At 40.8% G+C, this 72089-nt stretch overlaps 1 protein-coding gene across 4 annotated transcripts; it reads right to left on the bottom strand.

The window, feature by feature from the left end:
- Positions 1–14942: 14942 nt before the first annotated feature.
- On the bottom strand, positions 14943–57058 carry LOC113107897 (FYVE, RhoGEF and PH domain-containing protein 3-like). 4 transcript variants are annotated; one of them, XM_026270721.1, is made up of 19 exons: positions 56886–57058; positions 42305–42439; positions 41659–41758; positions 40230–40743; positions 29368–29448; positions 27241–27377; positions 26930–27086; positions 26690–26828; positions 23570–23628; positions 23200–23346; positions 22200–22292; positions 22033–22112; positions 21814–21844; positions 20929–21030; positions 20622–20675; positions 20321–20422; positions 20097–20225; positions 16607–16727; positions 14943–16332 (listed from the first exon to the last, which is right to left on the bottom strand). In XM_026270721.1, exons 1-18 carry the CDS (start codon positions 56905–56907, stop codon positions 16647–16649), a joined length of 2163 nt encoding a protein of 720 aa, XP_026126506.1. In that variant the 5' UTR covers positions 56908–57058; the 3' UTR covers positions 14943–16332; positions 16607–16646. The 4 variants fall into 4 exon arrangements, with proteins under 4 accessions (XP_026126506.1, XP_026126507.1, XP_026126508.1 ...); XM_026270722.1 differs by having other exon boundaries at positions 42305–42436; XM_026270723.1 differs by lacking the exon at positions 56886–57058 and adding an exon at positions 47881–48063 and having other exon boundaries at positions 41659–41926.
- Positions 57059–72089: the final 15031 nt, after the last annotated feature.

Raw genomic sequence — 72089 nt, 5'->3', positions numbered from 1 at the left:
ATGTCGACTTTGCATTCCATTAATTTTTCAAATTGGTATGTTTCTACTACAAAGAAATCTGAGAGCTGAGTATCATCAGCATAACAGTGAAAGCTAGCACCGTGTTTCCTAATGATCACCCCGAGGGATAACATGTAAAGTCTGAGAAGTAACGGCCCTAGTACTGAGCCTTGAGGTACTCCATACTGCCCTTGTGATCGATATGATACCTCTTTATTTACTGCCACGAATTCATGATTTGAACCATGTTAATGCACTTCCATTAATGCCAGCAAAGTTTTCTAGTGTATTCAAGAGAATGTTGTGGTCAATAGCCCCAATGCAGCACTAAGATGCAATAAAACTAATAGAGAGATACACCCACAATCAGATGATAAGAGCAGGTCATTTGTAACTCTAAGGAGAGCAGTCTCAGTATTATTATACGGTCTAAATCCTGACTGGAAATCCTCACATATACCATTTTTCTATAAGAAGGAATATTATTCTTAGGATACTGCCTTTTCTATTATATTGGACAGAAAAGGAAGATTTGAGATCGGAGTGTAATTAACTAGTTCTTTGGGGTCTAGTTGTGCTTTTTTGATGAGAGTCTTAATAACAACCAGTTTTAACGTTTTTGGGGACATATCCTAATGACAATGAGGAATTTATAATAGTCAGAAGAGGATCTATGACTTCTGGAAGCACCTCTTTTAAGAGCTTAGATGGTATAGGGTCTAACATACATGTTGCTGGTTTAGATGATTTAACAAGTTTATACAATTCTTCCTCTCCTATAGTAGAGAATGAGTGGAACTGTTCCTCAGGGGGTCTATAGTGCACTGTCTGATGCGAAACTGTAGCTGACGGCTGAATGGTTGCAATTTTATCTCTAATAGTATCAGTCTTGGAAGTAAAGTAGCTCATAAAGTCATTACTGTTGTGGTGTTGGGAAATATCAACACTTGTTGATGCTTTATTTTTCATTAATTCAGTCACTGTATTAAATAAACCCAGGTTATGTTTGTTTTCTTCTAAAAGAGAAAAAAAAAATCTGATCAAGCAGTTTTTAATTATTTTCTGTAAGATAGGTTACTTTCCCGCCAAGCAATACGAAACACCTCTTGTTTTGATTTCCTCCAGCTGCGCTCTATTTTTCGGGCTGCTCTCTTTAGGGTGCGAGTATGCTCATTATACCACAGTGTCAGACTGTTTTCCTTAACCTTCCTTAAGTGTAAAGGAGCAACCATATCTAAAATGCTAGAAAAGAGACAGTCCATAGTAACTGTTACATCATCGAGTTGTTCTGAGTTTTTTAATGTGCAAAGGAATTGAGATAAATCAGGAAGATAACTTAAAAAGTCTTTTGTGGTAGAAGAGAAGGTTCTTCCATACTTGTAACAAGGAGTAGAATTTACAGTTTTAGCTATATGAAGTTTATACAAGACTAGATAATGATTTGAGATATCATTGCTTGGCTTCATAAATTCAGGTTATGTTCAGTAATCTTATTATTTACAAAAAGTGATTTTATAGAAAGGGACCTGATATTCAATAAGCCAAGCTTTATCATTTGTTTATCCATAATACATGTTTTTTAGTTTTTTTTTTTTTTGTTGAATATTAATAAAAATTTTTACTCTTGAATTGGTTTGGACGTTTTTTTTTTTTGTTCGGGGAACAGACAGTCAGTTTAGCCATTCTGTCTGTTTCCTGACCTGGGCCCCAGTTAGTCAAGTATAATCTCTAAGACTATGTGACATATTTCTAGAGAGAACAGTGGCACCACCCCAGGAAGGATGAAGACCAGCTCAGGTCTGCCCCAAAAACACGTCCAATTGTCTATGAAACCTATGTTATTCTACAAGCACCGCTTAGACATCCAGCCATTGAGTGATGACAATCTGCTATGCATCTCGTCACCAGAGTAAGCAGGGAGAGGACCAGAGCATATTACAGTGTCTGACATCATGCTTGCAAGTTCTCACAACTCTTTAAAGTTATTTTTAGTGATCTCCGACTGTTGAAGTCAAACATCATTAGCGTCGGCATGAAATCTTTTACATTTAGTATTATCCAGCACTTTTAAGTTAGACAAGATGTCAGGCGCTCTGGCTTCCAGTAAACATTTGACTATGGTGGCTGGTGTCTCTATATTCACGTTCTGTACTATAGAATCACCAATAACTAGACCACTTTCATCAGGTTTCTCAGTGGGCACTGAGTGGGGAGAACCCGTAATAGAAGAGCGGTGTTTTGACCCACAGTATGTTGCCTCAATGTCACCCAGTTGCCCTGCTGCAGAGGCACTTTAGCCGGGACCGAACAATGTACAGGAATCCCTGAGCTAGTCGCATCGAAAAACTTATCTACGGCCCTCATGTTCTTACTGTCCTCATTTAAAATTTGGATGCGTGTCTCTAATTCTGAAACCTTCTCTGTCAGCCTTACTATTTCCCTGCATTCATCACATGTGAATCCCTCGTTGTCGACAGAGAGAGCTAAACTGTACATGTGGCAAGTGGTGCAAACAACAATAACAGGAGAAGCCATTACTCACCATGACTGAAGAATGATTCTGACTGAATGATTCTGACTTAATGATTCTGACTTACCACTGTTGTTTGATGAACTTGTGAAAAATGGTGGTAGAAAGAAGCGTATGGACAGAGTGTTTACGCTAATGTTGGCATTATTATTTTATTAAATTTCTGCTGCTAGTGGCGAAGCAAATCCGGTGGAGCCTTTATATTAATTTTGTTATTGCCAAACACCCATCTTAATTTAACTTAATTTAATTTCTTAAGAAAGACTAATTTTTATTGTTGCATTTATATTTATAGGCTACATGAGCCTATGCCTATCACAAACTACTCTGCAACACGCAGACAGGAACCGGAAGTGATAGCCAGTTTGGGCGTCTGCAAGGCAGTTGACATCCTGGAGGTGTTTGGGGTCGTTATCATGTTGGAAAACTGTCATTCTGCCAAGTTTCTGAAGGGAAGGCATCTTGTTCTGCTTCAGAATGTCACAGTACAAGTTGGAATCTGTACCTTATACCTGGATGGGAGACCTCCAGGGAAAACTAGGTTGCTGCTGGAAGAAGTGTTAGTGAGGCCAGCAGGGGGCGCTCACCCTGTGGTCTGTGTGGGTCCTAGCGCCCCAGTGTAGTGATGGGGACACTATACTGTCAACAGAGGTGGAAAGTAACGAATTACATTTACTCGCGTTACTGTAATTGAGTAGCTTTTTTGTGTACTAATACTTTTTAAAGTAATTTTTTAATCTGTAATTTTACTTTTACTTAAGTATATTTTGTTTGAAGTATTGTACTTAGCTACATTTTAAAACACATTAATTACTGAGTAAAAAAAAAAAAAAAATCTCTCCCTGGAAACTCCGCAGTAAATAATGGGCAGGAGGTCAAACTGGCGCTAAAATCACAAGAAAGATGCAGACGGACAAAACAGGCGTTATAGACGGCTGCATATATGAAAATAAAACACCTAACCCTAAAAAAATTCTAACAAAAGGTTTCTCAGCTGTTTTTTGTAGTATTAGGTGTCCTTAATAACATACTAAAAGTTTACCAAAGTTTGATCACTAGAAAGGTGTAATTTTCAAGATGGCGTCCAAGATGGGCAGGGAGCCCTTAAAATATCCTAACTCCTTCATTATTTGACTTAGTCAAGTAATCTTGGTGTCTAACCCCATGTTTTATGGGTCTGTGAATCCATTGGTCTTGTCTAAATTGCACTGACATGATTACATACTTATGGAATACATGATTTTGTGAGAATACTGTAAGGTTTTATCATTGTTTGGGGTGAACCAGAGATGTAAACAATTTAGCCTATGTCATGTAACTTGTTTTGCTAAATCACAGACTTTACATTCTATGTAGAAGTTATTGCACCCAAAAGTAACTTAAATTGGAGTTGTATAACTTTGATCATAACTTTGATCATAAACAACCCTGTATTAGCCCGAACAGAGGCCTGTGTGTGAAACCTCTAAAATGGACACTCTTTTCAATTTTAATAAGGTAATTAATATGAAATGCATCCTTTATAGATGTTTTAGAGTATAAAGGTGGCATTATACTAAACCCAACAAACCTAAATTCACCATTTTCAGCAATTCAGAAGATGGTAGAATAGAATATTGACATTCGATATTGCGTGACTCATTGTAATTGCAGCACTGTGCATACCATTTTGCTCAAACAAAATACTTCTTTACTACTTAAAAGAAAAGTTCTTCATTTTTTGTAATTTATTTTAAAAAAGTAAACTTTTTTTTTTATTATTCTGTTTGTTACGACTTACAGCTTAGGAAAATAAAAAATTCATTATCTCAAAAAAATTTGAATATTCCATTTTGAGGTTGATTAGTTTTATTAATTATGAGTATAAATACTGGGTACCTCCTGGGCTAGTTCAGAACATGCAACCACAATTATGGGAAAGACTACTGACTTGACTGTTAAGCCACAGAAGGTCATTGCTGAAAGGGCTGGCTGTTCACAGAGTGCTGTATCAAAATATATTTATAGAAAGTTGACTGAAGGAAAAAGTGTGGTAGGAAAAGGTGCATAAGCAACAGGGATGACTTCAGCCTTGGGAAGATTGTCAGGAAAAGCAGATTCAAGAACTTGGGAGAGCTTCACAAGGAGTGGGCTGAAGCTGGAGTCAGTGCATCAAGGTTCACCACACTCAGACATCTTAAAGAAAAGGGCTACAGCTGTCACATTCCTAAAACTAAGCCACTCCTGAACCAAAAAAACAAAACAAACAAACATCAGAAGCATTTCACCTGGGATAAGAAGAAAAAGAACTGGACTGTTGCTCAGTGGTTCACAGTCCTCTTTTCAGATGAAAGTTAATTTTGCATTTCATTTGGAATTCAAGGTCTGGAGGAAGACTGGAGAGGCACAGAATCCAAAGTCCAGTGTGAAGTTTCTGAAGTCAGTGATGATTTGAGTGCCGTCATGTCTGCTGGTGTTGGTTCATTATGTTTGATCAAGTCCAAAGTCAATGCAGCCATCTACCAGGAAATTTTGTAGCACTTTATGCTTCCATCTGCTGACAAGCTTTATGGAGATGCTGATTTCATTTTGCAGCAGGACTTTAGCACCTATGTCAGGGATCTAGGAGGGAGGACCCAATTTCATTGGGAGGTAATAAGGTTTTATTGACAAAACAGACTGATACAAGAGGGTAGTGAAGTGAACAATAGATAACACAACAGGATAACAGTTAACAGGAACAGCTAGGGGAGGCCACTGGGAAAGCTTCAGGAAACAGCTGGCAGAATACTTGGCAACAGAGGGGGCAGCAAAACCAGGCTGATGGAGAAGACCACGCAAGGCACCGTAGAGCAGATCTCAGACACTTGTTTAAACACTGACTCTGAAACAGACCAAGTGCCAGGTAGGTAAAACCAGGGCAGGACACACGGGGACAGGTCAGGAACTCGAACAGAAAACTAGACAGGACAAAGCCCCACAAAAACACAAATTAAACTCAAGACAAGGAAAGATATAAGCCAATGAACTAATAAAAGGTTAAGTAACAAGATAAGAAATTACCAGTTTAACCAACAAGAATCAAGACTAGAAAAGCCAAATAAATATTACAAATAAAAGCCAAAAGCAAGAACAAACAAATTACTAAAATAAGGAGCAAGACAAAAACATAGAACTACAAGGACTAGACAAGGGCACAAGACCAACCAGACAAGGAGACACGGGCGCGTGTTCAGCCACATACAGAGACAGAGAGGGTGTGAATAACCATGAACCAGCAAACAAAAATGGGTAAGGGGCACTATAAATAAGGAGGATAATACATGAGGGACAGTTGAGCACAATTAGACTGACCAGGCTGACGAGGGGGGTGTGGTAAACAGGAAAGGCTAAAGGAGGGGAGGGGCTAAAGGAGCACATGGCCGAGAAAACAATTAACAAAGCCATGTGCTGATACTAGACACAAGAAACAAAACATAAAACAGAGTGCAAAACCCTCACAACCTACCCACAATGCCAAAACCACTTCCAAGTGATTTGCTGACCATGGTATTATTGCGCTTGATTGGCCAGCCAACTCACCTGACCTGAACCTCACAGAGAATCTATGGGGTATTGTGAAGAGGAAGATAAGTAACATCTGAAAAACAACACAGAGGAGCTGAAGGCCCCATCAAAGCAACCTGCAGTACCACAGACAGTAATTGCAAGAGGAGCCCTAACCATGTATCGATAGCATAATTAAACCTACTTTGGAGATCTTGAACATTTCTGTTTTGTAAATCTTTTTTTGATTGATCTTTGAGAAAATATTCTAATTTTTTGAGATACTGAAGCTGTAAGTCGTAACCATCAGAACTCAAACAAAAGCTCTTTACATATTTCAGTTTGTGCATGTGCAATAAATGTAGAATATAAAAGGTTTGATTTTTTAAATTAAATTACAAAAAATAAATAACTTTTACATGATATTCTATTTTTTTTTTTACATGCGTGTACTTAAGGGAAATTGTACATATTTTCCCCATAAATAAGGTTTTAACCTATTACTTTAATATATAATTGGACTTGTAATCACTTATCTATCATGCAAATATGCTAGCTATAATATTACATGGCAAAAACATGTATCAGGCACCAATATTTCTGGTCTAGGAGGAAAACCAAGGAGTAATGGTCATTTTAAGGACCTGGCGGCAGCCATTTTGAAAAACAAGGCCTTTCTTGGAGTCAAACTTTGGTAAACTTTTAGTATGTTTTTAAGTACATTTGATACTACTGTAAACCACTGAGAAACCTTTTGTTAGAATTGTTTTGGGGTCAAGACATATTTGCAGCTGACTATTAGTGGTGCAGACACCGCTGAAAACGAAACCCCGTCATATTCTGAAGTTGAACTCGAAGGAAATAAAGTGAACCCCTGGCCATATGCAGTGCTATTGTGCATATGCTATTATGCAGTGTAAGCTGTACTTGCCTAGGAAGACCAAACTAGCAGCTTATAAAATCTCGACAAGACATCAACCCTTCGCAAGAATGTAGAGGTAAGCTAAATAATTGCATTGCTGCATTGGTGGTTAAAATGAAGCTTTGACATTTTAGCAAGAGGTTTTGCACAAATTGACCAAAAAGACAGTGGTGAGGAGTGTGCTATATATATTATATCGTCTGCGATAATATCATAATTTTAGTTTTAATGATGTGCGCGCGCATTTATAGTGCGTTCTTTCACTGTGTGATTCAGTCTCCTAAAATGCATTTAGAATGATCACAAAATTGAAGATATAGGGGCAGAAAATTCACATATTTATATAATTTCATATATTAAATCAATATCACACAAAGAATGCCGTCTTTTCCTCCAAAAACCATCATGAATATATACATACATATATATAACAGTTCAGTAAACAAGTTAATTAAGAGACTTGCGTTTTAGATACCATATTGCCTTTTTTAGCTCTATTTTTACAACAGAAAATAATTCCCAACACAGCCACCAAAGCACAGTTTTGCATCTCCGAGCAATGTGACAGTGTTTCGTTCCTGAATGAATCAACCATTTAAATGATTCGGTTCAATCGCAATGACTCACTTATTAACAGTGACTTGCTGACACATACTGGCCATTTTAATTTCACATTTAAAGTATCTTTTGATTTTTTTAAATAATTAATTTCTTATCATTTCAAATGAGTATTCAACATTTTATGTCTTGTATATCAAAACATTATTCATGCATTTGTTCTTGTCCTGCACTAAACAGTGTAATACATCTAAATGCCACTTCCAATGAATCTTCTGCATTTCCTCTGCATTAAAAGATGAGTTTGTTGATACTGATTTGCCTGGTAACACCCAAAATATCTTCTTATTCTAAATAACTGATTCCTTTAATTAAAAACAACTATTTTGAGATTAAAAGGCCTATCCCAGGGGTGTCAAACTCAGTTACTGGAGGGCCGTAGCCCTGCAGAGTTTAGTTCTAACCCTGCTCCAGGACACATATCATGTAGTTTTCAAATAAACCTAAATGATTAGATTAGCTGGATCAGGTTTGTTTAATTAGGGTTATATCTAAACTGTGCAGGACTGTGGCTCTCCAGGAACTGAGTCTGACACCCTTGGTCCCATTTCTGACTCCCTCCCGCTGTTAAAATGTAACTAAGTAATTTTTACTCTGAGTAAATTTTAAATGAGCTACTTTTACTTGAGTAGATTTTTAGACTGGTACTTTTACTTGTACTTAAGTAAAATTTCATTAATGTAATGGTACTTTTACTTGAGTAGAATATTTTTGTACTCTTTCCACCTCTGACTGTCAACAAGCACCGTCCATAGGATGAGACGTTAAACCGAGGTCCTGACTCTCTGTGGTCATTAAAAATCCCAGGATGTCTTTGAAAAGAGTAGAGGTGACCTCGGCATCCTGACTAAATATTATCAGACCACAGAACATGATTCCAGTCATTCTTGCTCTTGGACAGATTTTCATCAACAAACTGTTTGTGGGTTTTCTTGTGAACCAGCTTAAGAAGAGGCTTCCTTCTGGAATGACGGCCATGCAAACTGACTTGTTGCAGTGTGTGGCCTATGGTCAGACCTTCCACTTCTTCAACCTCTATAGCTATCCTGGGAGCACTCGTGTGTCTTTTTTTAGAAGCCAGCTTCAGCACCTGATGCACAGCACGAGGACCCGACTTCTTTGATCAACCCTTGCGAGGCCTGTTCCAAGTGGAACCTGTCTTGTAAAACCTCTGTATGACCCTGGCCACTATACTGTAACCCAGTTTCAGGGTGTTACCGATCTTCCTATAGCCTAGGCCATCTTTGTGGAGAGCAACAATTCTAATTCTCAAATCCTCAGAGAGTTTTTTGCTATAAGGTGCCATGTTGAGCATCCAGTGGTCCGCATGAGATAATTGTAGTCAAAGCACCAAATCTTAACTGTTCTAATACAAGATACACAAATTTGTGTAGTCCTAGCAAGCAGTCAAAAACATGAACATGATGAACAGGACATGTGGCTTTGTTGTCACTTAGGGTGTACTTTTGTTGCCAGCCATATTGACAATAATGGCTGTATGTTAAGTTATTTTCAGAGCAGCACATTGACTACTCTAAAATATATCAAAGTTTTATTTCTATAGTATTGTCCCTTGAGAAGATATAATAAAATGGTTACTGAAATGTGAGGGGTGTAATCATTTTTGTGAGATACTGTATGTAGTGAACTACATACTAGTTTTCTAATCATTTTGGCCAACGCAAGGAAGTGTTGTCTCATAAAAGACAGAAAATCCCATTAATGAAAATGAAAATTTGATGTTTATCTGCTTACCCCCAGGGCATCCAAGAAGTTTGTTTCTTCACTAGAACACAACCAAGATTTTTAGCTCAAACCATTGCAGTCTGTCAGTCTTATAATGGAAGTGGTTGGGAACCACGGCTTAAACATAAAATAAAAAATAAAACGTGGCTTGTGACGATCCATTGATGTGTAAAGACACAAAACAATAGGTCTGTGCAAGAAACTGAACCATATTTATATTGTTTTACCTCTGATTAACACAATGTCCGAACTGTTAGAAATCTCCTAAGTGTGTCCTGTTGTGCACATTCTCAGCAGCAGGCGCGTGAGGCATCTTCTTCTTCTTCTTGCATTACAGCAGATCGCAGGCTTATAAGTGCATTACTGCCACCTATCTCTCAAATAGACCATTGATACTCCTAACTGAGATTGTAGATAGAGTGTCATTGGTCCACTTGAGAGATAGGTGGCGGTAATGCACTTATAAGTCTGCAATCTGCCATACAGCAAAAAGAAGAAGAAGAGGCCTGTTTGAGAACGTGCTCAGGACTTGCTTTAGGCCCCAGTATACTTCATACGAAGTTCGTTCTCGTTCTTCGTTTGGGGGCTAAAAAAAGAAGTTTGAAAAGGTTGAGCAATGGTATACTGTTTTGCTGCTGGAGGCGGAGTGTAGATTAATGTAAATGATCCGTAGCCCTGTTCTTGCCTTGTGTCTATGTCTGTTTTCGTGTTGGATTTATTCTCTGGTTTTGACCCCTGCCTGGACTGTTTACCCTTTTGATTACCCCTAATAAACGACATACCTGCACGTGGATCTCTCTGTGTATTCCTGCATCCCGGTCGTGACAGGTGTAACATTTATTTGAAACATGTATTTGGTACTTGCTAACTTAAATCTTTACTCTTTCCTTTCATGGCTTTGGAAAACTTGTCTTGGCTGTTTCTCTGCTTGGCTTTTTGCTTAACTCCTGGTCGTCGAAACCAATCTTCGTTGCTATTTCTTTCTAGGAATGAAATGCTTTCTCTGAATCTTTAAAGTATCTCTGTGAGCAATCGTACAGGTGTACGATCATGTTGCTAGCCACGGACCAATAGAAACTCAAAGGTGTTTAGGAGCCAAACAAACTCCCCCAAAAGTTGAGACTTAGGTCTCTGCAGAGCAAAAGTGGGCATTTATCACCATGTGGGTGTTTCTGAATCATGCAATCTAAATGATCGCCCTTACCCAACCCAACCCCTAAACCCAACGTCACTATTACATCAACCAATCAGGTATCATGGTGTAAAAACACCTTGATCTAGTAACTCTCATTGCTTTCCTGCAGAGACCTATACTTGGCAAAAGTTTGCTTTGGTGAGCTGTCTCGAACTTCCAAAACGAACTCAAAACAAACTTTGTTTCGGCCTGATTTTGTTCGCAATTACATCATATCAGTTTGTTGTTCAATTTCATTTGAAGTATATTGGGGCCTTTAGGAGAGTACTAACAGTGAATTTAGAGGTAAAAAACGATATAAATAATGTTCAGTTTCTTGCACAGACCAATCGTTTTTTGTCTTTACACATCAATGGCTTTACACAACCAGTTTACACTGGCTCTTAACTATCCTTGCTGAAAAGAGCTGAATGGAGCCACCTTGACACACTGATCCCCAAAGAGGAATTCCCTCATCATCGCTGGGATTGGTCAGCTGACAGGCCAGGTGTTATTGGTGCTTCCAGGATTGGTCACACCTGAGGTCATTCCCATTTTAAGATACTAAATTAATGCCAGGAAAAGTGCCATTTTTATTGATAGAGCTAATAGGCAAATTAGCAGTATTGTGTCTCTAAATGTTAGTAAATCAATATTAAGTTCTTGTTAGCAATATCATTTTTATTTTTATTTGGCAGAAGCCACAGGTATTCACTGAATAAATCAGTGATGCTAAAATTGAGAACAGGGGCCTGTTCTTCGTACTGTACGTCGCTAACTCAGTTAGCTGGATTTGATTGTTGACGATTTGGCGTGATCTTGGATCGTTTGGTTCTCCGAAGCTCATCCCGGAGCTGCTGTCATAGCAACAGGTCCGTTAGCTTAAACCATAGACAGTAAAAGAAATGGACACAGCGACCCCATTGGAACTCAATTGAGACAAATGAAGCCCAGTTTTAGCTATCTTTAGCACTTCCGTTTCTGACGCGCAGACTCAAACGAAGCTTGACGACGTCAGCAACCTGTCTGACAGATGTAAATCTTCTAGTAGCTGTGTGTGCAAACTGCCATCGTTAATCTTGCAGAGACGGCGAGCTTGAGCGGGGAGTTCTTTGTCGTGAGTGAGCAGGAGTAAGTATTCTGATTAATTATTTTGTATAGTATTTTAAAATGTAACGCCAGTACGCCATATTAAGTTAATTGCCTGCGAGATTCTCCACCTGTCTGTACGGTAATGCGACAGAGAGACGAGTGGTTATGACGCAATCGTTAGCCTATTTTTTACAAAAACTATTTATACGGGGCCATAATGTAACATAGAAGGTAATGGAGCCCTTTATACATTGTCGTGTATCTTTAGAAATAAATAATGGACAAACAGAGTCTTTAAACGCCTCAGATGTAAAGTTATTCACTGTCAAAGTGACGCCAAAATGAATGGGAGTCAATGGGAATGCTAACGCAAGTGAAGTTCTGCTACAAGATGGCAGCCCCCACCCGACTTCAACTTCCGGTCGAGTTCCTTGCCCCTTGGCTTAAACCTGCTCGGGAGCAGCTTATTTCATGTAAACAGGATTAGATCGCTTCTTTTCAACAAGAACTGATACTCAAAATATGCCTGCTACCACCGCTACTTTATTACAAGAGTATCGTACTGATCCAGGGACAATAATTTAAAATAATAATTTAAAAGATTATTTTATTAAATTATATTAAAAATTATTTAAAAATGATATTACAAATGCTACTATAGACACAGCCAGTTTTACTCACTAAAATATTTATTTGTCATAAAATTATTACTTCATAATTGTATTAGAGTCTTACACACATGCTATAGAGGTCGGGATCGTTGCGTCACGTCGCAATGCATTGTGGGAATCGCGGTACAGAAGTAGATGTACTGTATAGTAGGCATTAGGTAACGTTGGTCATTTGGTCATTAATTTTGATTATTTTTTGGAAAATGGTTCAGTATTGCTGTATTGTGAACTGCTGTAATCGGTTTCATGATCGACAGGGCAAACGCCTCGTGAATCATATTAGTTTTCAACAATTTCCTACTTGGAAAAAAAACACAAGGTGTCTGAAATCACCAAGAGGCGTCAGATGGCTTGGGTCGCCACTGTACGGAGGGAAACCATCACCTTCGATAATATTATAATACATAGTTATGGTGAGACATGTTGTGTATGGTCTCTCTCTCTCTCACACATACACACACACAAACTCAGACACAAACACATTACGTTTTCTCTAGTTTTTGGCCAGTAAGGGAGTCAGTTTAGTGTCTGTATTTTTTGTTTAAACATTTTCTTTTGACCCAATCCTGAACTTAATTTGCTTTTTGATATTTTTGTGCTGACTGTATTTAACAAATTTGAACAACTTGTTTAAAAAAAAAAAAAACTGGTACGAACTTCAAAATAGGAAGTTAAGCGTCTTGTTTTGGTGAATGGTGGGTTGTGTCTGAGGTGAATGTTCGTCAATATTATACCGGATTACAGAACTACCGGAGGAAAACAGTGGATTTTTGCAAGTATGATAGGTGAGTAATTACTCCTGAAGTGTAACAAACCCGCATAGACAAGCTTCATAGCTCGCAGAATCTGATAAGTGTGTGTGTGTGTCACCACTGATGCTTGGTTAATGTTAACATTTCCTTAGTGAAAAAGATTGTTTTCTCCACGTTTAATTTGCAGATCCATTTATGATCTGCAGGTGAGCCTCCAGTGACTTTTTAAAAAGTGAAAGTGACATTTTTAAATTGATCGGAGGTGTAAGCGCTCACTCCACAGACCCGGTAGGAGAAATTATCAGGGAAACTGAGGCTTGGTAAACTTTCATGTGTTCATAGGGATCGATTCCGCCTACAACCTCTTTTTTTTAAGTAGCGTTGTTTGGCTTCATTATTAAGTTTGTCCGTATAGGTATAGGCAACTTTTTTTGTCACGTTCTATAACTTTTTCTGGAGACTGGCTATTATCTTATTACAAACCTGCTTTGCGATGCCTCTAAAATGGCCGCCGTTACCCACAATGCACCATTCCATGACGTCTACGCCCGAGCTCTATACAGATAATAGAGTCCTGCATTATTTTGAGTGATGACTGCTATTATAAGAGTGGCTTGATGGAGCGCAGGAGATGCAGATAACATGATATTGACCCTTAAGAAACTTTCATTAATGCTGTCACGTAACAAATCTGTCCAAATATAAAACGAAATGAATAGATAATTTCTACATTGAAATAAAAATGTAAAGACTGCACAACTATTATAAATTGCGAATCTAAATAATTGGGAATCATGAAAAAAAATTATAATAAAATAAAAACATGTATCTATTATCTGTTTCATGTATCTAATATAACATTTATGTAGCTTTGTTTGCTTGGCTGTTTCCTTATAAAAGTCCAGAAATTTGTCAAGTTTTTCGTCAGGTGTCGTTTTAAACTATATGACGTCATTACATTGCCGTCTTGCCACCAGCCAATAGCTGCACTGCTGATCATGGTCTCGAGTATCGATGCATATCATCCCCTTTTAAGACAACACATGAACGCGCAATTATCTCAGATAACTCAATCCAGCGATACTAATCATACACAACAGGTGTGTTCGAAGAACATAGGGTTGTGGTAGGTGTAGACGTTAATAAACCATAACTTTACAGTAGAATTTTCGTTGTGGAATTGTACTACCCACTGTTTTGGTGGGAGGTAGGAAAATCTGACAGCGTAGGACAAATCGACAGAACACCTGTCCAGGATTAGCACGATGATATCATCCTGGATGTGTCACTTGATCTCGGATGTAATAAGCGACGTACGAAGAACTGGCCCCAGTGCTCTTCTAACATGTCAATGTGGGCAGGACACTGAAACATTTAAATAAACCTCAGCTTATTTACTTAGCTTGAACTTCACGTTATGTTGCATTTTTTCCCCCAGAGCAGTTCCAGTTTGCTCAGTTATCGGTACACCGTTTACACACACACACACACACATACTAATTATTTCATTACTATTTATTTCAATACTAATTACTAATTATTTAATGTGGAAGCTTTCAGTCTGTTTGTGAGCATGCTTGTGTCATAATCAGCATCTAAAGCTCCATTAGTAAATTATTTTGTCATAAAAGTGATGGAAACTTTCATCTATGTCTGAGTAAGATTCAGGAAGCTCACAGGAAGTCAGTACCACCCTTTTACAAGAAACCACTAAAATCATCACATATTCAGATTAGCAAGAATATTTTGTGTCTAAAGAAAAAAAATACTGTATGTCCATTTCTGTGGTGAAGCATGGACAGTGAGAACGTGTGCTGCTTCTCAACAGTCACTGCAAAGAGAAATGTGTCTAGTGCTGGAACACATCTGTTTTTAACAAGCTGAACGAATAAATGAAGCCTCATAAACATCAGTCACCAGATACTCTTTTATTCATTGATATGCTAGAAGACAACTTTTGTACACATAAAATGCTTTTAATAATACTGGTTCTGTTTCAAGGGTTCAAACTATATAAAAAAGGGAAGCAAATGCAAGGGTCACATCATTCAATACATCTTCTGTTGCAATCACAAAACTGGTGCATTCCAAAGAGAAGTGTGCCTTTGTTGAGACAGGAAAGAAACATTCTTAAACTTAGTCCTCTGATCCAAACCTTTATCTTAAGATTCACACAACAGCGAACAGTTTCCCCTCAAGCACTGAAATGGCAGATGTTCTACAGAAGGGTGTAATATTGAGTGGCCTGCCTCAGCAATCTGCCCTTAAACAGTGAAGCTGGGGATCCTCATGAAGACGGAGAAAACAGCACAGTTTGAGGAAGCAACACACCATGAATGTTCGAGCTTACCAAAGGCTTCAGAGGACTTTATCAACACACTTGTCTTGTGAAATTATGGGTGAATATTTCACTCTAAAAACCAGAGAAAAAATTTGCATTGTGTAAAATAAAGCCGTTTTAGGACCATTTAGATAATTTTAAATTGCGACATTATTCATATATCGAAAAAGGAGATTGAAAAATGTCAGTAATGTGTGCATTAGGTTTTTCTCATTCATTCTCAGTGGGGATTCTCATTACTATAAATATTGTAATAATGTCCTTTAAAGAAATTGTTTACATATGACTAATTATATATGAAATTAAAGTATGACCAAAATGTATGAACCCTACACATTTAAATAGATCAACTTTTCTTGTGTATAATACAAATTTGAATTTGGGGTGAAATGTGCTTAATTATCATGAAAATAATAGAGGAATGCAAAAAAGGCCCTAAAACAGGCTTCTTTATTTAATGCAAAATATTATTTCTTCCTGTTGTTTTGAGTGAAATGCTTCAGTTCAGTGTGTCTCATCGGTTTACTATTATTTCTAGGACTTCATCTTTTGCAATCAGAAAGAATGAACAAAGGGGTGCGTGACAGTGACTTGAACTAACAGTGAATCACAAGAACAGTGGCTTAATGCTTGAACTAATTACACATCTGAAAGGCGACCAATGAAAAACCACATTGATCGTAACATTCTCTACATCCTCATCCAGAACAACAGTGCATTGACAAACTGAGCTGCAGCCGAAAGAGCAATGAAGGAGGGTAAAACGAACTCCAAAAGAAAGAATGAAAAAGTGCTGAGGATATAGTGATTTCAAGTAACAGGAGTAGAGACCAGAGGCGAGGGGAAGCATCTTATTGGCTCGTGCTCCTCTTTTACAGCATGTGACAGGAGCTCCATTCAGCCCTCAATCAATCTGAACACGTCTGACTCCTTCTTCTTCTCATGTCACAGCCAGAGAGACCTGAGAGAGACAAGAATGACAGCACTCAACCTCTGCAATCACATCTCATCGTGATATTATAAAAATATTCTTATTCTGATTATGCTATTACTATGTGACCTAAAGACAGTGTTTATGAGATTTAGCCAGAAAACACAGACAGAAGAGCACAGCAAAGGATGTTCAGACAGACAGACGCACATTATCCGTGTGTCACCGGCCGCAGACAGGGGCTCTGAGGTCAGGACAGGGAGACGGGTGACTCACACACACACACACACACACACACTCTGACCTGTGTGCTGGTTTGCTGGTAAAGCAGCAGAGGTTGTGCTTCAGTGATGGCCGCCCAGCTCCTGGTCCAGCTCCTCAACTTTTCCTGTTCGTTGAGAAGACTGAGCAACTGATAGCTGCTTCTGAAACACACACACACACACACACACACACACAGCTGAAGATATGCTGACTAAACTAGCATGGTTGTACATTTGCAGTATAGCGAACACTACCCTGAGCTCTAGAGGAAGCATGTTAAACTCAAGATACTGTGGCCTGAAAACACAGAACAGTCAGTCCATCACAGGAATACGATCTAAAACAAAGTTAAACTGGAATTATCGCTATACTTACAGTCAGGTCCATATATATTTTGAAAAAGGTAAATTTTTTATTATATTAGCTGGTGACCAAAACATATTTAAGTTACAATTATATATCACATTTACATGTATGCATTTAGCAGACGCTTTTATCCAAAGCAACTTATTCAAGCTTTCTTTTTTTGTGTTCCCTGGGAAGCGAACCCACAACCTTGCGCTGCTAACGCAATGCTCCACCACTTGAGCCACAGATCAAACAGCCACAATGTTTGTTCATTCAGGAACAGTCCTGGCTGGTTAAGATGGACTATCAGTTTGTTTACACTTTGCTCTGTCCTTCTCCTCCTTTCTGAAGTGTGTTTGACACTGACAGACATTCTGTTGCTCATTCATTTCGACTGCATTAAAGAATATACTCAGCAGAATGTGACAGTATCAGCATCCTCACTGCTGGAAAGCTGGGACTGAAATCAAAGTGTTTCCGTGGAGGATCATGCTGTGAGCGCCCTCTTCAGGAAGAACTGTGTGTGATTCACACTCATCTGATCAGATACTGACGCACAAGTGTGAACATGACAATGGGAAAGGAAATGCATTCCACATGTCTGATAAACTTCAAGATATTTTAAAAACTTTATTTTGCCCAAAATTCTATTTACCCCAAATCCTGTTGTCCGGTTTATTTATTTATTTATTTTTTTACCCATAAAACTTTAATATAATTAACTCAAGCTTCTAAAAATTTAATTAAATCACATTCTATTTTCCCAAATCCTGTTTTCTGTTTTCTACTCATAAAATTTCAATAATTAACTCAAGCAGTCTCAAGATGTAACTCAAGATATCAAATAAAACTTTGACTTGACTTCTAAAATGCAATTTAATTAAAATATAAAAATGTAAATTGTACAAGCACTGCATTTCTATATAGTTTCTACCATTTCTCCTGCAGTTGTACCTGCACTCACTCACATCATCAACACTTCCCTCCACACTGGTGTTTTTCCCTCATCATTTAGACAGGCACGTATAACTCCACTACTTAAGAAACCCAACCTCAACCCATCTCTTTTAGAGAACTACAGACCAGTTTCCCTTCTTCCTTTCATTGCAAAAACACTTGAACGAGCTGTGTTCAACCAAGTCTCTGCCTTTCTCACACACAACAACCTCCTTGACAGCAACCAATCAATTCAGAGGTGGACATTCAACTGAAACGGTCTTGCATTCTCAGTTGTTGAAGCTCTAAGACTGGCAAGAGCAGAATCAAAATCTTCAGTACTTATCCTGCTTGATCTGTCTGCTGCTTTTGACACGGTTAACCACCAGATCCTCCTATCAACGCTACTGGCAAATGACATCTCAGCAACAACACTTCAATGGTTTGAGTCTTACCTATCAGATAGGTCCTTCAAAGTATCTTGGAGAGGGGAGGTGTCCAAGTCTCAACATCTAAGTACTGGGGTGCCTCAGGGCTCAGTTCTAGGACCACTTCTCTTCTCTGTCTACATGGCATCATTAGGTTCTGTCATTCAGAAACATGGCTTTTCATACCACTGCTATGCTGATGACACTCAACTCTACCTCTCATTCCATCCTGATGATCCGACGGTAGCTATTCGCATCTCAGCTTGTCTAACAGACATTTCTTCCTGGATGATGGACCATCACCTTCAACTCAACCTTGCCAAGACAGAACTGCTTGTGATTCCAGCAAACCCATCGTTCCATCACAATTTCACCATCCAGTTTATTTCACATCAACCATAACTCCTTCAAAAACAGCTAGAAGTCTTGGAGTTATGATTGATGATCAGCTGACTTTCTCAGACCACATTGATAAAACTGTCCGATCCTGCAGATTTGCTTTATTCAACATCAAGAAGACCAAGCCCTTTCTTTGGGAACATGCTGCACAACTCCTTGTTCAAGCTCTTGTTCTGTGGCTGGACTATTGCAATGCTCTCTTGGCAGGTCTTCCAGACAATTCTATCAAACCTTTACAATTAATCCAGAACGCGGCAGCAAGATTAATTTTTAATGAGCCAAAAAGAATACACATCACACCTGTGTTTATCAATTTGCACTGGCTTCCAATAGCTGTTCGCATAAAATTCAAGGCATTGATGTTTGCCTACAAAACTACCACTGGCTCTGCACACATTTACCTACATTCATTACTTCAGACTTATGTGCCTCTAGAAGCTTGCGTTCTGCAAGTGAACGTCGCTTGATTGTTCATCCCAAAGAAGCACAAAGTCACTTTTACGGACTTTTAAATTAAATGTTCCTCCTGGTGGAATGACCTCCCCAACTCAGCTGAGTCCTTAGCCATCTTCAAGAATCAGCATAAAACACATCTCTACCATCTAACATTTACATTTATTCATTTAGCTGACACTTTTATCCAAAGTGACTTACAATTGCTATATATGTCAGAGGTCTCACGCCTCTGGAGCAACTAGGGGTTTAGTGTCTTGCTCAGGGACACATTGGTGTCTCACAGTGGATTCGAACCCGGGTCTCTCACACCAAAGGCATGTGTCTTACCCACTGAGCCAACCCACTCCACTTTTCTTTTGATTTATTATACAATTAACAAAAATTAAAAAAGGCCTCTAACAATGGCTTGATCTATTCTTTTTCTATTCTCTTTTCTTTGTTTTTATTTATTATATTATTTAAAATTCCATGCTACGTGTACTGTGTAAAGCTAACTGAGACTTGTTATAGCACTTATATATCATTAATCTTTTGTTGTTTTTGTTTGCTTCCATTGTCCTCATTTGTAAGTCACTTTGGATAAAAGCGTTTGCAAAGTAACTAAATGTAAATGTAAATATATATATATATAGGTGTACTGTACATATACTGTATATATTATTTTGATGATGTTTTGTGGAGAAGATCTTTGAGTTTCAGTGTGTATGTGTAGCAGATAAAACTGAGCAGATCATTTTCATAGTGACATGTAGAGCCGCATGTATTAAAAATGATTTTAAATGTTATTAAGGATATTATGGAATTTCTCTATAAATACTGGTAATAATAATTAATAATTATTATTATTATGAACAAAAAATTATTTATCACACAGCCCTACAAGTCGTTCTTAAATGCTGGTAAACCGGTAGGACAAAAAAATAAAATAAAATAAATAATAATAAAAGAGTGTCAGGCTGTTACCTCGAGTTTTCTCTTGGGCTCAGTGCTGCCCCCTGCTGTCCCTTCAGCTCCCTGCAGGACTTCAAAACACAGCTTACACACACGGATGTTCTTGCTCTCCGACACCTTCGAACACTTCCCACAGACGGCCTGCAGACGCACAGCAGCAGCGTCAGGACACACAGCATCTCATACTAAACCTGTGTGTGTGTGTGTGTGTGTGTGTGTGTGTGCCACTCACATACCGCGCTGCAGCTCTTGCAGTGGTGTTTGCGTTTGGTGAAGTGGAAGGCCTCACTGCAGCCTTTGCATGTTTCTCTCTCCTTCTCTCGCTTCTTTGAGCTCTTCTGCAGATCAAACACACACACACACACACACACAGGTTAACATGGTGATGTCTACCCCATATACAGACCCACTGTGTGCAGAGGTGGACAAAGTACACCGCTCCATTACTTGAGTCAAAATACAGATACTCAAAAAGTAAAAGTAAATGTTACTGTGCACCTCTGGTTGTGTGTGTGTGTGTGTGTGTGTGTGTCTCACCCTCTCAGACTGAGCTCCGTCTGTCTCACATGTGTTCACGCTGCTCAACGGGCCCTGCCATTAAAGCACAAAATCAAATACACAGCAAAGCCTCCTGACTTGAGATGTGTGTGTGTGTGTGTGTGTGTGTGTGTGTTTGTGTGTTTGTGTGTGATGATCAAATCAAAACAGATCCTGTTCACTAGATCACTCAGTGAACATGCCCATGTCATATCTCACTCTAAAACCAAACACAATTGCCATAAACTCATAAGGACTGGTGTAGTTAGGAGCGGATGCAGTGTTGAGCGTGTGAAGGATGAGTTACCGGCGTGTCAGGCGTCTGCTCCTCATCACGGCTGCAGGACACATTGAAAGCTTTGAACGTCTCGCTGTTCTGCTTGTGCTTCTCAATGGTGGCCAGGATCACCTGCAAACAGAGTTCAACCATGAACTACTCCATGATAATATATGCAATTAGATTACATTTCTCTTTCTGTATTCCGCAGAGCAAAGGGGAAAATGATGAGGGTGAGCAAATGATGACAGAACTTTCATTTTGTGTCTGAAGCTGAAACATCTCCATGAATCACAATATGAATACGAACATAAGTCAAGAAACTATTTTTTTTTTAATGTCATTAGATGCAGTCAATTATATTTTCATGTTGACTTGAAATAGAATTGCATAAAAATAACAATTGAAACAGTTGCAGTTGTGCTAAAATGACACCAGAAGCCCTTTCAGAAAAGTGTTTCACTGTACTGAATGTGCGCTTGTAGTGTCCCTAAACTTAACTTACATCATTTTTTTGTTAATAATTATATACATATATATATACACGCTTGCAGATAATATCAAATTAAGAAAATAATTGGTAATTTAAGTGACAAAGCCACTTAAATACATTTTTAAAAAGCGCACCTCCTGATGATGTCAATTAGGTTTTTCTTTAAAGCACATTTAAAATCATTATGGCGTGATAATTCTTTTGTTGTGTTTTAATGAAGTGCACTTCATCTGATGTGCTGACTAACGTACTAAAGCACATGCAAAGTACTTAGTATTATAAGTAATTATCATTTTAACTAGTGTGCTATTTGATCTTAAGTTGCAACTTCATCATATCACATGACATTAGAGTATATTTCACTTGAACTTAAAAGCTAGTCAGTACATTCAGCAGCACTTTTTTCAAAGACAACGACTCACTTTTATCCAGTCGTCCTTCTCCTCAGCCGTCCTGTAAACCACAGACATGAACACAGGCCGATGGTAAGAGCTCACACATCAGGATTTTACATCTAACACTGCATACTTCTCAATGTTAGGTGTGCTAAAGATCTTCACAAGGCTGGCTCTGAATGCAGCTTCAGCAGCGGAGACCGAGTGAATGTTGTGATCTGTGTTGGACATGATGAGAAACATCACCTGGCCTGCAGCTCGAGCGAGCGCTGTTTGCCGCTGATGGTGAAGGTGTGAGGGACGTTCTGCTTGGTGTTTTCCTGAACCTTCAACCAATGAGAGGACATGCACACGATGAGACAGATGAAGACACAAGTGTGAAGATGCAGCTGAACGTACGGCTGAGGTCATACCTCCATGCCTGCGATGTCGATTCGCTCTCGGACGCTAAACTTCTGTCCCATCAGCCTCAGCTTGGGCACACAATACAGCACGATGTTATTGAACTGGAGAAACACACACACACACACGTCATCAGCACCTGTGTACTCGTCTGTGTGCTCATCTGCTCTCAAGCTCTAATAACAGGAGCTTTAAGATTGCATTTCTTCCAGTAAAAAGTTTAGCAGAAGGTTGCAGCTGCTCTTTTCCGTACAGTGATCAGCATTAATGTGTCATAACTAAATGAGTCGAGATCTATATTCAAGTCCTCTCGAGTCATGTGATTGACTTTAACTGCACAGACCCTGGAGCACAAAACCAGTCGTGAGGGTCAGTTTTCTTCTCAGGGTGCAGAAAAAATATTGATGACTGCTTAAAGTACCCCTAAGATTTAAAATAAATATTTTAATAATGCAGCGTCACATTTACATGTTCACGGTTATCTGACGTTGGTTATGGTCACATGACATGCAGGTAAACACAGAAAATATGTAATTTTTTCAGTAAGTTTTTTTATTATGATTTGTTATTTTAATATTATTTAAATTATTTGCTTTCCATCAGTTCCCTTATGAACTCCAGTTTGGGAAACTTTGACGTTGTGTAATGTTTAATGCCTATAAATGTTAAATAAGCTAAAATGTGTAAAGTACTGGATTCTGTTACTAACTACAAAGTCTGTCATGTAATCTGAAATCAGTAAGGTGTTGACCGCTGCGCTCGCATCTTTTGCAGCATCTCGTGCTAAAAAATGTGGAGCTCTATTAAAGGAAGTTTAGCTAGAACTTTCTTTTTTCATTCTAGAGCCCATTTGCTTGCAAAACAGATTATGCCCTCAGGAGCCTTTTCGTTGTTGTTGAGGAAAAGAGCAGCATGAACATTCTGCTCAACATCTCCTTCTGTGTTTGAAACAACAGTAAATGAGTAAATGATGAGCCTCGCTGCACTTTAGAAAACAGATAAACTGTTAACCAGATAGAGATATCGGTCCTGTGCGCTGCCGTTCTTAGCCGACATCTTCTTGAAGTGGCCTTCTTTAATGAACTCATTAGCTGGATTAACGATGTCCTCCTCTCCACCCAACTTCTCATACACCTCCAACAGCTTGTGCATCTTCTCCTGCACACACACACACACACACACACACACACAGGTTCGATGAAGAGAAACAACTGTGAGCGGCCGCATGGCAGCATTATAAAGAGGCAGATGGAGAAGTGAGAGTGATAAAGAAGCGCTTTCACCCAGGACAGCCTTTCACTCGCACACACAGGAAATGGAAACAGCACATCCTGTCTGAGACAGGCGGAAGAGCTGAGGAACAGATGAATACGGCTCTAACCATTTTCCTGATGGCAGCGTTGGAGTGGTTTGCTGCGGTGGAGATCAGCTCCAGAGCATCTGACAGACACACACACACATAATAAACACACCATCATTAAACAACACACACTTCTGCTGCACGACAACACACACAAATACTGGAGATACACTGGCAATAACAGGCTAAATATATAAAGTCATTATTACTTTTCATAGGATGTTGCAATCAATAGGTTTATTTAAGCACATACAGTATGTGACTCTGGAGCACAAAAGCAGTCTTGAGACTCTGGGTATATTTGGAGCAATATCCAAAAATACATTGTATGGGTCAAAATTATAGATTGTTCTTTTATGCCAAAAATCATTAGGATATTAAGTAAAGATCATGTTCATGAAGATATTTTGTAAATTTCCTAACGTAAATAAATTAACACTTACTTTTTGATTAGTAATATGCATTGCTAAGAATTAATTTGAACAACTTTAAAGATGATTTTCTCAATATTTAGATTTCTCTCTCCTAACCAACCAGACATCAATGGAGAGATGATTTATTCAGCTTTCAGATGATGCATAAATCTCAATTTCAAACAAATGGACCCTTATGACTGGACTTGTGCTCCAGGGTCACATATAAGTCATTTGACAGTGGAACATATAAATTTTTTATTAACTAAAAAACAATGTGAAATGTCACTCCTTTAAAGAACAGCACACGTGTCCAGACTCAGCCAGCAGCCTCAGTAGGATTATAATGAGCTTAGTAATGGTTATAATGATTATAATGAGCTCGAGTGTGTCAGTATGACATCTGATAAAGATGAGACGCAGGGAGCCCATCATTACTGCTCCTTCACTTCAGATAATGAGCCATCGAGAACATCACTTCTGCTACACTACCACCCTGAAGTTTGGGCTCAGTGACACTTTCATTCATCAATGATACATTAACTTGATCAAAAGTGACATTGAAGTCATTTATAATGTTACAAAACAGTTCTATTTCAATTGAATGCTGCTTTTTGGAACTTTCTATTCATCTGTGAATCCTGAAAAATAAAATGTGTCACAGTTTCCTCAAAAATATTGAGCAGCACAACTGTGTTCAACACTGATAATAATCAGGAATGTTTCTTGAGCAGTAAATCATCATATTATTCTGATTTCTGAAGATCATGTGACACTGAAGACTGGAGGAATGATGCTGAAAATACAGCGGAGCATCACAGAAATAAATGTTCATTATGTTTGGAACATTTCATTATATACTGATTTTGTCACAAAAGTTTTTAATTTTAAGGCACCAGACGGTGTATCTAAAATCTTACATGGCATTTCATCTTCCTTTTCATTTCACTTTAATAACTTACCACATCGCAGTCCTAGTTATATTTACAATTTTATCGTCCTATGTATTAATTGCAACATTCTATTATGTTTTTAAATCATATTTCAATTATGTGTTCATTTATTTAAGTCCCCTGATAAATCAATAATAGAATTACACTGCTTTGCTCTCCAGAAGAAATCTAATTTATGATATTATATAATAATACATCTAAATAAATTAAACAAACAGCTCAATAAAAATGTGCCTGCATTTCTATGATTAGTTTTAGCTCTTAATAATATCATCAGGATTTTAGACTCCACTGTGTTGAGCCAAAGTGAATCGGTGTATCAGACAGCATGGAGTGGAGTCTGTCAGTGTGTAAGAGTGTGAAGAGTGTGAGCTCACTCTGTGCTTGTAAGTGTGTGAAGAGTGTGAGCTCACTCTGTGCTTGTAAGAGTGTGAAGAGTGTGAGCTCACTCTGTGCTTGTAAGAGTGTGAAGAGTGTGAGCTCACTCTGTGCTTGTAAGTGTGTGAAGAGTGTGAGCTCACTCTGTGCTTGTAAGTGTGTGAAGAGTGTGAGCTCACTCTGTGCGTGTGTAAGTGTGTGTAGAGTGTGATCTCACTCTGTGCATTTAAGAGTGTGAAGAGTGTGAGCTCACTGTGCGTGTGTAAGAGTGTGAAGAGTGTGATGTGAGCTCACTCTGTGAGTGTAAGAGTGTGAAGAGTGTGAGCTCACTGTGTGTGTAAGAGTGTGAAGAGTGTAATCTCACTCTGTGCGTGTAAGAGTGTGAAGAGTGTGAGCTCACTCTGTGTGTGTAAGAGTGTGAAGAGTGTAATCTCACTCTGTGCGTGTAAGAGTGTGAAGAGTGTGAGCTCACTCTGTGTGTGTAAGAGTGTGAGCTCACTCTGTGCATTTAAGAGTGTGAAGAGTGTGAGCTCACTCTGTGCGTGTAAGTGTGTGAAGAGTGTAATCTCACTCTTCGTGTAAGAGTGTGAAGAGTGTGAGCTCACTCTGTGCTTGTAAGAATGTGAGCTCACTGTGTGTGTAAGAGTGTGAAGAGTGTGAGCTCACTCTGTGTGTGTAAGAGTGTGAAGAGTGTGAGCTCATTCTGTGCTTGTAAGAATGTGAGCTCACTCTGTGTGTGTAAGAGTGTGAAGAGTGTGAGCTCACTCTGTGCATTTAAGAGTGTGAAGAGTGTGAGCTCACTCTGTGCGTGTGTAAGAGTGTGAAGAGTGTGAGCTCACTCTGTGCGTGTAAGCGTGTGAAGAGTGAGAGCTCACTCTGTGCGTGTAAGTGTGTGAAGAGTGTAATCTCACTCTGTGTGTGTGTAAGAGTGTGAAGAGTGAGAGCTCACTATGTGCATTTAAGAGTGTGAAGAGTGTGAGCTCACTCTGTGCATGTGTAAGAGTGTGAAGAGTGTGAGCTCACTCTGTGCATGTGTAAGAGTGTGAAGAGTGTGAGCTCACTCTGTGCGTGTGTAAGAGTGTGAAGAGTGTGAGCTCACTCTGTGCATGTGTAAGAGTGTGAAGAGTGTGAGCTCACTCTGTGTGTGTGTGTAAGAGTGTGAAGAGTGTGAGCTCACTCTGTGCATTTAAGAGTGTGAAGAGTGTGAGCTCACTCTGTGCATGTGTAAGAGTGTGAAGAGTGTGAGCTCACTGTGTGTGTGTAAGAGTGTGAAGAGTGTGAGCTCACTGTGCGTGTGTGTGTGTGTGTGAAGAGTGTGAGCTCACTCTGTGAGTGTGTAAGAGTGAAGAGTGTGAGCTCACTCTGTGTGTGTAAGTGTGTGAAGAGTGTAAGCTCACTCTGTGCGTCTCTGTGGTCTGGGGCTTTGGTGGGCAGCTTCTTCAAATAGTCCTTCAGTAAGAGCTCATAGCGTGGGATCCGCTGCACCGGCTCAAGCATGTGATGCTGCAGCGTCAGGTTCCCACACACCTCCTGCTTCTGCACACACACATACACACACACACACACACACACACACAGGTTCAGACTGCGGCTCATCAGACATCATCACACACCTCACATGATCTCAGGGCTCTGACCTGGATGCTCTGGACCACGCTCTTGAACTGAGCCGAGCGCTGTGTCCAGGTGCTCACCAGCTCCATGGCACGATCGAAGTTCTTCACATACTCGCCGTACATCTTCAGGAATGGTGCCAGCTTCTGCAGGATGTCCCCTATGCGTGGATTACAGCTCCTGTCACACACACACACACACATCAGCCATCTGAAATCTGTCTAATTCATCAATCACTCTCTGCAACACTGGATTCTGATTGGTCACATGATTGTGTGCGTGAGTGTGTTTGTGTGTGTGCGGTGTCTGTGAGTGTGTGTGTGTGTGTTCTCACCACTCCTGTGTGATGCGTGTCTGTAGTTCTGGCAGTAAGAACTGGTGGTGGAAGAGGTAGATGCTGGAGATGTTGGAGAAGATTCCTGTGATGACCTCAGCAGGGATGCCAGCCTCGGTCAGACGAGCACAAAACACCTGGACACACACACACAATGACACAGGGGTTACTGTTAGCAATCTATAGCTCAAGATAGAGACCATCAAATTATGTAACTTGTTTAAACTTTAGTAACGTTTTGGTCTTTTTTCAAACGCTTCAGAAAACTTTGTGGTTTTGGTCATCAATCACTTGCATCTGGATCTGAAACATCTTCTGAAACTGCAGAAGACAGAAAGTCATCTGGGATGTCACTGGAGGATTGTTTGCTCCTTTTACAAACACACCTCCGTGTTTAACTGTATTTAATAGCTATAATAGCAGCAACATTCACAAATGTTCACAGAACAAGCGGGAACCCAGTGTGCCTGTAGCTTTCTCTATTTCAGTTTTATCATGTGATAGAAAGTTTACGGCCTTCTCAAACCGAAGGGCAAACTCATCTAATCTGCGGTTTATTATGCATCAAACTAAGATTGATGTAAAGACACCAAAAGTCATCAAATTAGCACTTTTAAACATTCGCTCACTGAAAAATAAATCATTTCTAATCAATGACTTTATAACCTCAAACAATCTGGATTTTATGTTTCTAAATGAAACATGGCTTGAAGACAGCTGCAGTGCAACAATCCTAAATGAAGCAGCCCCTCCTAACTTCACTTACATGAGTGTTTGCAGGACTGTTAGGAGAGGTGGGGGTGTAGCTGCTCTATTTAAAGATGTCTATCAATGCAAGCAAGTGTCATTTGGTCAGTACTTGTCTTTTGAATATCTAGGGATTGTGCTGAAAGGTGCTCCACGCATTCTGTTTATCATTATTTACAGGCCTCCAAAATACTCTCCAGCCTTTGTTGAAGAGGTCACAGAAATGTTATCAATGATTTCCTCAGAGTTTGACTGTTTTGCTATTGCAGGGGATTTTAATATTCACATAGATAATGCAGAAAACAAAACTACAAAATAAATTATAACTGTTTTAAACACTGTTTTAAACACCTTCATAATTATTCTGCTGATGTCTTTCATTATTTTCTGGACCTTGACACTGTTATTTACTGACAGTCTATGGGACAGACACAAGCCTCCTGGGTTTTCATCTAAAATATCTTAAATGGTGTTCTGAAGACGAACAAAGCTTTCACAGGTTTGGAACGACGGGGGTGAGTCATTAATGACAAAATGATAATTTTGGGGTGGAGTATCCCTTTAAGAGCAGGTCAGTGGTAATGTTGCCTGCTAGAACTATTGTTTTACACACTGGAATGGATTAATACGTAATAAACAGGTAAGATTTTGAAATGCTTTCTTCTGAAATCAATATTTCATGCCCATGTGATTATTAATAATAATAAGTGGCATGACTGTACATTTTCCCTCAAATGCCCATACAGTTTGTTCATTCGTCTGGGCTCAAATCCGTTTGTTAGGAATGTTTTTCTTCATGCAAGCTTTGCATGTAATGAGCTGATACATTTCCACTCTAATCAATATTTTGTGTCCAATTATTGAGTTATATAACGAGTAACCATTTAATTAGTGGTATAACATGATACAAGACCCCTGCGTTTCACATCGACCTCCTGATATTCTGCAGTAACAACCGGCTCTTATGTCATTTAGCTGGAAGAAGGGTTGACTACAGTTGATTTCTTCTATATTTTATTTAGTAATCAAATTAATAAATCAAGTAATTCTCTCTCATTAGGCCTTGTTTAGATGAGAAGGACGTTGCTGCATCAATCATCACTATCATTTCCAGCTCAGACAGAGTCCAGTTAAAAAGCGGAGTTTCTCAGCACGTGTTTAATGATTCTGTAACGCTATGTTTTATGAAGACACCTGACAGTGTGGTCTGAATCAGTTTGACACAAGATCAGAAATCAGTGATTGTAGAGGAAATACACTAGAGGAAGTGTCAGAAACAGGAAGCTGTGTGAACACAAAACAGCTCACTTCACTGTGATGAAGGAGAAACGGAGGACCAGTGATCCGTGCTGGTGTGTGTGTGTGTGTGTGTGTGTGTACCTGGTCCAGCAGGTTGAGTCTCTTCACATACGCTTCTTCTGTCTGGAGCAACTCTTTAGCGATGTTCAACAGCTTCTGTGACTGAGAGACAGAGAGAGCAAGACAGGAAGAGAGTCAAACTATAAAAAACACACGTTTAGAAATGCCACACGCCTGCTGACAAACTTCCTTCAAATCAACAAGTGTTTGACCACTCACACCCACAGAGAAGTTAATGTAGTCCTTCAGCAGTGTTGGGCTACTGAGTCAAAAACTTTAATACGTGACCCTGCAGCAGTCAGAAGTCTTCAGTGGCACAGACGTGTATTTGTAGAAATACACAATACACTGTATGGGTCACAATTATACATTACTCTTATGACAAAAGATATTTGCAAATATATCAACACTTAATATTTGATTAGTAATATGCATTGCTTAGAACTTCTTTTGAACACGTTTAAAGATGATTTTCTCAATATTTAGATGTTTTTGCTCCCTCAGATTCCAGATTCTCACATAGTTGTATCTCAGACAAATATTGTTCCATCCTAACAACCCACACATCAATGGAGAGATCATTTATTCAGATTTCAGAATGTCTCTGTCATACCCATATATGATTATATTCCATGATGTATTTTATCTCTATAATCAGATAGGTTCATGAGAACGGCTTCATTCAGCAGAAAGCTTTGAGATGATTTCTGTTGGGATCAGAGGGATGCGGTGGACGAGCATCAGTGTTCAGAGCTTCGTTTCTGCTGACAGAGAGATTTCTATTCACTGAATGGAAGATTTTTCATTTTTGGTGAATGTCCCTGTGAAAATATGATTCCCAAGTAGTGATTGTGTTTATCAGCAATAGCGTGTGCACCCTTCATTTACAAAGAATAGGAAAAATCTCCATACAAGTCTTGTGTAATTTTTTTCTGCGTGTTACTTTGCACTTTTTGTTATGGTCATCGTCTATTATTACTGTAATCTTGTTGGTAATTAGTTACTGCAAAAATGTATATTATTACTCTAGTACTAGTAACTAGCTGCTGCCCAATGCTGTCCATCAGTGTGACAGTACGTCTTATTAAAATGATTCTGCTGTGTCAGTGCACACACACACACACACACACACACACACACAGAGGCGTAATGGTTTTTATACTGTACAAACTGTATATTCTATCACCCTTCACCTAACCCTAACCCTCACAGGAAACTTTGTGCATTTTTACTTTCTCAAAAAAACTCATTCTGTATGATTTATAAGTGTTTTGAAACATGGGGACATGGGTTATGTGCTCATAAGTCACCCTCTCCTTGTAATACCTGTGTCATACCCATGACATTATACACACACACACACACACACACACACACCATGCAGATACACCTGAAAACACGACAGCATCCACCGTCTCCACTGACACACACACACACACACACTCCTGCAATGAAAAGCATTGGCTGTTATTTGAGCAAACCAAACACATGCTCTGGTGTCTCCAGTAATGAAGATGGACGTTTATGGAGCAAATACACCAAGCAGAAATCAGAAGAATGCATTTAAAGTGCTGCTGGTGATTCATTCAAAAGTGCTTTATGAGTGGTTGAAAACATTATTAATAATGATATTGAGCTGAAACGGATGTGTGGTCATCTCAATAAATGTGTAAATTCATCGATTTCACATTGACGGATTGAGGAAAGTGTGATTTTCACACAGTGCTTTTGACATTTTTATGGTAAATGTATTAACTAATCTGTCCTGGTCATATTTTATTTCCAAAACAGAGAAAAACATGCACGGTGCATGAACAAAATAAAGGCTGTTATTATCATTCTTTTCTCATTCTGTGGTTTAAGGACATGCAGCAAATAATACAGCTGTAAATATTACTACCTTTAACTCGGGCTTCTATTGAAAACAAATATGCATGATATAAATGAGCTCTGGATAGTGAGAATCATCATAAATGCTCTTCTGATTGTGTGATGTAATGTTTCTGTGATATTCAAGCATCAGACCAAATTAAAGTTCAGTCATAAATAAATGTGGAAATGGGGTCAATAGGTTTAAAGAAATCTAACGGTCATGTTTCTCATCTTGTTCTTCTCCTCAGTTCATTTAGCTTGTGTTAATGTCAGGCCGCCATGATAGACGCATCTATCTCACACACACACACACACACACACACACTTCCCACATCCTGTGTGACAGCATGCCATTAAACACGCACACACACACACCTCTCCTGTTGCTCACACCAGGACACACAGGACAGACCGGAGCTGTGTGTGAAGAGGTTAGTGGTGTGTACCGTGGTATCAGGGCGTGTGTGTTTGGTGAATGTGTGTGTGCTTGTGTTACAGACAAAGCTCTGTTCCTGTCACACCTTACTGACACACACACACACACACACACACTCGGGCAGTGTCTGTCCATCAGCTGAACTCTGCAGGTCTGGGCCTGTATATACATCACATCTTCAGACTCAAAGCAGCTCAGACTGAGGAGAGAATCTGACCAATAACGGGTGTTTTTACTCCTACATTGTGCTCTAAGAGTGTGTCACAAAGTGTTGAATCTGGTGAATCTGTGAAAGGTTCGGAGCATGAAGAGGAGTGCTCTCCTAAAATAACTCTGAACAGAAACGTCTGATGATGATGATGATGAAGATGAAGATCTTTTAAACAGCGGTCTCCTTTGGTTTGGGAGGTTACCCATCTTTGATCAGATCCTTGTTCTCATTACACAGTTGGGTAAGAAGAGACACAGTCTGGTTTCTTCTGTTAGTCTCACTGTCAGCCGTGATTACTCTGTTCATTATATTCAGATTCACTAATTATTCATGAGAAGAACACACGCAAGAGCCTCACAATTATCTCAACATATACTTTCATTACATTTGTAGTTTTTAACTCTTAATTGTGTGTGTGTGTGCGTGCGTGTGTGTGTGTGTGTGAAGTCATGTCAAGTCACACAATATCATGCAGAAATGAACTGTTCAGTCAGTTAAAAATCTGCATGTGGCTCAACAAGAGGGTTAAATCAATAATAAATGAATAAAGGAAAAGACTAATGTCAGAGAGCGTGTTATAGATTTCTTCTTCTTCTTCTTCTTGGCTAGTAAACTGAGACTGGTTTCACAGCCGGAGCACAATGCACAAGCATCTGCACAATGCTAACCAGAACACTACAAACCACAGAAACTCTTCTAAATCTACAACACACCCAAACATTAAACACTTTCCAGGCCGCTGGCAAAGCATGCTGGGAACTACAGAGACACTGCCCATGTCATGTTCAACACTGAACAATTGAGTAAACTTTCATTTGACAATTTCATGTAATTGAGCATAGTGAAATAAGACTGTGTCAAAACTGTCAAGAGTCATTTAACTTAAGTCATTTAGAAAGGAGCAAAGACTGTGTGGAGAGAATTATGTAGGCAAATGAAGAACCACAGTTACAGACTACTGTTACTCCTGTGTTATAGAAACATTCTGTTCTAGTCTTTACTAGAAGAATCCAGATCAAATAGTGTGGTGTGTCACTCTCACACACACACACACACACACACACACACACACACACACACACACACACACACACAGACACACACACACGCACACACACTCTCACACACACACACACACACACACACACACACACACACACACACACACACAGACACACACTCACACACACACACTCTCACACACACACACACACACACACACACACACACACACACACACAGGTGTAATGTGTAATGTTTGCTGTATATTCTGTGGGCCTACATCTAAACCTAGCCCTCACAGGAAACAATAGGTTACTGTCGTAACCCCGGTTCTCTGAAACATCGAGTGGAGAGATCCACCTATGGGAAGGGCATCCGTACCTGACCTCTGCAGAAGCATCCAATTGCACCAAGTCTGGCTAGACAGACAGAAGCGCGCAGCCAATGCCAGGTAAGGGCCCGCCCCCTTACCTAGGGGTATAATAATGGCTGCAGCGCTGCTATTCTCCAGTAAGTATATTCGCTTCTCGTGTGGCAAGCGGGGCAACGCTGGTGGATCTCTCCACTCGATGTTTCAGAGAACCGGGGTTACGACAGTAACCTATTGTTCTCTTTCATCATCTCGTGTTCGAGATCCACCTATGGGAGAGACATGGACAGCTCCCCGATTGCCCAATACACTCACAGTGAGGTTCTGAAAGCCAGAGAAGGACGGTCGCCCCAGAGAGGCGGTGCCTGACACGTCCCATACTCATGAACCTGCAATACTGATGCACAGTCGTGACTGCTGTGCATATGCAGCACATGAAAAAATGTTAGCATCACACACATGATAACCAATGTGCATATAAATACACCCAGAAAAGGAATGTAAAAACATGCTAGTGACAGGGATGTGCATGGCCAGCCGGCCCATTCACTCCTTCTTCACCTCTTCCAGCGGGGTTGCAGGGAAGGGCTAAGAGGACCACACCCCTAAAACCGAATGTGCTACCGAGATGCTGGTGACAACCAGCCAGTAATAACGCACAAAGGTATAAGGAGAAGACCAAATGGCAGCGGAGCAGATGTCCTTTAGTGACGCTCCCTGGTGGCTGCATTCCCTTTGATTCATAAGCCAAAGTTATAGCATTCACAAGCCAATGTGAGAGGCGTTGCTTAGAAATAGGATTCCCTCCATGAGTGGATGCCCATGAAATAAAGAGCTGGTCGCTCTTCCGGAAAGCACTAGTCCTGTTCATATATGTCCGTTAAGCACGGACGGGACACAGAGCATTTAGCCTCTCATCCTCCGGGGAGGAAAAAGGTGAAGGGTCAAAAGCGGACAGCTCCAACACCTCTGAAGTGAACGCAGGGAAGCACTTCGGCATGAAGGCCGGATTAGGCTTAAGGGAAACCATATCTCCACTAAGAGAAAATTTAGTGCACAAGGGATGAACCGAAAGTGCATGTAGCTCACTGACACGTTTGGCTGATGCCAAGGCCAAGAGCAAAGCTGTCTTGAAGGACAGCAGCTTAAGGGAAATACTTCCAAGAGGTTTAAAAGGATACTGAGACAGAGCCTCCAACACCATGGAGAAGTCCCACTCAGGCACCCTTCATAAATCTGCGGATTAGATGATGTTGCCCGACTGTTGAGCCCTCAAAGCCCACATGAAAGGCCGAAATCGCAGCCAAGTAGACCTTAATTGTGGAAAAAGACCTGCCTTTTTTCCAAGAGGTCTTGGAGGAAACACAAAATATCAGGAACTGAGCACTGATAAGATGTGAGACCACGCCCATCAAACCACCCTTCGAACACTTGCCACTTACTGCCATACAAGAATCGCATAGACACGGCCCTGGCATTCTGTATAGTAGCAATCACACACGGCGAAAGCCCCAGTGCGCTTAGGTTCGTCCTCTCACGGGCCACGCCCAAAGAGCCACCCTGTCCGGGTGTGGGTGATAAATCTCCCCGTTCGCTTGGGACAAAAGATCTGTGCGGGGGGGGAGGCGCCACGGCTCGGCATATAACAGAGGGATTATCTCCGCCAGCCATGGTGCTTTGGGCCACCTGGGTGCTATCAGAATGAGAGACAGGCCCTGCTCTCTCACCCTGGCCAGTGTAGGAATTATCAGGCACAGGGGAGGAAAGGCATACAGCAGCACTCTGGGCCACGGGTGGGCCAGTGCATCTACCCCGAGGGGTGCGTCCACGTCCTTTAGCGAGAAGAACATAGGACAATGGTAGTTTTCGCGCGAGGCGAATAGATCTACGGTTGCCTGTCCAAATCTCATCCATAACATATCCACTATCTGCGGGTGAAGGCGCCAATCTCCGTAGATTGGGTTTCCCCTTGATAGAAGATCCGCGCCTCTGTTTAGAAGGCCGGGAACATGAGTCGCGCGTAACGACAGGAAAACCTGTGCGCTCCACACTAGAAGCTTGTAAGCTAGAGCGTGAAGTTTCGACGAGCGCACGCCGCCCTGACGGTTGATATAAGCCACTGTCGTGGTATTGTCGCAGCGTACGAGCACATGATGTCCCTGCAGGCGAGGCAGAAAATAATTCAGAGCTTTCCATACGGCCATAAGCTCTAAATAATTTATGTGCGCTGAACGTAGTCTGCTCGGCCACAGACCGTTCACCGTTCTGCCCTCCTGGGTGGCGCCCCAGCCTGTTAAGGACGCATCTGTCGTCACAACTTTCCGCATCATAACTGTCCCCAGAGGGGTTCCATGTGCGTAAAAGTCTGCGCTCTTCCAGTGGCGCAAGGCTGCCGAGCAGGCGCGCGTCACTATTACAGAGCGGCAAAGATCGCGCGTCGGGCTGAAATGTAGTAACAAAACCCATTTCATGAACGCTCTCATTCTCAGGAGTCCCAGCGGTACAACCTGGATTGATGAAGCCATAAGACCCTGCAGCCTGAGGCATGTGCGATATTGTACTTTCGCCCCCTCTCTGAACTGCGACAGACAGTTCATTAGAGAGAGAACGCGCTCTTGAGAGAGACGCACTCGCATGGAGACTGAGTTCAACTCCAAACCCAGGAAAATGACATTCTGACTGGGTGTAAAATTGCTCTTGCCCACATTCACTCTGAACCCGAGAGATGTGATGTGCGTGAGCACACGGCAGGTGTCCTGCAACACTTTCTCTTTCGATTCGGCTATGATTAGCCAATCGTCTATGTATGTCAGAATCCTCAGACCTGACATTCTCATGGGTGCTAAACCCGCCTCCGCACACAGACAGAAACACCGGGGGCTTAGACTGAGCCCAAACGGCAGAACTGTGAATTCGTAACATGTGCCTTGGTAGGCGAAACGAAGAAACTTCCTGTGTGGCGGATAAATGCTTATATGGAAGAAAGCATCTTTCAGGTCGACCGATGTGAACCAGTCGTTCTGTTTTATGGCACGGGCGAGCGAGCCATGAGTCAGCATTCTGAAATTGTATTTCCTCAAATGTTTGTTTAACACACGAAGGTCCAGAATAGGGCGGAGAGCGCCGTCCTTTTTTGGGACCAGGAAATAACGAGAATAAAATCCCTGATTCATCAGAGTGGGGGGCACCATCTGAATCGCTCCCTTGTTTAGGAGGGAGGATATTTCCTCTTTCAGAATGTGTGAGGCGTTCTCTTCTGTGTGTGAAGAGAGAACGCCGTTGAAATGCGGGGGTTTCATTGAAAACTGCAGTCTGTATCCCTGCATTATAGTACGCATCACCCACTCGGGAGCCGAAACAGTTCGCCAAGCCCATTCGTGATTTGAAAGTGTTCCCACCCGAGCTGCAGCGGGGCTGTGTAAGCCCAGCTGGTTTATTTGTGATGCAATGGCGCCATCTAGTGGACACACCAGGGGCAACATGCAGGGGTTCAGACAGATTTCCTCTCTCTGCGGAGAGAGATCCTCTCTCCATAACGAATTCATTTGATTCGTTTGTTTTAATGTGTTTTTTGTTTTTCTGTGTGTTTTGTGTTGGGGAAACACTGGGGCCGAAGCCTTTATTGGTTGGGTGAGGGGAACAGAGTGTATGCGGTGTGGTGACACTGCTTTTGCACTTTTCCTCACAACAGACCCCCTGAACGTGAGGGGGGAACACACACCGTTCATTAAACACATGGGCTGGGCAGCCTCGAACGAAGAGGAATCGATCCATCCGCGGGAGACCCTGCGTCTTTTGAACGGGGGTCCTGGGACAGGGAGAGAGTCCGAAGGGCTCGTGGCCCATGAACGCGGACTCGATGCCTCCATCAATCGAACATCAGGCAGGCCGCTTACGTTTCGAGTCGATGGGGTTAGGGTTAGATGGTCCTCCAGCCGCGGCCGGAGTCGATTTTTCCCCTTAGGAAGACATAACTTGAATGTCTCGTCCTCCTTCTTTTTGTCGTCACACCGTTGTTGCATCAATGCGACGGCGGGGCCGAACAGAGCCCGATCGGGCTCCATCGACGCGCCCGCGATGCGCCGCTTCTCACTGTCAGGAAGGCCTGACAGGTTAAGCCAGAGCGCGCGCTCTCCCACCACAGAAAGCGCCATAGAGCGCCCGCAGGCTTGGACGGCCTGGCGAGCATTACGAAGGACGAGGTCGTTCACCGTGAGGATCTCCTTCCACAAGTGTAGAGAAGGAGTTCGCTTTTTTAGCTGTTGCCCTAATTCGTCCAAAATCTCCGCCTGGTAAGCGGAGAGGAGAGACGAGACGTTCAGGGCCCTGACTGCCAAGGCCGAGGACTTGTATGCGGCCTGGTGAACTGAGGCAGAAAAACGGTCCAGCTTGTTGGGCAAGACCGGCTTAGGGGGAGCGAGCAGCCCACCCTGAGCGGGGTTAAGGTGCCTGGCGATGGAAGGCTCGATAGCGGGGGGGTCGCCCATACCATGAGCTGCCATATCCTTTACTTCAAGGCCCGAAAGGCCGTGTTTGAAGTCGAGCGGTTCGCTCCAGTTGTGCCTCATATGCTTAGCGCACGCTGGAAGGACGGGGAAGAGTTGTTTCCCCGGACCGGGAGGAGATCCCAACACTTTTCCGTCGTAAATATCCCTCTCCTGGTCGGTGGCGCTCTGTGGAGCCGGCCACTCAATGTTGAGGCGAGCGGCCGCTCGCTCACACACTTCCAGGAGGATGGACTGAGGCAGGGCTGCGTGGCCGCTAGCCTGGGGAACGCCGGAGGGCGGGATGGCATCCTCGTCCTCTGAGACCCCGAGAAGGGTTGCATCATCCTCATCGCCGGAACCGGCCGGTTCGTCGGCGAGCATGAGGTTGCCCGCGAAGATGTCCTCTTCGGGGAATGCGGGATTGGGCTGGTCAGCCCAAACAAGTGAGGAGGCGCCCCGGGAGTCCCCCGGTAGCGCGTCGTCGTCACCGTTTCCCAGATCTGAGTCAGTAAAACCGAGCTCGGAGCACTGGGTCGCTGCAACCTTAAGACGGCGTCGTAAAACATTTTTGGGCAGCATAAGGCAATGACTGCAATTTTCCGCGTTCTCCAAGGCTTCTTGAGCGTGTTTAAGGCCCAAGCAAACCACGCAGAACGGGTGAAGGTCCTTGGCAGCGATGAGTGCTCCACACGCGGCCGGGCAGGCCCGTGATAGGCTATTCCCCGGAGAAGCGTTATGTATAGAAAGCGACATACCGGAGAAGAAATCGGAAAAATCCGTGGCGGGCAGCCGTGGGAGCAGGTGAAAACGACGAGAGCGCGGCGGCCCTGAATGCAGAACACAGCAGAAAAGCTGAGAAGACGACAGTCACGTCTGGCGGAGGCTGATCAATTGATATGTCCTCCTGAAGACACGAAGGTGAGCATCGTAATCCAACCGAACTGTGTCAATGCAGAGATCGCGAGAAGCGAATGTCAACTGGAGAATAGCAGCGCTGCAGCCATTATTATACCCCTAGGTAAGGGGGCGGGCCCTTACCTGGCATTGGCTGCGCGCTTCTGTCTGTCTAGCCAGACTTGGTGCAATTGGATGCTTCTGCAGAGGTCAGGTACGGATGCCCTTCCCATAGGTGGATCTCGAACACGAGATGATGAAAGAGAACTCTGGGCTATTTCAGATTTTCAATACTCTCCATTCGGTCTCATTTATAAACTTGTTTTCTAACAGGGACCTAAAAAAAGTGTCCCACAAGGTCAAAATTTACTGGTATTACTATCCTTGCAGCATATTTGGTCCCCATAACGTCATAAATAGCAGGCACACACACACACACACACACACACACACACACACACACATACAGACACACACACACACACACACACACACAGACACACACACACACACACACACACACACACTTGCACACACACACACACACACAGAGCAGCAAAACAACACGCTCACAAAGAGCAACCTCCACGAAACACAAACGCAGCACATGCTTCTTAAAATGTTGACTTCCTCGGGTCTGTGACACATCAGTGACGCACGAGATCTTCACACTGTGCTTCAGGACACGTTCAGAGAAACCCAGCGAGAAAACCAGCTCTATCCAAATATAATTCAGTGCTCACAGAAATAGATCTCAGAATATAAACGGCTTAATCGGTCTACTTTAGTGCGCTTCACTTGAATCATGTCTTACAGATGTGTTTTAAAGCAGAGGGTAATTCACTTGTTGATCTGCTGAATCTACGTTGTGATCAAACATGTTGATAGGTCATTCTGGTCACTGTTTCTCGCTGGCGCAGTGAATATATGTTCCTCACGGCTCACTGCTGCTGCTCTGGGCAATCATAGTCAAACCACTTCAATCTGTACGTTTACTACAGAAATACTAAATGAATTGAAAAGTTTGACTGAGCAAATGGACAGGCTTGGTTTGGTCCTCCACGCTAGGTCTATGATGCTAACGCTAAACTCGGTGTGAGCGAGGATCACAACAGAAGATCAGAAAACGAATGATATCCTTAACAAACCCTCAACTTCTGACCATTAAAACTACTGCAGTCAAACATTCATCCTGATTAATCACACACAGAGTTAAGTGTTTGGTGACACAGCATGTGTGTGTGTGTACTGTGTAGATTTAGTATCTATATACACACTCATAAAGTATATATTTTAAAAATGTATTTATATATTTATATTCTTATATTTTATACAAAAATATATTTAATATAGAAACATAACATGTTTTTCTTAAATATATACATAAAACCATACACAGTACACACACATAGGCCTATATTATTAAAAACAACAACAAAAACATTTATTTTGGTCACGATTAATCACTTGACAGCATTAAGAATGGTTTTCTGAAGTGTGTTTTGGGACATATTCCATCAGGATTAATTGTTTTAACAAGCCACCAGTAGAAGGTGACCCGTTCCCAGTTTCAGTTTTGTGATGGTGGATGTCTCTGTCAGCCGCTCTCACCTTGATCTCCAGGCTCTCGGGGTCCTCGTCCAGGTCGCTGTCCTCGTCCTGTGTGGAGTCCCTCTTGTGTCCGGCGGGGGTCTCTGTGCTCCTGTCCTCGCTGGAGAAGCCCTCTGCCTCCGCTCCGCAGGATGGGCTGTCGATGCCGCTGTCCCGGTTGGGGATCTTCCCGCTGGCCTCCGTCCCCTCGTGACCCTGTGACCTCTCCTCGTCTCCGTCTGTGTGTTTACTGCTCCCCTCGTCCCTGCGATTACTCTCCAGAGCAGCGCTGCAGTGTTTCTGATGCTCTTTCTGAAGCTCCTCTGTAATCTCCGCGTCACTGGCAGAGTCCGTCTGGAGGGAGTTCAAGCTGGACAATCTCAAGAGCTCAGAGATCTCACAGGCTTTAAATGAAAGTGCGTCTTCTTCTGCGGCGCTGCGCTGAGGATGATCGCTGGCTTCTCCAGAGGCTGGAGAATCCATGTTGGCTCCCCAATGGAGCGCACTCCTCCGTTGGACGCCCAGAATCAGAAACCTGACAAGATAAAGCAGCAATAATGGTCGAAAAATGTGAGTGGCTTCAGATGTTAGACAAAACAGGATCTTCCATGGCATCGTGAAGCACCTTTATTTTTAAGAGTGTAGGTGTAAGTTCAGCAGCTTTTAGAAATAACCATTACTGGAGAAACAGCAACGGTACTGAAGATCTGTCAGTGCAAGTTATTCTTACTTGAGATCACTAAAACAAGCGTTTTAGTCTGGGACTAGCCTTAAGCCTTGTTTGTGAAACTAAGATGTGTTTCAGTGACAGTCGAGCGGTTCACACCCAACACTAACACACATTTTAAATACATCTGGTTTGGTTGAGATGCTTCCGTCATCATCAGAAAGGAGAACGAACGAATAAATATAGCCATTTCACTGGTGGTGAGTCAGAGGAAAGCATACTAGCAACATTTCAATGACAGTAGTCAGTCATAATCTGTGTTTCTGGGACAACACATCCCATAATGCTCATGTATGAGGTCAGCGGGTGGCAAGCGGGCGTCTTATGTGGTCGAGTGTGTTCAAACAGCCACAGAAGCATCAAGACTACAAAAACAAAGCATCAATGCATTTTAACACTTCTGGGAAAGATCCTCATCATCTTCGCACACAGATCGACCAAAATGCGTCTTAATACCAACTGCGTAAACTTTAGTTAGCCATCTAGTTTTTTCTTTTTTCAAGATTAGTCATAACCTTTTAATGTTAAAGTTTAAAACTCTTAAGAGTCTTACAGATAAAGAACAATCATTTCTTCATGCATTAACTAACGTCAGCTGAGAAGGACTCACAAATCTTCAGTTAGTTCATTCTTATTTTAATGTGAACTAGCATGGTTAAGTACTACTAACAAACAGAGTCCTACAGCTCACACAGTATGTACAGTACGACGCTCAGCTCTCACCTGGGCCCTGGAGACGGGACGCTGGCTCTCGGAGGAGGACTGGGCAGGGGCCGGCGGGGCGCTGGAGGGACCGGACACAGGTGCACAGGTTTGGGAGGCACTGACAGAGACAGAGACAGAGAGAGAGAAGACACTCAGATCAGCTCAGTCTGTTCCTCATCCTCCGCTCGCAGCCCAGAGATTCATCCTCCCGATCCAGCCGCGCATGCAAAGAAAACCAGCTAAGAGTGATGGAGAGACTTCAGCTGTCCGAGAAACTGCCGGCTTCCTGAACCGAGAACAGGAAGTAGAGATGAGCGTGCGAAAAGTGCTGCGGTTACACGGCGAGATACACACACACACTCAACAGAGTCGAGAAGATGAAGTGTGTGCGTGCACGAGCAGATAAACTGCCTCAAATCAGTAGGAATTTGTAAAGTGTATACTGAATGAGTTGCATTAGGACTGAATGAAATATAACTTCAGTGATGCAATCTAGAAGCTGAATTCAGGAAGCAGGTCGTCTGAGCTGCACTCACTTCCTTCCTCTGTCTGTTTTGCACCATATGCAAGCCACACAATATCCACGCAGCTTCACAGCATCACAAACACACATGCATGCTGGAAAACCAATGCATTAATAAATCATTGTTCTTTCAGAAGATACCGTGGGGTTTCTGTGCTCTGGGTGTGGCTGAGGGAGTGGGGCGTGGCCTCGGTGTGGGAGGAGGCGGGGCTTTCTTCTTCTGAGACTCCTCTCCAGATCCACAGGAGCACTGCAGCGCTGCTGGAGACAAATCTACTGAAAACACAACGAGTGATCAACAGTGTGAGATTATCAAATCAACAGAGTTTCTATGTTCAGACAGATTTTAGTGCACGCATGTTACCTAAGTTCTTATCAGCTTGTTTCATTAATGTCTTATTTTAGCTGACTACTTTTCTAAATTGATAACCTTGTGCACTTCTATCATGCGTGTTCAGCAAACAAATGCTTTCTGGTAACCTTGTGTAAATCATGAGAGAGTAACCAGCTTTAATGCTTATCAGGAGTTAGATTCTGTCACTGAATTGTGTTTCCAAAGTCATGTGGCTGTAATTTCAAAACGGTGTGCAATTTAACATTTTTACAGTACGTTTATTACTGAACACACAATTTGGGATCATTTTAATAAAATGAGGAACAAGTCTGAATTATGTCCTGCGGTAACTAACAGTACGTTGTAGCCTGAGGAGACTGTAATGAACCTAGAACACTTTAATAACAATAAATAAATAAAATCATACAAATAAAAGGACAAGCGAGACATTTCACCTTCACATTACTTTACACGCTCCATCTCTATTATTTGATCTGTGTAACTCAATATTGCACATTATTTGTAGTGCAGGAAGTCCTGGACTCGACCTTCATCAGGACCAGAGACAGCAGCTGTCGACTGAACGATCAATACACACACACAATAACAGCTGAAACAGCACCCAGCATTCACCGAGTGTGTGCAGAAGCGTCCGGACCAGAACATCAGCACATGAACACACTTCACACAGCACCGTCTCCTGCTGACCTCCTCAGTGATCACACACACACACACACACCTCCTGAAGACTTCCTCAACAGTGTCTCAAACGGTGCTCACAAGAGCCGAGATAACAGTCCTCCATCACAACTCCCAGATCTGAAGAACACACACTCGTGGACACTGGAAACCACTGCGATCTCTGACAGACACATTCAACTCAAAACCACAGAGAGAGAGACAATTGACTGAAACATGAGACTTACTTTATGCTCTGGTGCAGATCATATGCTTCTCTCCTCAGCCCTCACTCAGTCTGTGTGTGTGTGTGTGTCCGCCTCCTCCCTGTTCTCTCATGAATATGTTAAGCACACACACCTGTGACAGGTGAGAAAATCTGAGCTGGCACTGACTGCACCTGCTGTTGTTAGCAGTGCTGAGCTCCAGCTGCCGAACCCGCTTCACACGCGAGAGTGTGTGTGTGTGTGTGTGTGTGTGTGTGAGACACAAACCAGTTCAATCTGACTAAACCTGCCTTTCCCAAACAAGCTGGAGCTTCCTTAAGTAATAACACTGTGTCAAAGCAGATGTGACTCTATTCACTGTCTACACACTTCTGTTATTACACATGATTCATTAATGCATGTTTTCACAAACACAAAAAGAAGGATTCCGTGTCTTCCAAATACATTAATAACAAGCCCTGGTTTCATCTGACATCACCAATCTCTTATCGTTCCCCATCTGTCACAGAGAGACGCTTCACCAGTCTGTCCACACCACATTTCTCATTTCTCACTGGATATCCTGATCTACTGGGGAAATCACGTGACCTTAGATGATTGTGAAGGTTATGTTTTCACTTGGGAGAAAGTCTTGTGTTGTTGACACTGAATGGGAGAAGTCCTAATACAAAGATGAGGAGGGATGCTCTTGAAACCATACCAACATTATTTGTTAAGCACTTTACAACAACCAAAGCGCTGTTAAGAAAAATAAAAATAAAATAGATAAAATAAACATATCTACCATTTATAACCACACAATAAAAGCATTCAAAGTAACAAATTGAATCAAGTAAATAAAGTCGACATCTTACTAGGTGTCAAAAGCCAAAGAGAAAAGATGGGTTTTAGGAAGGGTTTAAAAACAGATAAAGAAGAGGCCTGCTTAACATGCAAAGGCAGATCATTCCATAGTTTAGGGGCAGACACAGTTTCAAAATGTTGTCTTGACAGAATTGGCTTTATTTTGGCCAGCTGCCTTAAATGAAAGAAGCTTGATTTGACAACAGCTTTGATCTGACTGTCAAATTTAATTTCAGATTCCACTTTAACTCCTAGGTTTGTGATACTAGGTTTAATATAGGGTGCTAAGGAGCCCAGATCTACAGGCGGGGTCCCAGTGGTGCCTCCAAAAACCATCACTTCTGTTTTTTTATCATTAAAATGTAAAAAGTTCAGAGCCGTCCAGACCTTTATGTCATCGAGACAATTGAGTAGTTGTCCAACAGAGTTATTATTTTTCTTTTTAAGAGGTACATAAATCTGACTGTAATCTGCATAACAGTGGAATGAAAAACCATACTTTCTAAGTATGGAACCAAGTGGAAGCAAATACAGAGAGAAAAGTAGAGGGCCGAGGACTGAGCCCTGTGGGACCCCACACAAGAGACGAGCAGAGGAGGATACAGAGTCACCTAAGCTAACACAAATACGATACGAATCAATGATACAAATCAATGACTGCACTGATACTTTCTGATCTTAAACACACACACACACACACACACACACACGATGAAGGTCAGGACACTAGTTAGTGAGTATCTGGGTCAGACGGAGGGGCTCTCGGGAGAAAGTCTTGGATTTCTCCTGAAGCTGAGTGGAGTAGATACTATCATGTGTGTTTGTGTGTGTGTGTGTGCATGCGTGCGTGCGTGTGTGTGTGTGTGTGTGCGTGTGTGTGTGTGTGTGTGTGTGTGTGTGTGTGTTTGACAGGTTCCGTCAGAATGAGAGTCTGATAAAAACATCCCAATAATGCACCTCTCTCCAGTCCATCAGTGAACATCCGGAGAAGACAAGAGCTGTGGTCTGAGGGGGAGGACAGACAGTATTGTGAGCAAGTGCAATTAAATGCAATGCTGTATTTCTCCATTTCTCCATTTCTGAAGAAGAATCAAACTCATCCTAATCTTGGATGGTCTGAGGATGAGCACATTTCCAGCATTTTTATTGTGGGGTGAATCATTCCTTGAATGATCCAAATGCTGTGATACATGAGTAAGTTCATGACAGCCCATACACACAGCTTCACATCAGCACAGGTCTCGATCAGCCCCACACACACACACACACACACACACACACACCACAGGATGAGGACGGTCAGAGAGGAAGAGGAAAGGCAGGAACACTATTAACTCTCCAGAGACGATTGACTGTAAGCCAGCATACACAATACACCACTCCATAATGAGCCGCTCATAACCCCCATAATGCCCAGCAACAGCACTGAGGCCTGTGTGTGTGTGTGTGTGTGTGTACACCCACAAACACACACTGGATGGGTACAGAGGGAAATGGGTCAGCAGTGAGATGAAGACAGATATAGCACCAGTGCTGCCCATCTGTGCGCCTGCTGCCTCCTAACCTCCATCAGTGTGTGTGTGTGTGTGTGTGTGTGTGTGTGTGTGTGTGTTGGCATGTCCTAACTACACCTCTTTGAGAAATAGGAGTGATCCCATACACAACGCCCCAGGACACACACACACACACACAGGTCACTATTACTGCTCTACCTCTAGCTTCTCCCAAATGTCACGTGTGAGTCCACATGATTTCCCAAAAGCATCAGAAGTAGATCAGAGATCATAGATCTACAATCATCTTATCTCATGATGCTTTTGAGAAACACAGGCCAGTGCGTCTTCTAATCAGATAATAATGAGTCTGTACACAAACATCAACAGAAAGAGTGAGGGCAGAACAAGAGTATAGATATACTGGCATGAACACAGTGAGGTGTGTTTGTACAGTGGTTCTTCGTTTTATATACAACACTGTAAAAGATCAGTTCATTCTGAATTCTTCAGTGAGGAATTCTGGGAGTGCTGATCATTTACAACTCAATTAATCTAAGGTTCCTTACTTCAGTTATTCTAAAACAGCATGTCTTAATTAAATGCACTAGTGAGCGCCGCCTCTGAAATTACTTTCTAAACAATGTCTTACATTAATTCATCTCTTTAACGCTGACCTTACATGAACTGACAGATTAACACACATAAGGACCATCCAGAAAACATCTACAGTGCAAACATGAAAATGAAACACTTTAAATGTCCAGATCCTAGAAAACACACTTTTCCTTTTACATTCATTTACATGAATTCTAGTAAAATCTTCACACTGAGGTTGAGTGATTATAACTAGCACTGGTTCCAGCTTGAACAGATGCACGTTTAGAGTCACTTCCATCACTGCAAACACACAAGAAACCCTTTTTAATTCTGAATTTTAATTTGAGTAAGCAAAAGTGTCTGAAAGTGAGGAATGGCCCTCCTTCATCGGTGTGTGTGTGTGTAAATGTCAGAGAGTGTGTGTTCCAGATCAGGCGTGAAGCACACTTTCTTCTTCAGAAACAGCTCTCTGAAGGATATCTCACTGAGCTAAATCACTCATTTAAGAGATTTCCAAACCAGACTCTAGAGGTCATGCCGTATCATCAATAAAGTCACAGATAAAGACTGCAGCTGCAATTTTGACAAATAATAGTACTAATAATAGTAAAACAACAGACTTGTCTCTGAGTGGCAGAGTCAAACAGCACATCTCTACAGCTTCTGTAGAAGAGAGCAAACACAAGGGCATTGTGGGAGGCTGCCCGAGCAGGACTGTGTCGTCTTTTAAGGTCACTAGAGTTGTGTGTGGTTGCTAGGGAGTTACTAGGGAATTCTGGGTGTTTGCTGAAAGGAACAGTTCACCCAGAAATGAAGAATGTACCCATATACGTCTCAGGCCATCCAAGAAACAAATCCATCATCAAGGAGTTTAAACTTCAACATTTGAACCATCACTTCTGGTTTAATAATCCATAACAACATTTCCTCCAGTGAAGAAGTGCATCTCCTGTCGTCTCTCACATCAGAATCCAGACACAGATTAGTTCAGATCTGTTTAAACGCTGCTTGATCTGTGCAGATTTCTCTCCTGATTCAGACCAGAACACTTTTTCACTGGAGGAAGTGTTATTATGGATTATAGACTCTATGTGTTTGAGTTAAAATCATCTTAATGCTGGATGTGTTTCAGGTTTTGTCTTCTCCATATGTTCACTGGAGTGCTGTGGATTATTGGGATGTTTTTATCAGACTCTCATTCTGACGGCACCCATTCACTGCAGAGCATCCATTGATGAGACACTGATGCAGTGCTACATTTCTACAAACCTGATGAAGACACAAACTCCTCCTGATCTGGGACAGTTCTGTTTCTTTAAGTCTATTATAATCAGGTGTGATTAGCTCATATCATGTCTGAAGCGTGTTAATATGGTCACAGGATTGTTCCCATCACAAGTGTAAGCAATAGTAATACCAGTGCATAATTAAGATTACTATATATGGAATCAAGCATTATTACATTAAAAACGAAGACAGCATGAGAATTGCATTGTGTGCAGGTTAATAATAATAAAAAATAAGAAAGATGCCACAACTCACTTAAAAAGCTGTGAAGAGTAAAAATCCTGAAGTATGCGGCTGCATCAGCTGAAGTCCCTCAATAAAAGATGAAAGCTGAGCATGTATATCTGAACAGGAGATACTCCAGCTCCACACGTCTGCTGACCATCACGACTGAGACGTTACAGAGACCACACCAGCTGAGCTCACTCTGAGTCCATGACACAATAGCACTGAGACCGGCACCCATCCACACACACCAGCACCGCTCCTCCCCCTCTATCTGCCCCAGAATCCCCTCCATCTGAACAATACACCCCCCCACCACACACCAACCCATAATAACGCTGCCGACACGTCTCCATGGCAACTGATGACAGCGGGAGGGAGGAAGAGAGAATGGAAAAATCAGTCAGGAAGGACGAGTGAAGCGACAGACAGCTCAATAACCGGCTAGATCTATGAGATCAGAATAATATGATGATTTACTGCTCAACAAACATTTCTGATTATTATCAGTGTTCGAAACAGTTGTGCTGCACAGTATTTTCAATACAAACACACGGTTTAGTCTTACATGCAGAAAACAAATACAACTCTTATATACGATCTGTAGCAGGTCATTTTTAACACTGACTGTTCTTAACTCACCGGCTCCAGGAGTCACACTAACAGGTTGAATCATCCAGTATCTTGTGTTTATGGGCTGTTTGGCTCACTTAATATGAAGCTTGAATGAATTAAAGATCATACTTTTTTCTATTTTTAACAGGCTGTCATCCGATCAGGTTTCTCGGTCTCTCTGTATCTATTCCCCTGTAAAACTGACTGATTTTCCCACCCCATCCCTATTCCATGACAATTTTGAAGCGACAGCTGAAAACTTAACTCTTTTGTCACCATCAGACTTCATCCTTAAATAAAAATTATAATAATTTTCTTCTCTTTACTTAATCCCCTGTTTAGCTTGTACTTATTTGAACAATGCATGAAACTTGCTAATATGAGCACTTTCTGTGTCTATTTAAGACTGATTACTTGATGTATTCCCCAAATTGTAAGTTGCTTTGGATAAAAGTGTCTGCTAAATAAATAAATGTAAAATGTCTCTCTCTCTCTCACACACACACACACACACACACACACACTTCATGCTCTGTCATTCAGCAGCAGGCTGTAGTTTCACATACACTGAGCAGCTCTTCACAGACTCTCTCTGGGAACGGATGTGAGGCGGTGATGCTGGTTTTGCACTGGGATGTTTGAGAAAGTGGAATAAGGAACCGATGGTTAGTAAAAAAAAACTGAAAAAACCAAACAAACTGGCTGATCTTAATAAGAGAGGAAGCAGAATTTTGAGCCGTAGAGGTTCAGAATGATCTGAAGGTGAGTAAGTGATGTCAGGATTGTCTTTTTGAGTGAATTGTTGAAGACCGTGTCCTTCAGTCAGGTTTGACAGTAATGAAGACTAACATCTTCAGACCATCAGCTGAGTATTTGAAACAATGGTAAACCATTCACTTCCTCACTGAAACCGTTCTGTGTCACTGTTCCTCCTAAATTGAAAATATGAGGAAATATGAATATTTTAGAGAGATGCTCCAGTATTGTAATGCCGAGAGTAACAGATGTCAAACAAACCACTGTCATCATGACCTTTACAATAATAATCTCAGAGGAATCATGCTAAGGTCTTGAAGAAGGATGGAAACCAGGACATTATTCCTGACATTTCTTTCCATCACCTATTACAATATAACAGTGCAGAATAACTGCTCATTACTCCTATTTCACACACAGATTTGAAACAGGTAGTGTGTGTTTGAAAGGTCACATGATCATTAAGCTGTTCTCGTACTGCACCTGAACAAAAGCAACATCACTCCATGAACAACTAGGTGTACACTTCACATCCACACACATCATGCAGATTTCATTCATAGTGAATTCACAGGAACATAAACTAGAAGACATTACTATCAATCATCAGTGATTTGAGAGTGTCTGTGTGCCATTCTTACAGTGTGAGACTGATCAGGTGATGAGAGACGAGATCGGGCAAAGGATTATGGGAAATGGAGTCAATATTTTGTCAATATTTTTCTCTGATTAAAGCCAAAATATTAAATGGCATGGATGTATATTTACTGAGTAATCCACTATTTTGTAGAGGGGGGTCAAAACAACAATTTTTGGGGTAAAAATGATGGCAATGATGTTATTTTACACAGAGATTGGTAGCTGTATTAGTAAAATCTGCTGTTTTTTTGCAATCTCTGTTGCATTATATGCCAATGGTGACAGAAAAAGCACTTTTCAAGTTTTTTTTCCCCCAAAGTTTGCATGCCTGTAACTTAAGACATATTAAATAAACAATAGCCTTTTAGATTTCTGGTCTTAACAAACTTTTCTTTTGATATCTACATTTTTAAGGCCCTCGATGGTTCAGCTCCAGAGATATTAATATGGTTCTAGGAGTAAACTGTTAAATTGTGCACATTTTCAGTGGTCAAAAACTAAATGTGGCTCATTTTGCATTCAGATGATAATTATTTTCTTTTAAAGAGGAATGTCTGAAGAACAAATAATGCTGAGTGCCATAAATACTATTTTCCAAAGTTTGTGTATCTGTAACTCAAGAAGTTTTAAAGATATCTAAACTTCATTTTAAATTCCGTCTATTATTGGAATCTTCATTTTCAAAGCCCTGCATCATTCAATCCCATTCAAATGTAAAAACTGTGCAGGAAAGAATCGTAACTTGCTTTTTTTTTTCTTTTGATTTTGATTTTGGGTTGAAATATGACCTGGACAAAACAATGTTCTCAGGAGAAAAAAACAAAACACTACCATAATGTGGTTAAAGTGTGCTATTTGCACACTCTTAATATAATACAATTATTCTTTACTACTTCTTAAGATAATGTTAAGAACATTTAAGTGTTCTCAACTGTGCTATTTTGAGACACTATGAAAATGAACTTAAATGTTTTTTTAACACTTTCTCTGTATTAAAAAATGCATTTATTTACCAACTTTAGTATACTTGAGGTGGGTTCAAGTTTTTCTTTATCTAGTAAGTAGAAGTTAAGAAGTACTAAAGAATAATACAAAAATAAAAAAAGAGCACTTTATGTACATTATGGAAGTGAACGTTTTTCACTTGGGTTTGTAAGAAACAATCCAACACGACAGGAGAGTTTTGGTTAAGATATGTACGTGTTTATGCACACACATACAGAGTGACTGATTTATCATGTTTGGCTTAATGCATGGAGACAAATTTCAGGTCTGTTGTCATGGTAAACTTGACAGGCCATAAAACACACTGCACTGGTGTAACACACCAACATTCACACACACTTCTCCTTATATGGCAATCAACACATGTGAACCACAGCAGAACTTCATCAGACATGACAGCGAGTCAGTGGAGCTGTGTTTCCCATCTGAAGAGATGGGAACTAACCAAAAGCTGCCGCAACATTAGCATGACAGCAACTGTTTTCTCAATAGTTTAGAAACTGGTCGAAATCAAGTAGCACAGCAATTTTAGTGAATCAAAACATTCATAGATTCGTCCTAATGAAGCGGTCACTCTAGAGCTGCCAAACTACACATGTAAAGATTAATACAAAAAAGTGTGAGTAAAAGTCAAGCAAAAGAGCAGCAATGAAAGACTTGCATTTGTTTGGAATGTCATGAGAGAGAGGCACATACTCACTGCTGCAGGAAACTACAGATAATCAGTGCTTGTTGGTCTTATTTTCACAAATAAACATCAGTCAAATCCTGGACAAATACAGTTCTGTGTTTAAACTTCACTGGAGCTGATTATGACAGATCAGTGTGTGGAGGAGATGAGCTGCGACCTCTAGTGGCCACACACACACACACACACACACACACACACACACACACACACACACTCACTCTCTCTCTCTCTCGCTCTCAAACTACACACACCAGTCTGTCAACCTAAGCATTAAACTGCTCAAGCTCATGGCCCTGACGGAGACCTGTATCTGTGCAGACTTCCAGACTCTTTTGATCTCAACCGAGTGTCAACTACTGCTACTCACAAATCAGGCAACCAACTGGACCTTATTTACACAAGACACTGCTCCACTGAGCATGTTCTGGTTACTCCACTGCACACGTCGGATCACTTCCTCCTCACTCTTAACCTCAACATGATCCCTGACACATCACTTACCCCTCCACATGTCATCTTTTGACATAACCTATGCTCACCCTCCCGGCTATCTGCTATGGTTTCATTTTGACTTCCTTCCCCTAAACTCTTAGCATCTCCTGATGTTAACAGTGCTACTGATACCACTCTTACATCTTGTTTAGACACTGTTTGCCCCTTATCCTCCAGGCCAGCCCGTAACACCCCTTCTGCCCCTTTGTTATCTGATGCTCTACGCGAACACCGTTCTAAGCTTAGAGCTTCTGAAAGGATGTAGCGCAAATCCAAAAATACTACTGATCTTAATGTGTATCAGTCACTCCTCTCTTCCTTCTCTGCTTATCACATCATCAACACATCCCTCCACACTGGTGTTTTTCCCTCATCATTTAGACAGGTTCGTATAACTCCACTACTTAAGAAACCCACCCTCAACCCATCTCTTTTAGAGAACTACAGACCGGTTTCGCTTCTCCTTTTTTCTTTGCAAAAACACTTGAACGAGCTGTGTTCAACCAAGTCTCTGCCTTTTTCACACAGAACAATCTCCTTGACAGCAACCAATATGGCTTCAGAAGTGGACATTCAGCTGAGACGGTCTTGCTCTCAGTTGTTGAAGCTCTAAGACTGGCAAGAGCAGAATCCAAATCTTCAGTACTTATCCTGCTTGATCTGTCCGCTGCTTTTGACACAGTTAACCACCAGATCCTCCTATCAACCCTACTGGCAAAAGGCATCTCAGGAACAACACTTCAATGGTTTGAGTCTTACCTATCAGATAGGTCCTTCAAAGTATCTTGGAGAGGTGAGGTGTCCAAGTCTCAACATCTAACTACTGGGGTGCCTCAGGGCTCTGTTCTTGGACCACTTCTCTTCTCTGTCTACATGGCATCATTAGGTTCTGTCATTCAGAAACATGGCTTTTCATACCACTGCTATGCTGATGACACTCAACTCTACCTCTCATTCCATCCTGATGATCCGACGGTAGCTATTCACATCTCAGCTTGTCTAACAGACATTTCTTCCTGGATGATGGACCATCACCTTCAACTCAACCTTGCCAAGACAGAACTGCTTGTGATTCCAGCAAACCCATCGATTCATCACAATTTCACCATCAAGTTAGGAATATCGGCATAACGCCTTCAAAAACAGCTAGAAACCTGTGTGAAAAGAAACCAAAGAAGCACATAATCACTTTCTCTGACTTTATCTTAACCGTTCCCTCCTGATGGAATTGCCTACCCAACTCAATCAGAGTCCTTAGCCATCTTCGAGAAATGGCTAAAACACATTTCTCTTCCATCTACAATGGACCCTCTTACACTAGCACTCTCTATTCTATTTCTATTCTATTTACTTGTTTTAGTTTTATTAATTAAAAAAAAAAAAAAACCTTAACCATGGGCATAGTTAGGCCATTTTTTTAAGGGAGCTATAGCTTCATAAACTACATAAATTCGTTATCGTTTCAGTCCCCTTAAATTTCATATGTAAACAGCTGCAGATTTTGATCGGCTCCTCCCTGTCTTTTCAATCCGCAGACCGCGGCACTGCAGAGCAAGAAACAGCCTTATTTTTAAGGCTATTATTATTATTATTATTATTATTATTATACGTTCACTGGGGACTGAGCCCCCCTAAAGTGAAAATCCTAGAATCGCCCCTGACCTTGAACCTCTAGCATTCACTGTTCTTTTTCTATTGTATCTACATGTTTCTATCTACATAATGTATCTAAATAATTTTCTTTTTAATTATTATAAATTATAAATTATAAAGTCTATTCTAAGTCTTTTCTATTTACTTTTAATTTATTCAAAAAAAAAAAAAAACTTGCTACGCGTAGGGATGGGCGTATCGATCTTGAAGTACTGATATATTGATACTGACGTGAGTATTGAAAGTATCGATACTCAAACAAAAAATACTGATACTTAGATTAGGTGTGTTTTATTTACCAGTGTTTTTTTTTATTATTTAACAAAAAACAATAGGCATTTAATTGGACAAATAACCTATGTTAGTGATGTCACGGGAGGAGCCAACGACAGACACAGTGGCCTGGCGTCCCCCTTTTCGGTCCAGGGTGCGAGGGGCGGGGGCTTCTTCTAATGGTCGCATCCTGCTCTTTAGCCGCGGTCCTTGCAGGGGATGGACTGCCCGGCATCCTGGCCCATCGGGTGCGGTTCTCGTCCGGATCACGGGTCCGGCAGCTACCGTCTCTGGTGGCGCAGGAGTCCCTCAACGCACCCTTCCTGGACCACAAGGACACCAGTGTGCAATGCATGCACGGGGAAGAGACCGGTCTCTCGAGGAGAGACACATTGGGCTTTTAAACAGCGGCGGTGATGAGGCTCCATTCACATCAGGTGTGCCCCATCACACACCACAAGCCCTGACTCGTCCAGCGCCCCTCCTCTCACACACCCACTCCAGTCGGGAGCCTGGTGAAGGGCGGCGATTTAGGACGGGGTGCCGATGATAACCAGGGAGGAGGCAGCTGACTCGGCACAGTGTACAATTGTGTACCAATGACTCACTTCTGACAGTGCATTCAAACAGGGCTGCATTTCCCAAAAGATCATAAGAAAGCATTAAAGCTTTCGGGAACAGCAGCCCTGAAAAATGCTTATCAGAGGACAGAACTTTTTATATACATGTTTGAGTTATTTCACAAACTAATTTAAAGTGTATCTTACATAGCTTGCTGCAATTACGTGTATTTAAATTGATTAGGGCTGCACAATTACCATATTTTTCAGACTATAAGTCGCACCTGAGTATAAGTCGCATCAGTCCAAAAATACGTAATGACAAGGAAAAAAACATATGTAAGTTGCACTGGACTATAAGTCGCATTTAATTAGAAACAAGAACCAAGAGAAAACATTACCGTCTGAGAGGGCGCTCTGTGTCTTCAGTGTAGACTACAGGAGAACTCAGCAGCATAGAGCGCCCTCTCGTGGCTGGAGACGGTAATGTTTTCTCTTGGTTCATTTCTCCCGGTTCATGTCAAATTAATTTTGATAAATAAGTTGCACCTGACTATAAGTTGCAGGGCCAGCCAAAGCCAAACTATGAAAAAAAGTGGGACTTATATCCCGGAAAATATGGTAATTGAATTTCTAATCGCGATTACAATTATGGATGCCACAATTATATAATCATTCAAAGTGGCAATTAATCGTTCAAAGTCAACCATCTTATTCTGCACGCTTAAGATCAGTTTTTTTTTGTTTCTACATGATTATAATACCATTCATATTGTCACTTGTTTTTAATTTAAAGAAGAAACCAATCCGATGTATATTTGACACTTCAAGCTTAATACTATAGAATAGCACTAAAGGTTTTTTAGTTTGATTATTTTCATCTAAAAATACGGCATGCAATTGCATCAAACAATGGTATAAATTTCATTCAGTGTAAATTCTGATAATCGTAATTAATAAATTGCAATTAAAATTTCAAGGAAATAATCAACAATTATGATTTTTGTCATAATCGTGCAGCCGTAATATTGGTCATGTTCTATTCTGTAATGTTAATATAAATCATACACTGTCAGAATAAAAAGATTGCATTTTATACATGCAACAGCTTGTCACTGCAGTCCCTTATGAAAATGAACCATTGTTTTATTAAAGTGATCGTAGTTCAACTATAGTGTTTGTATATTTCCATGATTACCACTACAGTAAACATATTTGAACCATGTGCACATAAAGCGGACGGACGACACTTCAGCATGGACTGTGGAATCAAATCATGGCTTTGTCGAAGAGATTCGTACTTCTTTAGGACAGATGTCAAATTATGATGTAGGAAGATCTACTGTATTCATCCATTCTCTCGTGTGCTGCTGTAAGTGTCTTTCCACAAAATCCCCACGGGAGGTTTATGAAGTGAGAGAAACAGACAGAAAGGGTCTGTGGAGGAAGATCTGATGATGAAAGAACAAAGCCTGCAGTGTGTTTCTGCAGAGAGGCCAAAAGAACAAGAGCACACAGCAGAGAATGAGAGAGGAAGAGAATCAAACCTCAGAGAGAGAGTCATGAGGATGAAGACATGACAGAGAGAGAGAGGAGACCGCTCGGTGTGTGAAAGAGAGATGATGAACTGGCTGTGTGACTAATGGAAATTAAACTTGCGTATTATAAACGTATCCAGTCCATCGAGAGCTTTCACTGACACCATGCTGCAAACACCAATCGTCCCGAATGTCTTGAGATTTCCCAGACGAGTGAATCACCACACGAGCTCATGAGTCCGGCGGTCAATCACAGGAGAACATCACACACCGGACTGACTCACAGCAAAGCTGAAACTCACTCATCTAAAGGAGAAGTCTCAACACACTGAAAAAATACAACATCAAAACTTCATCATGCAGCAGAACATGCTCATGCAACCACTCAAAAACTGTTGTTCTCGTCACAGCTTTAACCAAAAACCCAACAGCATCACAGAGAAATGACTGATGAAATCACCAGATATAGTTTAACAAGCAGTTAAAATGAATCCACACGAGCCCAAGCAGAAAGCCCTGATCTCCTTCATCTCTCAAGTGTTCCTGGACACACTGAGGGTCACTAGTGTTTCTGCTCAGATCTGTGTCTCTCAGTACCTCCAGCAGGTCTCTTCCCAAACCACATGATTACACAGTTGTGTGTCTAACTTTATTTCTCTGAGGAATAGAGGCAAACATTAAACTTAAATAAGCGCTATACAAGAGCAATTGATCAAATGAAGCTTTCCTCTGGGACACACACACATGCACACACACACACACAGCTTTGACACGGTCTTCTCTACAGTTTGCATGTAAAAGACACACACTGACCGCTGGCGCTGGATCCTCGCATCGTGTTCGGCTCTCAGGCTTCATCTGCTGGACTGAGATCAGTCGCTTTCCCCGTCTCTTGTCCGGGTCTGTCCATACATCCCTTCATTCTCCGTCTCTCGACTGGTTTTCTGCAACAGCTGTTTTTCTCACACAACGACCGACTGAACTATTAGTGTCCGATCAGCAAATGAATCGTTCTGCTGAGTCGATTCTTTTGGATGATTCAGTGGAACTATATAATTCACTGAATCACTGATAATTCAGTGCAAACAAAAAATGTGTGTGTATATATATATATATATATATATATATATATATATATATAATTTTAGTAAATTATTACTAAATAATTTTAGTAAATGACTAGCACTAAAAGGTGGAGTGTAGTGGTGAGGAGTCATGGGGTTTGTTGTGTGTTTGTGGAGGCCCTCAGGAGCATCATGACACACTGAGTCTTTGTGTTTCTCTCTCATACTGAGACCAAGTCATTTTTGTTTTACAGAAATACAAGTGAACAAAGAACAATATACTGTTTGGCTGCCAAATGTAGCCTATTCAAAACGAATGAGAAGAGATGAAAATGAAAAGTTTCATGCAAACTGGACTGTGAAAGGAGTTTCTGTGCACTGTTGATGGGAATTCAACTGTGCATCATTTAGTCTATACAAAACTGGTTAGCAACATTCGTGAGTATCTTCCTTTGTGTACCTCAGAAGACATGAGGGAGAATAAATCATTTCACGAGTTTGTCTTAGCATTACTGCTAAACAGATGTGGCTTGATGTAATGGAGGGCTCCGAGCCCCTGAAGACAGAAAGACTGATAAATATACATGAAAAGAGGAGATGGGGAGGAGGAGGGATGCAGAAAGAACAGAAGTGTGTTATACTTGGGTATTAATTGTAAGATTAGCTGGGCGTACTCCTCCTGATATTACCTTAATAACTTCAGTAGTCTTGGGAAGGTTATTTGGAAATGTAATAGGTTACAGATTACAAGTTACTCTAACTATTTCAAATACTTTATTAATGTAACTGATTACATTTGATCACTTATGTTTAAAAACAGCAACTTCTTAATCAGCACTGTTACTGTTAGACTTTCTATGTCCTTCATCGCTTGATTTAAGATGAGAGTCATCAGTAAGGAAAATTTGATCATAAGCATTAAGAAACTTGTTATTTTAATTGTTATCAATGAGTTTAAGAGATTTAACAATAAGCAAACTCTCAGCTAGAAAGACTTTAAATCTAGGTAATATCTTGAGAAATGTGTTTTTATGAATACAAATGTACAATGACACACACAGAAATGAACAACCAGATCAACAGCATGGACCAGATCACTGCCAGAAAAATACAGAAATATATCCTTCAGAGATGTAACCTGATTGTGATGATGGAATAAATGAATTAGTTTCTTCAATTTAAGTTTCTTCAGAATACAGTTAGAGATATCAAAAAAGCATTTGGATAGGCATCAATCACATCATGCAAAATCTTAAAATGCACCTCTCTCTTATTTTATAGAAATGCTAAACAATTTCAGGGAGTAACTATGTTTTCTTCCAATGAAAGCTATCAACTTCAGTGCTGAGAAAAGCAAATAACTTATATTGACTTCTGTACTTTTTTATTAATGCTAAACAATCCAAAACAGTATACAAAAAATAATACAACCATCAACATAAAATTATATAAGTAAAAAGTAATAACAAAACATATACCTAAATAATAAAAATAAAAGGGTAGGTTTTATTTTTATTTTTTTACTCACATGTCATTAAAGATAGGAAGTGATTTACAGACAGATACAGTTTTTAAAGCTTTTCTGTAGGGCTGGGATAAACGATTATATTTTAAACAATTAATCTAGCAATTATTTTTTACGATGCATCGATTAATTTAACGGTTTTGTTAATTTTGTTAACGGTTAATTTAATTTTGTCAGAGCGATTAGATTTTCGATTATCTCGCCATTAATTGACTACTAACAATTTATACATGTTGATTTACATATCTGAATGAAAAAAAAAACATTGCACTAACATTGCAATATATGTTTATTGCTCTTAAAATTACAATATAAAAGACTGACTAAGAATGCATTACTTTGCACCTGTATAGAGATAGCATTCAATAAAACCTTGAAGCCTTGAAAACACACAGCTTACTGAAACAAGCTTACTGAACACATAGGGCCTAGCTTACTGAAAAAAAGTTCTTCTTTCACATGAAAATAACAACTTGATGTCTAGCATTCAATAAAAAAGGTCACCCAAAATACTTGTTTAGACCAATTGAAAAAATACAGTAACCAATGTAAACTTGAGGGCTTTAAGCTAATACAGAGAGTGCTTTTCCAAAAAATAAATAAAAAAATTAACAGTGGGAGCCAGCAGCCTGTCATGGAGAAAAAAGAAATCTCTGAATGCTCCACGTGAAACTTTGGCGTTCCGCCCTTTTTCTATCGTGCCTAATGATTTTGGTTAATATGCACGAGGCAGAGAGAGAGAGACAGAGCAAGACAGCGCTCGTGTAGTTTGAAGACTGTGAGTGCACGAGCGCGCGTGAAACTTTGGTGTTTCGCCCTTTTTCTATCGAGTCTAATATCGTGTCCCGCAGAATGTTCTTTACTCTCTTCAGACAACGTCTGTCATAAATGGTGCTGATCTCTGGGAGAGTGGTCCCAATGATTCTACCCGCTGTTTTTACCACTCATTGGAGAGCCTGCTGATGGTCCTCAGTGCAGCTAGAGTACCACACCAAGAAACCATTTGTCAAAACACTGCTAATAGCACAATTGTAGAAATTTACCATCAGCTGTTTTGGAATCCTAGCGTTCCTCAGTTTCCTCAGATAGTAGAGGCGTTGCTGGGCCTTCCCCGTCACTGCAATGATGTTGGTTCCCCAGGACAGGTCCTCAGTTATAGATACTCCCAAAAATTTGAAATGTGGCACCCTCTCTACCACCTCATTGTCAATAAAGAGAGGATTGTGATTGGGTCTGCTTTTGCGAAAGTCCACAATGACCTCCTTGGTCTTTTTGATATTCAAAGAGAGGTTATTACTGACACACCATGACACAAGATGTTGCACTTCAGTCCTGTAATCCACCTCATTGTTATTATTGATGAGTCCGAGCAATGTTGTGTCGTCTGCAAATTTAACAATGAGATTGGGGCAAAAAGAAGCAGAGCAGTCATGTGTGAATAGAGAGTATAGCAAGGGGCTAAGCACACACCCCTGGGGGGCCCCGGTATTAATTAATAGGGGGGAGGACAAGTGCTTGCCTATCCTAACCCTCTGTGTTCGATTTGTCAAAAAGTCCACAATCCAGTTGCACAGCGAGTTGTTTATGCCAAGATGGTACAGTTTGGCTCGAAGTTTAAGCGGCCTAATTGTATTAAAGGCCGAGCTAAAGTCGACAAAGAGGAGTCTCGCATAGGTGTTCTTGTGCTCAAGATGTACTAATAACTTGTGGAGCACGGTGGCGATGGCGTCCTCAGTCGACCGGTTCTGTCTGTATGCAAATTGGTGTGGGTCAAGTGATGGTGGTATTGCGCTCTTAATGTAATTGGTGACCAGCTTCTCAAGGCACTTGGCAGGAATGGAGGTGAGTGCCACCGGTCTATAATCATTCAGATAGGTGGCATTTGACTGCTTAGGCACTGGGACTATTGTGGCTGCCTTAAAACAGGCAGGGACCCATTAAGTGGACAGTGATATATTGTAAATGTCAGTAAAAACGTAAGTTAGCTCCGCAGCACAGTCTCTCAGCACTCGACCCATCACACCATCCGGTCCATTTGCTTTCCTGGTGTTTATGCCACAGAGGACCCGTCTTACCTCATGAGTACTCAGGACTGGGGCAGGATCAATGGAGGGTAGGTGTTGCAACACAGAATCTGTGTTTTCCCTATCATAACGGGCATAGAAGAAATTGAAATCCTCAGCCATGATGTTATCAGCTGAGGAAGATGTTGATTTACTCTTATAGTCCGTGATAGCCCTAATGCCCTCCCATACCTGCCTAGGATTTGCAGAATTATTAAAGCAGGCTTCAATACGCCTCCGATATTGTTGTTTAGCAGTATTAATTCCCTTCCTTAATGCAGCCCTGGCTCTGCTGTATAAATCAGGGTCCCTAGAACCCAGCGCTCTGTCTCTAGCTCGGATCAGTTGTTCAACTCCGTGTGTCATCCAAGGTTTCCTGTTAAGATACACATGGAAATGTTTCCAAGACGTAATATTATCCACACAGAAGTTAATGTAACTCAGGACAGTGATGGTATATTCATCCAATAATTCACGAGTGTCTGTGCCCTGTCCCTTGAAAACATCCCAATCTGTGTGGTAGAAACAATCCCGTAACATAGGGATGGCGTCCTCTGGCCACATTCTCACGTTCTTAGTTATAATCCCAGTGCTCTTGATTTTGGGTGTATACCTTCAATCAATCAATCACCTTTATTTATATAGTGCTTTAAACAAAATACATTGCATCAAAGCACTGAACAACATTCATTTGGAAAACAGTGTCTCAATAATGCAAAATGATAGTTAAAGGCAGTTCATCATTGAATTCAGTTATGTCATCTCTGTTCAGTTTAAATAGTGTCTGTGCATTTATTTGCAATCAAGTCAATGATATCGCTGTAGATGAAGTGACCCCAACTAAGCAAGCCAGAGGCGACAGCGACAAGGAACCGAAACTCCATCAGTGACAGAATGGAGGAAAAAACCTTGGGAGAAACCAGGCTCAGTTGGGGGTCAGTTCTCCTCTGACCAGACGAAACCAGTAGTTCAATTCCAGGCTGCAGCAAAGTCAGATTGTGCAGAAGAATCATCTGTTTCCTGTGGTCTTGTCCTGGTGCTCCTCTGAGACAAGGTCTTTACAGGGGATCTGTATCTGGGGCTCTAGTTGTCCTGGTCTCCGCTGTCTTTCAGGGCAGTAGAGGTCCTTTCTAGGTGCTGATCCACCATCTGGTCTGGATACATACTGGATCCGGGTGACTGCAGTGATCCTCTGATCTGGATACAGACTGGATCTGGTGGCTACGGTGACCTCGGAATAAGACAGAAACAGACAAATATTAGCGTAGATGCCATTCTTCTAATGATGTAGAAAGTACGGTGTTATGTGAAGTGTTTCCGGTTCCAGTTTACCTAATTAATGCAGCCTAAAAATCCTTTAACGGATTTGGATATTAAAAGCATATTAGTATGTTATGTGTAAGCCAGGTTAAAGAGATGGGTCTTTAATCTATATTTAAACTGCAAGAGTGTGTCTGCCTCCCGAACAATGTTAGGTAGGTTATTCCAGAGTTTAGGCGCCAAATAGGAAAAGGATCTGCCGCCCTCAGTTGATTTGATATTCTAGGTATTATCAAATTGCCTGAGTTTTGAGAACGTAGCGGACGTAGAGGAGTATAATGTAAAAGGAGCTCATTCAAATACTGAGGTGCTAAACCATTCAGGGCTTTATAAGTAATAAGCAATATTTTAAAATCTATACGATGTTTGATAGGGAGCCAGTGCAGTGTGGACAGGACCGGGCTAATATGGTCATACTTCCTGGTTCTAGTAAGAACTCTTGCTGCTGCATTTTGGACTAGCTGTAGTTTGTTTACCAAGCGTGCAGAACAACCACCCAATAAAGCATTACAATAGTCTAACCTTGAAGTCATAAATGCATGGATTAACATTTCTGCATTTGACATTGAGAGCATAGGCCGTAATTTAGATATATTTTTGAGATGGAAAAATGCAGTTTTACAAATGCTAGAAACGTGGCTTTCTAAGGAAAGATTGCGATCAAGTAGCACACCTAGGTTCCTAACTGATGACGAAGAATTGACAGAGCAACCATCAAGTCTTAGACAGTGTTCTAGGTTATTACAAGCAGAGGTTTTAAGCCCTATGATTAACACCTCTGTTTTTTTCTGAATTTAGCAGTAAGAAATTACTCGTCATCCAATTTTTTATATCGACTATGCATTCCATTAGTTTTTCAAATTGGTGTGTTTCACCAGGCTGCGAGGAAATATAGAGCTGAGTATCATCAGCATAAAAGTGAAAGCTAACACCATGTTTCCTGATGATATCTCCCAAGGGTAACATATAAAGCGTGAAGAGTAGCGGCCCTAGTACTGAGCCTTGAGGTACTCCATACTGCACTCGTGATCGATATGATACATCGTCATTCACTGCTACGAACTGATGGCGGTCATATAAGAATGATTTAAACCATGCTAATGCACTTCCACTGATGCCAACAAAGTGTTCAAGTCTATGCAAAAGAATGTTGTGGTCAATTGTGTCAAACGCAGCACTAAGATCCAATAAAACTAATAGAGAGATACACCCACGATCAGATGATAAGAGCAGATCATTTGTAACTCTAAGGAGAGCAGTCTCAGTACTATGATACGGTCTAAATCCTGACTGGAAATCCTCACATATACCATTTTTCTCTAAGAAGGAATATAATTGTGAGGATACCACCTTTTCTAGTATCTTGGACAGAAAAGGGAGATTCGAGATTGGTCTATAATTAACTAGTTCTCTGGGTCAAGTTGTGGTTTTTTTATGAGAGGCTTAATAACAGCCAGTTTGAAGGTTTTGGGGACATATCCTAATGACAATGAGGAATTAATAATAGTCAGAAGAGGACCTATGACTTCTGGAAGCACCTCTTTTAGGAGCTTAGATGGTATAGGGTCTAACATACATGTTGTTGGTTTAGATGATTTAACAAGTTTATACAAAAAGAGTGAGTGGAACTGTTCCTCAGGGGGTCTATAGTGCACTGTCTGATGTGATACTGTAGCTGACGGCTGAATGGTTGCAATTTTATCTCTAATAGTATCGATTTTAGAAGTAAAGTAGTTCATAAAGTCATTACTGTTGTGGTGTTGGGAAATGTCAACACTTGTTGAGGCTTTATTTTTCGTCAATTTAGCCACTGTATTGAATAAATACCTGGGGTTATGTTTGTTTTCTTCTAAAAGAGAAGAAAAGTAATCAGATCTAGCAGTTTTTAATGCTTTTCTATAGGATATGCTACTTTCCCGCCAAGCAATACGAAATACCTCTAGTTTTGTTTTCCTCCAGCTGCGCTCCATTTTTCGGGCTGCTCTCTTTAGGGTGCGAGTATGCTCATTTTACCATGGTGTCAAACTGTTTTCCTTAACCTTCCTTAAGCGTAAAGGAGCAACTGTATTTAAAGTGCTAGAAAAGAGAGAGTCCATAGTTTCTGTTACATCATCAAGTTGTTCTGAGGTTTTGGATATGCTAAGGAATTTGGATACATCAGGAAGATAACTTAAAAAGCAGACGAAGTGATGGTAGAAGTGATGGTTCTTCGATTTTGGTTCTTCGAATTTACAATTTTGGCTATATGAAGTTTACAAAGAACTAAATAATGATCTGAGATATCATCACTTGGCTGAATAATTTCAACACTATCAACATCAATTCCATGTGACAGTATTAAATCTAGAGTATGATTTCGACAATGAGTAGGTCCTGAAACGTGTTGTCTAACACCAATAGAGTTCAGAATGTCTATAAATGCTGATCCCAATGCATCTTTTTCATTATCGACATGGATATTAAAATCACCAACTATTAAAACTTTATCTGCAGCCAGAACTAACTCGGATGTAAAATCACCAAACTCTTTAATAAAGTCTGTATGGTGCCCTGGTGGCCTGTATACAGTAGCCAGTACAAACATAACAGGGGATTTATCATTAACATTGGTTTCTCTGGATAATGTTATATGAAGCACCATTACTTCAAACGAGTTAAACTTGAAGCCTGCCCTCTGAGAAATCCTGAAAACGTTGTTATAAATTGAAGCAACTCCTCCCCCTTTGCCTTTTAGACGCGGCTCGTGTTTATAACAATAATCTTGGGGGGTGGACTCATTTAAAATAATGTAATCATCAGGTTTTAGCCAGGTTTCTGTCAAGCAGAGCACATCTATATTATGATCAGTTATCATATTATTTACAAAAAGTGTTTTCGTAGAAATGGATCTGATATTCAATAAGCCAATCTTTATCATTTGTTTATCCATATTGCATTTGTTTTTTATTTGTTGAACCTCAATTAAATTGTTAACCTTAACTTGGTTTGGACGTTTTTTGTATTTTCTAGTTCGTGGAACAGACACAGTCTCTATAGTGTGATATCTAGGTGAAAGAGTCTCTATGTGCTGAGAATTAACTGACCTCTGTGACGGGAGGCAGCTAGCAGACGGTCGGTTTAGCCAGTCTGTCTGCTTCCTGACCTGGGCCCCAGTTAGTCAAGTATAAACTCTAAGACTATGTGCCATATTTCTAGACAGAAGAGCAGCACCACCCCAGGAGGGATGAAGACCATCTCTTTTAAACAGGTCATGTCTGCCCCAAAAGCTCGTCCAATTGTCTTTGAAACCTATGTTATTCTGTGGGCACCACTTAGACATCCAGCCATTGAGTGATGACAATCTGCTATGCATCTCGTCACCACGGTAAGCAGGCAGGGGACCAGAGCATATTACAGTGTCTGACATCGTGCTTGCAAGTTCACACACCTCTTTAAAGTTATTTTTAGTGATCTCCGACTGGCGAAGTCGAACATCATTAGTGCCGGCATGAATAACAATCTTACTGTATTTACGTTTAGCATTAGCCAGCACTTTTAAATTTGCCAAGATGTCAGGCGCTCTGGCTCCCGGTAAACATTTGACTATGGTGGCTGGTGTCTCTATATTCACGTTCCGTACAATAGAATCACCAATAACTAGAGCACTTTCATCAGGTTTCTCATTGGGTTCATCACTGAGTGGGGAGAACCTGTTTAATGTTTTGATCGGAACAGAAGAGCTGTGTTTTGACCCACGACTCACCGTCACCCAGTTGCCCTGCTGCAGGGGGTCTGCTATGGGATTTAAATCCTGCCATGATTCAAAACTGAAAATACAGTTCTGAAAGGTTGAAACTAAGTGTTCGAAAACTCAAAATCTTACAAAAAAAAGTTTCGCAAGTTCGAAAAATAAGATTTGCAAGCTTGCAAAATGTAAAAAAAATAAAAATATCTCTGCAAACATTATGTTGTTTTTGAGATTTCCTTCTTCAGAACTGCAACATTTTTTTAAGATGTTGCGCAAATAATTTTTCAGAGTTTCAAATTTGTCAGTGTTCTCCCAGTGTATAGTTTGTTTTCAAGATTTGAAACCTTGTAAATGGTGATCTGAAAACTGGTGTGCGAATGTGTGAAAAAAAGTTTTGAAACTCTGAAAACAGAGCTTTGCAGGCTTGCAAAGTGGTAAAAAAAATTAAATCTCTTCAAACATAATTTTATTTTTGAGTTTTTCTTCTTCAGAAGTGCAACACTCTTTTTAATGGTGTTGTGCAATCATTTTTTCAGGGTTTCGAATTTGTCACTGTTCTCCCAGTGTATAGTTTGTTTTCAAGATTTGAAACTCTGTAAATAGTGATCTGAAAACTGGTGTGCAAATAGGTGAAAAAAAGTTTTGAAACTCTGAAAACAGAGGTTCGAAAGGGCGAATCTTATTACATTACATTACATTTGCACTCCTATGCAGACTATTTTTTCAGAGCCGAGTTTACAACACCCACTTTGCGGAGATACGCTCACACAGTTGTGAGTTTGCGACTCACGTGATTTGTGGCAGTGTTGTCACGCAGCTCTGCTCTGAAACTCTGAAACTCAGACTGAGCGAAAATGAAGCTTCGCAACCTCGTAACTAAAAAAAAAAAAAGCCTGGAGGGAGGGCCTTCTGCTCTTGGCCAATGCTTTGCTGTCTGCTGACGTACAGTCCAATCACAAGTCGTATTTACCTGAAAGGTGGGATTGACCGACTGCTCCGCCAATGACAAAAGCGCACAGGATACGCAAACAGAGGATGCGCAGATTTCTGGCCACAAGACGGTCCCGGATGGATTGCGGTCTGGTTCTAAAATAAGGTTACCAACTTGTCGCTGGAATTCACGGTACAATTGCCAGTAGCCACTGAGTTTACCTCTGATAGTCCGGCGGTGCATCAGTATACACACTTTCCTCACCTGGCGACTCACTTTCCTCACGCATTCCTCATGCATCCAAAATAATATTTAGATATTATATTTAAATATTCAGAAAGGTGTACAGTGTATGTTTTACTTTTATTAAAATATTTCAGTAAAATTATAAATAATTGCCTATTACAAATTTATGAATGCATGGTTAACTTTTTTCTGTAATCACTATAGGCTATATGTATTGAGACATTTTAAAATCTATATTTTGTAAAAATAATAAAAAATATTTTCATATATATATATATATATATATATATTGTGAGCCGTGTCCCGGGCACCCATCAGCGTCACCCTGGCAACAGAGGAGATCCACCTGCACACAATCACCGTGGGCTGATCGGTCCCAGCTGAAGCCGCTCAGAGGACGACTACAAAAGCTGCACCCGAGAAGACACGGGTGAGAAAGCTCTTCAGCAGAAAGCCAGCTAATGGTGTGTATCTTATCTCTCCAGAAAGCGAGTGACCGACCAGCCCGCCACCTGAGCACCGGACACCGATTCCCCTTGCACTCAGCCGGCCGGCGAACAGGATCACGCAGCACCGAGGAGGAGCACCGGACACCCCTGGCACCTTTACAAACACAACCACCAATAAATACACCCTCCGGGGCTTTAAACTTTCACCACAGCCTGACGTGTGATTCTTCAGCCCGCGACTATATATATACTGCTTAAAACGGATATTTTCCATATTTGACCCGCTCTAACACTCACTATTCTTAAAAAAAAAAAAAAAAAAAAAAAGAATAATTAAGCTTTCTAATCTTTTGTATTCTATTGGTTTTCTTTTATTAACAAAGGCAAAAAAAGACCTCTAACACTAGCTTGCTCTGTAATTTTTCTATTCTATCTGTTATCTGTATTTCTTTATTATATTATTTAAAAGCTTTTGTTACGTGTAAGCTAACTGAGACTTGTTATAGAACTTGTATATGTTTTTTTTTATTGCTTCCATTGTCCTCATACGCTGTTTGTGACGGATTGAGAGAGGATGCTTGCATTTTGAGTCACCGACAAAAACCCAACAAAAACACGTCCTAAGAGTCCAAAAGCATTCACTTTGCAATGAAGCTTGCAGAATTAATAAATACATTTAGAATGTCCTTATAATTTAAGCCATGAAAAAAAAATGTTTTACATTTTTATATTCATTGAACATTAATTCTTTAGTAGCAGCACGTGCGCGTTTTTAGCATAGACAGGCGCGACATGTGAACGGCCCTTAACACGGTGTTCTGTTCCCTGAATTCATCAGAATTTCAACGAATCAAGTGAGCCAGTGATTAAACAGTCCATTCAAATGGACTCTTTTGTTTCCTTTCTAATAGAATCAGCCGTTTTGAACGAAAAGTTTGATTTGATCATTCAATAAATACTTAAACCATGATTTTGCTGTCACCTACTGGCGGTTTTATTGTCATCATTATTTTTCAATGACAGACCTAAACCATACAAGGTGCCAGTACTACCAGCCCACCTTTCAGGTAAATACGACTTGTGATTGGACTGTACGTCAGCAGACAGCAAAGCATTGGCCAAGAGCAGAAGGCCCTCCCTCCAGGCTTTTTTTTTTTAGTTACGAGGTTGCGAAGCTTCATTTTCGCTCAGTCTGAGTTTCAGAGTTTCAGAGCAGAGCTGCGTGACAACACTGCCACAAATCACGTGAGTCGCAAACTCACAACTGTGTGAGCGTATCTCCGCAAAGTGGGTGTTGTAAACTCGGCTCTGAAAAAATAGTCTGCATAGGAGTGCAAATGTAATGTAATGTAATAAGATTCGCCCTTTCGAACCTCTGTTTTCAGAGTTTCAAAACTTTTTTTCACACATTCGCACACCAGTTTTCAGATCACCATTTACAAGGTTTCAAATCTTGAAAACAAACTATACACTGGGAGAACACTGACAAATTTGAAACTCTGAAAAATTATTTGCGCAACATCTTAAAAAAATGTTGCAGTTCTGAAGAAGGAAATCTCAAAAACAACATAATGTTTGCAGAGATCTTTTTATTTTTTTTACATTTTGCAAGCTTGCAAATCTTATTTTTCGAACTTGCGAAACTTTTTTTTGTAAGATTTTGAGTTTTCGAACACTTAGTTTCAACCTTTCAGAACTGTATTTTCAGTTTTGAATCATGGCAGGATTTAAATCCCATAGTCTGCTGGAACCGGACAATGTACAGGAGTCCCTGAGCTAGACGCATCCCAGTGTTAATTTCGTTGACGAAGACTATGACGAAAAATATTCGTCAACTAACATTTTTCACGGACGAAAACTAAATAAAAACTAAATAAAAAGTCAGAAATGATGACGAAAAATGTGATGAAATATAACTGACACTTTAGTCAACGAATAAAAATATATGGGAGGGACGAATGGAGAAGAGATCCAATCAGAGCGAATCTTTGAGGGTAGGTTGATCTATGCAGAAGCAGCCGATCCATTTTAAAAAGCCGCGGTAAATGCAAACGCAACAGCTAAACAAAGCAGCAGTTACACAGAAAAGAGAACAAAGATGAGTTTGCAGAAATACACAGTTTCGAGGACGTTTTCATAACTGTTAAGTTGTTAAGTTGTTTGTATTCAGCGCCAGGGCTCTCAAGTTTTGAACTGAGTTCAGAGTGAGATTTTGCCCGCGGTCGCGATGGCGGCAGGGGTTTGATGGGGACGGGTGTCTGATCTCATAAATGACACATATTCTTACAAATAAAATAATATTTATTTAATTCAGCATTTATTTGTGTGTGTGTGTGTGTGTGTGTGTGAGAGAGAGAGAGAGAGAGAGAGAGAGAAAATGGTCAGTGTTGTTTATTGTAGGTGTTGGTAGCTGGTTTTGAGGCCAGGGGTTGGTGGCTCCCATTTGAAGCACTGTGGTTCCAGGCCAGCCATTTTTCACAGTTCCATCAAGTGCTAAGCTGTTCCTGGTTTTGGTCTTGTTTAATCCCACCATGGAGAAAACCCTCTCAGCATAGGTATTTGAATGAGCGAGCACTAACACTAATGCAGCTATTTTAGAAAGCCTCCCTGCTTATGTCCCTCACACCTTGATGGACACAGGAGTTCTCTTGTCTGCAGACTAAGCACCAGTAAAAAGAGCTGGTGGTTCCCATTGTGATGAATGGTGATCGGGTTGACCACTCCTTCTTAAAAGAACACCTACAGGTGGCTGCTCTACATAACCCTCTCTTTTTCCCTGTTTCCAGTGGCTTCTCCACTGTTTCCTCTATGGTCCTCCACAGTCTCTTCCATGCACCCATCCTCTACTGGCACTCCCTCCCCTACTGTATTCTCCACAGCCTCCTCCTCTGACCTAGCCACCTTTTTAGGGAGCTGGGCCCACATTCATAATGATTTTAAGAAAGTCCTCTCAGAAAACTCTTAATTTAGCTTAAAAACTTTTACATAGGAGTCTTAGCTTTAAAGCGATTCGGGACCGATCTGAGAGCAAATCTGACTAAGGAAAAGACAAAAACGTTCATCTTAGTGAGGAGGCGGGGTTGACCCCGTTGCTATGTATGACACAATCTTTTGAAGACTGTGATTGGTTGGTAGTCCAAGAAGGAAAAAAAGAGTGATTTTAAGTATAGGGTCTATTCTAATTCTCACTTTGAATTTACATGCGTAATTTTTCCTATTTGACCGTTCTCTCTCTCTCTCTCTCTCACACACACACACACACACACACACACACACACACACACATTATATGTGTGTATATGAATTCTATTTTTTTATTTACCATGCTTTTAATTTCCTATAAGATATTTGATTGGTTAGAATGATAAAAATTGCTCGACTCTTTCTAATTACAGTGATTGCTGTCCTATTTAAGTGGCGGTTTGAATGTTGGTTCTAATGTATCAAACATGGAATCAAAGCCAAGAAGAGTGAGAAAGCCAAACTGGACAGAGGAACAGTGTTTACTGTTACCCCAGTTAGTGGATGAACACCAGGACATTCTTAAAGGAAAATTCAGACACAGCAAGGGCAAGAAGCAGACATGGCAGCGTATAGCACAAACTATTAACGGTTCATTCCCTGCTTGTGCGCACCTATAAGCCTGCTATATTCATAAATGCAGTTTTTTGAGCCTGTAAGGTGGGAATGTCCAGTGGAAACGAAATGAACTGCGAACACAATAAGATGTTCTGAAAGTGCTGTAATTGTTTGTGTGATCACTCTGCTTACAGAAGGTTGTGACAGACCCAAATCATCACTATTGCATTGTTGCATGTTCCCAGTTGCCAAATATCGTAATGTAGTGATTACTTTAATTTATATATTAAATTATATTATATTAAATTATATATAATCTATACCGTCTTATTAACTCATTGTCATCCATTGTCTGCAACACATTTCTTCTGCCTCTTCATCTTTCTGCCATTTTCTCCTCTGCTAAAGAAACTCTTAAGCCTCTTAAAAGTCCTCGTCTGTGCTCATAACAAATTTTACCTTAAGACCTCTTTTAAGGGATAAGATGCTTTCTGAATTACTTTTTTCTTAACTAGGATTTTTTTCTTTAATTTTAAAAGTAAACGCCCATATTTCTAAGAATTTTCTTAGAATTTTGTCACTAGGAACTACTTTTTGCATTAAGATTCTTTATGAATATGGGCCCTGATCTTTTAGAACAAAGCATGAAAGATTGATCCTTTGCCTCTTCCCTGACATCTTTGAAATAGACGAATGCAATAATCAATATTATACATTGGATAAAATATAATGAAATAGCCTAGGCAAAACGTTTTCAAAATGGGGACCAGGATGAGGTGCAGTAAAAATAAAAGGAAAGAAAAAACAAAAAATAATTCAAACTATTATGGATACTGCCATACAAGTATTATGGATAGGCCTATTATAGAAGTCTCTTATATAAAACTGTCAGAGTAGCCCCGCATCCTCTTCAACGTGTAACTTTGGCAATAAAAAAATAATAGTGGGCTAATAATAGGCACAAAAGCTACGGCCGACCACGTATAATGGCCAAAATTGCGTGCGTGTCGGGGTCATAATAACCATCAGACCAAAACATATCTTAGACTGTTTTTAAAAAATGTTAAATTAATATATTGATAAAAAAAAAACATATAGTGAAAATCTGTGTCA

This window comes from Carassius auratus, chromosome 8, assembly GCF_003368295.1.
Source record: "Carassius auratus strain Wakin chromosome 8, ASM336829v1, whole genome shotgun sequence".
In the NCBI taxonomy this organism is placed as follows: domain Eukaryota; kingdom Metazoa; phylum Chordata; class Actinopteri; order Cypriniformes; family Cyprinidae; genus Carassius; species Carassius auratus.
This window is presented reverse-complemented; position numbering and strand designations above follow the sequence as displayed.

Excerpts from the sequence above, each read along its gene's own strand:
- LOC113107897 (XM_026270721.1), bottom strand. The coding sequence starts at position 56,907 with ATGCGAGGATCCAGCGCCAGCG. Across the intron at positions 40,744-41,658 it reads GTCCCGTCTCCAGGGCCCAG|GTTTCTGATTCTGGGCGTCC; the intron begins GTGAGAGCTGAG and ends TTATCTTGTCAG. Across the intron at positions 22,113-22,199 it reads TCGACATCGCAGGCATGGAG|GTTCAGGAAAACACCAAGCA; the intron begins GTATGACCTCAG and ends CATTGGTTGAAG.